At 57.6% G+C, this 70,075-nt stretch overlaps 1 protein-coding gene across 1 annotated transcript; it reads left to right on the top strand.

Moving 5' to 3' along the window:
* Positions 1-49,918: 49,918 nt before the first annotated feature.
* GPR26 (G protein-coupled receptor 26) lies at positions 49,919-62,785 on the top strand (the record flags this gene model as incomplete). The annotated part of the gene is made up of 3 exons (XM_081158663.1): positions 49,919-50,586; positions 55,077-55,190; positions 57,023-62,785. 3 exons carry the CDS (start codon positions 49,919-49,921, stop codon positions 57,252-57,254), a joined length of 1,014 nt encoding a protein of 337 aa, XP_081014789.1. The 3' UTR covers positions 57,255-62,785.
* Between the last annotated feature and the right edge of the window lie 7,290 nt (positions 62,786-70,075).

The following is a 70,075-nucleotide window of genomic DNA, read 5'->3' as shown; positions in this document are numbered from 1 at the left end:
AACCGGTAAAAAACAGCAAGAGCAAAAACTAGTCAGTTAGGGGCGGCCAGTAGCAGCGCCACCTTCCCCGTTCCCTTTCTGCCTTCACTTCGGGATAATTATTGACAATACAAGACTTTTCTTTCTATAAAAAAACACAAGCCTTGCCCGGCCGGGCGTGTCTCAGCAGCTTAGCATCAACCTAGGGTCCGGGAGGTTCCGGTTCGGTTCTGGTCGGGGCGCATGCCCGGGTTGCAGGCTTGACCCCGGTGGGGGGCGTGCAGGAGGCAGCCGATCAATGACTCTCTCTCATCATTGATGTTTCTATCTCTCTCCCTTCCTCTCTCTGAAATCAGTAAAGATATATTTAAAAAAACAAAACAACAGCAGCAAAAACACACAAGCCTAAGCTGCCTCACTGTTTTGTGGCTAAAATTATTGCCAGATTTCATTCTTCTTCGGGCCCCAAGCTCTCACGAGAACGCACGTGTCCCTGGACACCCTGCTCCAGGCCACCGTGTGTCCCTTTCATTTCTCTTGCTCAATGGTCACTGTTTGGAAGTCAGACTAGTAACGGCCCGGTTCTCCCTGCCAGTCCCAATGCCAGCCAGCAGGAGGCCTGACCTCCTTTAATTCCATGCCTGAGTCATGGCTTCGAGCGAGAAATATGAGGCTAAGACAGGGCCTTGGGAGGGGGCCTCGAGCCTCCGCCTCGAGCACTCCCTGGATGTTATGACTAATGTGTTATAATTAATAACTAGGGCTGGCCCAGCCTGAGCCAAAATTCACACCCTGGTCCCAGGGGGCCCACATCTCAGCAGAACGACAGCTCCTGGGCCCGTAGCTCAAGACGCCCGTGTTACAGGCACCTCCCTGCCAGGCCTGGCACCCGGGCAGGTGGGGGTTTGGAATAGCTGCACCGGGGCCTGTACCTGAGAAACCCCCTGTCTCTGGCTGACCTTTGCAAACACCCTGCTCTCGGAGACTCGATGGCACTCGGACAAGGGGACCCCACGCCTCACTTCCCGGCGCGGGGTCGATGTCGCTACGTTTCTGCTGGCAGTGTAGTGGGGCAACTAGGAAGCCCTGGAATTGGAATCGACGTCGATGCAGGTTCTGCCCCGTCGCTCTGAGCTGTGTGATCCAGGCACGTGCCTCCCCCTCTCTGAGCCTTGTGTGCTCACCTGCAAAGTGAAAACAACACCCACCTCACCCAGTGGTTCTGTGGGTCACACAAGGCAACGTGAAGGGCTTTGCAGAGCCTCGAGGTCAGTTCTCAGAGGTGAGAGGCTGCCACCCCTACCCACCCGCCCTCCCTGAGCTCGCCGACTTGCTGCGATCGGATCGGATCGGCTCCGCCTCCTGTTTCCTCTTGATACGCGGCAGAGAGCTGGCGAGCATCCCGATGCCTCCGGTCCCTCGCCGCGCCCCTTCCTGCGCCTTCCCGCCACCCGGGCTCTGAGAGCCTCGGTCCTTTCTCACACGGAGTCCTAACGGGGCCCCGGCTCGAGAGCGCACACCTCACCCCCCGTCAGTCCTTCCCAGCCACAGTCCTCACTGCCTCACACTTGCTGAAGGACTTCACCAGCGACCTCGGGACAAGGGGCAGGCCTGGCTCCTCCTCTACTGACCCAGATGACCGTCCTGTCCCTGCCAGCCTTTCCGCCGCATGCAGGAGCCCAGCACTGCCCCATGTGTGTGTTCACACTGCCCAGGCCCTGACCACCCTCCTGCCCAGAAGACCTGGGCTCAGGGCAGCTCTGTCTGTACCCCTGCTGGGCCTTTTCTCCCACCTCCTGCCAGGCTGGAGCCTGCGCACCCCAGGCCTTGCTGCTCCTATTGCCACCTCCCCCCGGCCATGAGCCTACCTGCCTCTTCGTCCCAGGGTCTTGAGCTGAGGTTCATGGCAATGTCTCAGCATCCCCGAGGGCTGGGGCCTGGGCTGATGGGCCAAGTCCAGACCCCCACCCATGCTCCCCGGCGAGCAAACTGACCAGCATCAAGTTTATTGGGGTCCCACCTACAATTTCATAAAAAAAAAAGGCTGTCCTGCCACTGACTAAACAGTTCTGGAATCCATGGTGAGTGGCCACCCGAGAGCCATGGCTGAGTCATGGCCACATCGTGGGTATGTTTCCTGTGGCTGGGAGGAGGGGAGAGAACCGGTGTTGGCTGATGAAGGGCAGCCCGGCCTGCAGGTGGACAGGGGTGTATTGGGCATGGAGAGTGCGGCCAAGTCCAGGCACACTTCAGGTAAGGTCTGACCTCGGTCAGGGTCAGCAGCCCCGAGCTTGTCCTCGAACCCTACCGGGGCCTCATGTGCCATGAAACCCAATGCTCACGACATGCCTGTGGCCACGTCCGGGCCGGGAAGGAGCCCTCCAGCTGCTGACGGCTCCCTACAGATGCCGGGAGTTTTGTTTGAGGGGAAGAAATGCATCCAGATCTCACTACGGGCTTCCTTGCTCTGTCAGCCACAAAATAAATTAGACGGGTCAAGCGTTGTAGATTTAATCTTACTGTGAACTGAAAACATAGTAGCTCTCCTGCCACCCGAGAATCTGAGCCCTCGGTGACCCCCGGCTGAACCAGGGGGGCCGGGGCTGCGGCAGGTGCAGCTGGAGGGACTCAATGTGACATTCACGGGGATCCTTTGTGCCCCTCTGAGGGCTGCTGGGAGCATTTGGAACTGAATACTCCGGGCCTTTCCCTCACGTCTCACAATTACCTGTGCGAGGCCGAGAGAAAGGAGAAACTGAGAGAGACGAGAGCAGGAGGAGGGAGGGGCCGGGGAGGGGCGGCTTCTCCGTGGTGCGGGGAGGCCACGGCCAGTCCCCTTACAGGAGACTTTGGCCCAGGAGCCAGCGGGAGAAAGGAGGGCAGAAACAGGGTTTGGGGGAAGCTGCTGTCCACTCCCCGGCAGCGGGGGACCCGTGGGCCTGTCCCTCGGCCGGGAGAGCAGGGAGCGGAGACCGCAGATCTAGGCAGAGGGCTGGTGACTGGTGGGCCTGGGGCCTGTACAGGGCACCTGGGGACCGTTGGTCAGCTGCCCTCAGGGCTGGTTTGCTGGGGTCACCTGGGGTACCTGGAGGGGCAGTGCCCGTGTCTCCCCTTCGGGGGGAGATGGGACAGACATAGAGAGAAGAGCAGGGGCAGCCAGTCCTACCTGCCAGATAAAGACCTGACCCTAACTTGTGGTCCCTGGAGAGACAAAGCCTCTTATTTATAAAGAATTTTCCTGGAGGGGCCAAGGAAGCCGTCTCCTGTGGTCCTGTGTGGGGCAACCCCATGGTCATCTGCGTGAGCCCAGGGGAAAGAGAGGACGAAGGTCTGGTTCTCAGACAAGGGGAGACCCTTTGGGGGTGGGGTTGGGGCCGGGCCAGAGGCTCGTTCCCCCAGAGCTGGGAGCGCTCACAGTGGTCAGGCGCTGTGCTGGCCCTGGGGTCCTGAGGCTGAGAGGACCTGCACTGGCCTTAGAGGGCTCACGGCAGCTAGTGGTGTCGATAAGCTTGGAGTGTTCTTGGCAAACTCCCTGAAGCTCTCTCTCCTCTAGACCTGCCTCCTAACCCGATGCCAGCTGGGAGCCTGGGTGGACCACCTGCTGCTCCGAGTCACTGGGGACCACCTGCTGCTCCGAGTCACTGGGCATGGAGGCCGATCCTGCCACCCAACCAGGAGCCCTAGGGAAGTCACCCTGTGCGGGGAGCACTGGCCTGGGAACCAGGGGCCTGAGCTTCAGCCCCAGCACCCCCACCGGCCACCTGGGCAAATCCTTCTCAAGCCCGCGCCGTTTTCACACCTGAGTGAGTCTGAACCCTGTGGCCACTGGGACACCCGCCCCCTCTGCTCCCACCAGTCTTCGAGGCAGCCCCAAGGGTAAGCAGGCTGTTCTGCCACCTGGAGCCAGCCCCACACCCGGAAAGGGTGAGGAGACCTAAGGCCCTTCTCTTGGGTGTCACAGAGCACTGGGGGGCTTATTTCCCAGCCACCTCTCCCCTTTCAGACTCCAAAGGGCACTCTCTGAAAACGCCACCCTGGGAGAAGACATGGCCACGGTGGGTGGCAGAGGGCGTGTGCAGGTAGCAACTGTGGCCTGGGACTCTCCGGCCCCCAGACAGTCCTCGGCAGTGCTGGGCGGCATATCCCCGGCCCCCAGCGCGGACCTGAGGTTAAACGGGGCTGTGCAGTCTCTGCTAAGGAGGGCGTAGACCAGGGCTCAGCCATTTCTATTCCTGTAAAGGGCGGACAGTAGGTATTTTAAGCTTCATGGGCCACAGAGTTTCTGTCCTGACTACTCGGCTCTGCCGTGAGAGTGTGGACGCAGCCATCGACCCCGTGTACTGAATGAATGAGCGCGGCGTGTTCCAACAGAACTTAATAAAAACAGCTGGTGGTCCGGGCGTGGCCCGGGCGTGGCCCCGTGTCAGGTGTGCCGACTGCTGCCGGAGGCTGTAGAGTGGCGCGGGACCCAGCCTCTGCTCTGGCCACCGCGCTTCGTGGCTCACACGAGGCTGTCCCTGGAGAGGAAGCCCGTGCTTGATCCGTCTGCCCAGATTCGGGGCGGGGGCCAGTGCTGGCTTCTCCGGTCGCCAGAGGTGGCGGCAGGCCCGATTCCGTCTGTCCGACAGCCACGTTGTCCTGGCCCAGCGTGCAGGCTGACGCAGGCTGAGATGTGGAGCTGGGACATGTCCGGAGATGTTGGTTTCAAGGGTGCGTTTAAGGGGACCCCGAGCTTCCGTCACATCACCCAGCACCTCCCCGGGCCCAGTCCCCCTCCTCCCACAAGGGGCCACTTGTCGGAAATTCCTCCCGTGGCCGCTGTTGACACTGCTGTCACTCTGTGGCTGCGTCCCCATGGCTGATACGACGGGCGGTTTAAGATGTGCTCAGAAATGCCGTCAGCCGTCCTCCTGAGAAAAGCCTGCCAGGGCCCGATGAGACGGGGCTTGTAGCGGAGCCGCTCTCCTTGATGACACGGTAAGTGGCAGGTAATCCTGGTCCTAATCTCCTTGCTGCCCCGCGAGGCTCATGGTAACCGATACCCCTGTGAATGGCCCCGAGTCCGATCGAGTTACCCTGAGAGGCCGGGGCTCCTTCCTGCTCCCTTCCTAATGGAATGCGTTCAGGTAAAGGCACCTGGAAGTGGGCCACCGTCTCCTGGGACGGAGCTGCGGAGGGAAAATTCGATTTCCCCGAGCGTGGCTGACGCTGCTGTCTGATTTTCCCTGACGCATCTCACAGGCCGAGGCGGAGGCCTGGGGCCGGGGCGCACCTGTCTACGGTCACTAAGGCCTGGGGGCGGGGGCGGGGCAGGGGCCTCGGGGGCCAAATGCTTCCACTGTGGCTTTGACCTTTCATTCCCGGGTCAGAGCAGCCCTGACTTGTGGAATTTCACTATCGAAATTCTCACTTTCCCACCGAGATTAGGAGCTGCCGGGCTGCCGCTGACGCAAACGGTTAAGGCGCCTGGAGCTCACGGTGGCCGAGTGGCTTGATCCGGCCATTTGCCAGCTTCTCCCTGAATCCTGGTCCCTCTGGCTGGAGAAAGGAAAGGCGGCCCGGCCGAGCGGAAAGGCCTGGGCTGACACGCGGCGGGCCCGCAGGCTCCCGCTCCGCCAGCCACTCGCTCGGGGATAAAGGTCACTCTGGCTTTGGTGGTTTGAGCTGGTAAAGATTTTTATAAAAACTCACTGTCTTGATTTGTGTCCAAGTACTTTAAAGTTCACATATTTCTTCTCTGAACTTTGCTGGCTGGAGTCATTTCTCCCACGATCGCCCGGATTGGCGCTGCTCCATCAGACGCCACCGGTTACGGGGTCTGGGCTGAGCCGCCGGCGTTCAGCGGCCTCGCCCCGGGCGCGCTGATTTATCCGACATTTAATAAGGGGCTTCAGACTTCGCAGCCTATCCGAGGGGCGCCGTGCGGGCGTGGGCGCCGGCGAGCCGTGAATCCGAAACCGGCCGCCACTCGGGAATCTTCCTTGCGGCCCGTCCTTTGTTGTGCCCCACGGCTCGGAGGGCCAGGACCCTGTCGCGCCTTCTGTCTTTTCCTGAAATTGTTCAAGGGCGGGTGCTTTAAAATCGCTTCGTCGGCGAGACATTGCGGGGAGGATTCCAAACCCAGCGTTGCCGGAAGCGGAGAAGGTTCTGGAATTGCGAGAAAGGACTGGAAGCTCTGTCGCAGGATGAAGCTCAAGTCAACAGATCATGATCCAGTGCCAGTCCCGTGCCCACCAGGGCGCTGGGCGCGGAGGTGTTGGAGACGAGGGGATGCGCTGGGGGCGGGAGAGTGGACATGGGCATAAATAACTGGGGTCCCAGTGGCTGAGCCGGGCGCTCGAGGAGGGGTATAAACAGCGCACAGTGGGAGTGCTGGGGGCGGGGAGAGGAGCATTCCCCTCGATTCGCGCCTTTTGGCTGAGACTCGGACGTGTGCGTATTTACGCAGGTGACTGCGTGAGGGATTCTGATGTTTCGTGAAGATACTTCACAGTTTCTTTTGAATATCAAGGCTAATGTATTAAATCTATTTCTCCCCTATGGCCAATTCCATTTTGGGGGCCTTCCTGTGTGTGCTTAGCCTGCCGAGCTCTGGTCTCCATCACAGATGTTTTTATTTAATGAAAGAACACTGGTAGGTGGGGCATTTCAGGAGGAAGAGATTACGTCTTTGCTGTTTTAATCCCCCAACTTCTAGGATTTTCTTCCCTGGGACTTTCGCTGTCATTTTAGGTCTTTATTTATTTGTTTGTTTATGTATTTATTTATTTATTTATTTTAACCCTCACCTGAGGATATTTTTTCCATTGCTTTTCAGAGACAGTGGAAGGGAGAGAGAGAGGTAGAAACATCGACGTGAGAGAGACACGTGAAATGGTTGCCTCCCGCTCACGCCCTGACCGCGCCGGGATGGGCTGACACTCTAACCACTGAGCCAAGCCGGCCAGGGCTTCTTAGGTCTTTAGATTCACAAGGTCAATACATGCCTCAAACTGGATTATTCGCAGCGTCGCGAGCCTCACCAGGAAGGAAAAGACCCCACTCCCTCGGCATGAAGTTTCACACCTGAGCAACATCGGCGAGGCCACTGGGGGTGGGCCTGGGGCTGGGGGGAGATGGTGGGAAGACGACCTTGAAGGAGGCTCGCTTGCTCTCACGGAGCCTGTGTCGCAAGATTAAACAGTTAGTGGGAACCTCTCGCAAGTACCTCGTTTGTAGAATATCCTTCCTAGGAAAATTCTGATTGGTGCATAGCTACTTTAGAAACATACCTTTATTTTCAAGATTGAACATCCCCAACCGCCACGTTGGCCTCAGGGAGACTTATTAGATTTCTGAAGGTAACCCCCTGACTGTCCGTTTCCCGTTTCTTCCCTGGCCTGTCGCATCTGCTGAGAAAGGCCGTGTCCAGGGAGCACTTGTTCCTTAGATCTTAGTTAGCAGGAGGCTGCCACCTATAGACCCCGGGCCCAACTGCACACTGTTTTCAGGGGCTGAAGCTGTGGATTGTGGCTTTGGGGGGTGGGGGGAGATGAGTTGTTTACCTCCCAACCCTGAGGGTGCGGATGGTGGGTTGTTAACAGGCTTTCGTGCTTATGAGAGTCTTGAGAAGACCTCAGCTTCCCCTCTGCAGGTGGAAAAAAGAGGTCTGCAGAGGTCGGAGGGCTTGTTATCCACTGTCCACCAGGACAGGACGCCAGGACAGAGCTGGGACCCGCACCCACTGGGTGCTCGTGCATCCCAGGCATCTCCGCCTTCTTTCTTTTTTTATTTTTGGTCTTTCAAGTGCTTTTATTTTATTTTTTTATTGAATTTATTGGGATGACATTGGATAATAAAATTATATAGGTTTCAGGTGTACAATTCTACAGCACATCCTCTGTAAACCGTACGGTGTGTTCACCGTCCGTCCCAAGTCAAGTCTCCTTCCACCTCCATTTACCCCCCTTTACCCGCTTCTGCCTCCCCCCCCCTGCAATCGCCATGCTGTTGCCTGTGGCCCTGATTCTTTCTTTTCTTTCTCTGCTTAACCCCTTCACCCTTCTCCACCTTCTCAGTGCAGGGAAAGCAGGCTGTCGGCAGAGGGGCGCACACCTAGCGAGTGAGTCCCACCCCAGGCCGGTGCCGTGGAAGCCACGTTCCCCCACCGAGCTCTTTCTCCTTCGTAGCTGGTCTTCCTCACAGCAGCCGCTCAAACCCCTTGGTCCTTCAGATAGAAGAATGATGACAGTGATGATGATAATAACAATTGCATAAGCAGGGTTGTTGTGGGGAACAGCATCTGTAAGTCAGATTGTTCTGTAAAATGCCTCTGTGTTTAGCAATCATATTTTACGGAAACAACAATACAGGTATCTGTTTCTAATTAAGGGAAGTGGGAGGATGACACAGCTTTAAAAGGGCGCATTATGCAGAAACAGAGGGGTTTGGGTGCCCCCGGCTGCCCTCAAGTTTAAATCTACCGTGTTCCGGCCGAAGATGAAACGCCAGTACCCTGCGGCTCCCAGATGCCAGGCCCCTGACAAAGGCTCACTTGTTCCCTGGGACACGTGCTGGATGCATTTTTCAGAGAGAGGGTTGGAGGGCACCAGTCACCTGCGGCTCCCCTGAAGATGACACAGGTCATGTGACTGTTGTCTCCCCTCCCCCTTTTATGTGCTCTACCTGGTGATTATTCTTTTTTCCTGCCTGAAACTGGGCTGAGATGGAACTTGCTAGGGTAGGAACTTGCTAGGGAACACACTCGGTTGGCAGTTTCCAGGTGTGTGCAGGGGTGGCCCTCACCCCTGTGGACAGCCCAGCACAGCTGCTCTTGCCCTCTGAGCCACTCTGTCTTCCAGCATGGTGACTTCTGAGACACCATGGTGACGGTGTGATGATGATGATGGTGATGATGGTAATGGTGATGATGGTGATGATGGTGATGATGGTGATGATGGTGATGATGATGGTGATGGTGATGATGGTGATGATGGTGGTGATGGTGATGATGGTGATGGTGATGGTGTTGATGATGGTGATGATGGTGATGGTGTTGATGATGGTGATGATGGTGATGGTGATGGTGTTGATGATGGTGATGTGGTGATGGTGATGGTGATGGTGTTGATGATGGTGATGGCAATGATGGTGATGATGGTGATGGTGGTGGCGATGGTGATGATGATGATGGTGATGGTGTTGATGATAGTGATGGTGATGATGGTGATGGTGGTGCTGCTGATGATGATGATGAAAACATAGGCCCTGTGTTCAGCCCCCTGCATACAGTAGCTCTTTTAATTCTAGGACCTTGGCATCTCGGAAATTCCTGGCATCCTTTCCTGGAGTCATTACCCTTTCACATTTCCCACCAGGCCTGTGTTTCTCAAAGCCTGGTCTTCTATCATCTTGGTCTGTGTTAGAATCACCTGGGGTCTTTTTCAAAACGTGGTTTCCTGGGTCCTACCTACAACCTACGACATCAGCCTCTCTGGAGATAGATCCCAGAAATTTGTCCTTCATCAAGCCCCCAGTGATTTCTAAGCACCCGGAGTATGAGACTGTGCACTTGGGACACCTGGGAGGGTTACTCTGTTTGTAGCTGTGTGCCCAGCCCACAGCCTGGCACAGAACAGGTGATAGTAAACCACTTGTTGCATGAGTGAGTGAATGAATGAATGAATGAATGAGTGATGCTGTTTCCACAAAAGGGGTTCTGTTAGTTTTGAAACTGTTCCCACCCCCACTCCAAGCAGCACACCCTCTGCTGGCACACCTAGAGCAGACAGCAGGCGGCATTTCCTCTTGCTCACAGATGCCATCTCTCCCTGTCACCTCCCTGAGATTTGTTCCTCACGTCTTCACCCCTTTGACGGGGACCTGAGTCATTATTCTTTGCTCCATTAAATGCCTACATTTGTGGAGACAACGCAGGGGGCCTTGGGGACCTCAGGCAGGCCTTGGCTCTTCATTTCTACCAGTTTGGAGGGCCCTGTCTCCTGACCCAGGTGACCTCACCGTTTTTCTCCGAAAATAAAAATTGTCCACAGCTGACCTCTCCACCTCCTCGGCCACCTGCCTGAGGTCGCTTTTGTCCAGTAGGCCAGCTCTTTCCTCCTCCCACGCTTCGGTACCCGAAAGAACCACTTCGCCATTTGAGGCGTTTCACCTGCTCTTTCCCCTGCAGCAGTGTTAGCCAGGCCTCAGAGTCCTGTTTTTCTCTTTCTCTCTCTTATCTCTTCTCCTCTCTCCCTCCCTCGGCACTTCTCTGACTTGAGGGGATCCAGCAATGACGGGCCAGCTGTGCCTGGCTTTCGAAGCCCCCATCACACTGGCTGAGACAGAGCCCATGGTCTGTCTGCGGGCCACCGGCTTCTGGGTGGGGGGCCCTTTCCCCTGCACCCCGTGGTTTCACGGGCAGAGATCGCTTCATCTCCTTCCCTCCGCGTGGCTCTGGGCTGCCCCAGTTCTTTATGTCCCATGTGAGTTTAACACCAGAGAGCCGGAGATTTCTCACCGCATTAACTTTACAGCGCCGTCCCCTAAAACCGAGCCAAATGGGCAGGCCTTGGCTCTGCTTTATGGGAGCCCAGCCACTGTACAAGAAAAACTGGCTGTTTAAAAGATAGTTAAACATCGTATAAATTACCCACGTCTTTGTTACTGAGGCCTTCTGAGAACACGTCACTGGACGTCCCCTGCCCACCCTGCAGACCTGCTCCCCATGACTACTGACTTGTGTCTGGTGACAGGGCAGGGCCAGCTTCCCCCCGTAGGCAGCGAGTCACCCAGCAACTATTTTTAAAACATTTTCAGTCCATTTATACGTGTTAATATGTCTAATAAACGGCACTGCGGAAGTGAGCATTCATGCGTCATACAGATTGGAGATGACTAATTCCTTCAACAATTTTATAATTTCAAATGCTGCCTCTTCCAGGAAGCCTGCTGGCCGGGCCAGAATGCTGCTCTCTGTGGGTCTCCATGGTGCCTCCAGCCCTGGCCTTACTCAGTTCTACAGGCACCAATGTGGCTGCCCTGGGATCACCCCCTTTCTGACCAAGCCGTGGACTTCCCACAGCTCCCTGTTCTGGGCATCGCCTGGGCCCACCTGTCTCGTCTCACCTGGGCAGGTGGGCTCTTCAAGGGCAGGCAAGGTCTGCATGGTCAGGTTTGCCCTGAGACCGGCGCAAGCCCAGGAGCTGCAGCCTCACAGGCAGCAAAGATGGGGCAGGGCATTCGAGTTCTCCAGGGGGTCCGGGGCATCAGGCTCCTGCCCGGATAAACCTCAACTCAGAACCCCTCTAAGGCCTGAGTCTTCGCCCCAACAAGGGAAGAAAACTCGCGTTCACACAGTCAGGGGCTCATGTCAGGACCTCGCTGTGCCCTGGGAATCCTGGGCGCGTGGGCTTGTCTTAGTCACAACCCCAGCCCCTGGCCCTACCAGGAACCGCCTGCTTCTGAAGTCCCTAAATCAGGCCCCTGCGGGTCCAGCCAGGCTGGGGGTTAACTCGGGACTCGGGAAGCCGCCCCAGCAGGGCCCCTGATGAAGGGATCAGTCAGGGGTTCATAAAGTATCCTCTTAGCTGCCAAAGCCCCTCCCTGCCCTGAGCGGTGGAATTGAGGCGAAGTTTCCAAGACAAGCCTGCGATCGCGGCTGTCACCAAACAATGCCACAGTTCTTTTCTTCTCTTAAATTCTGCGGATCACTCCCTGTAAGAGGGCAATTTGTCTGTCAGGCGGGCAAAACAGGGCCGCTCCCTGCCCTCATTAAGCTGACAGCGCGGTTATTAGCCGAAAACGGAGCCCGCCCGCCATGAGGCCGGCCACTGTTCCTCGGCGAGCGCCGGGGAGATATTCGCAGTAATTAATTTGATAAATATATTAATTATGAATTGAGTTGACAGTACAATCAGATTGTCAGGCGTCCAGACAGCCTCTCGTGATAAAGCCCGGTGATGAAGTGGTTGGGTTTCAGGCCTGTCATCCGCGGGCCGCCCCTGTCACCCGCCTGCCCATTCACTCTGTAATTTCCTGCGCATTGTAATTAAACGGTAGCCCTCTGATTGGAAGCGACTCCTCAAACTTAATCTCTCTCTCCGGGCCTGGTGGGAGATGGGGACAATAAAGCCCTTTGTTTCAGGGACGCTCCACGTTAAGACGCAGCTTTGCTTCCCCCACTCCTCTAAGTGCACCTCTCTGGTCTTGAAAAGCCGCGAGCAGGACAAGGCCAGATGGGGGAGTCAGAGCCTGTGGGAGTCAGGCTAGGGGCGGGGGGGCCAGGTGGCCAGGGCTGGGGGCGGCTGCAAGTCTCCCTCCGCTGTCCTCCGGCTCTGCCACCGTGGGCAGGTCGCTGGGCTTGTTTCTTTAGCCAGAAAAAAGTGAAGATTGGCGCCCTGGCCGGTGCTGCTCAGTGGTTAGAGCGCTGGCCGGTGCACCGAAGGGTCTCGGGTTCCCTTCCCAGTCAAGGGCACCCATGTACCTGGGTTGCAGGTTTGATCTCTGGCCCCGGTTGGGAGGCAACCAATGGATCTCTCTCTCTCTCCCCCCCCCCCCCCCCGTTCCACTCTCTCTTAAAAAAAAAAAAAAGTCAATGGAAAAAATATCCTTGGGTGAAGATTTTTAAAAAAGGTAAAGATTGGCCAAAATGGTCACTCAGCCCCTTCTACCCCGCTAAAAAATTCTGGGATTGCGGGGACCGAGCCACTCTGCCGGCTCCTGCCCTCTGAGTCCTGGGGGGAAGGAGCCCTGTCAGCCGCGTTTCCGCAGACGGGTCATTCAGGGAGTCCCGTGCCAGCACGTTTTTCTCCCTTTTGATGAAATTAATTATGAACACTGCCCGGGGTCATTTGACTCCGGAGATACATGTCAAGATAAAATATTTCAGAAACACTTACATTTAATAATTTAATATGGTGGTTCGCATTTGGGCGCAACAAAGGGAATTATTGGTAATTGCAAATCTTAAAGAGGCAGAAGGAAGCCCGGCGAAGCGGGGGGACCACGGGACAACGTGAGGAAGGTCGCCAGAGGTTCCTGTTCTCAAGCCTCGAGGCCCCATTTTGGGATGAGAAGCGATGCTGTTTGTGTGCCTTGTAAGGAAATGAACCCGAGAAACCTTCTGAGGGGGTGGTACCGAGTCCCCCTGGGAGGGGGCCCCCAGCAAGACACGGGGAGGGGGCTAGTTGGTCCCAGGGGTAGTTGTCCTCAGCCTTGGAGTCATGGAAGGTCTGTGGTCTGAGACCCAGAGAGGCCAAGGGCTGTCCCAGGCCACACAGCTAAGGACCAAGACCCCAGAGAAGCTCAGCCTCCCAGGCAGTGCCCCGGACCGTGGGTCTCCGTGGAAACAACAGCGGCTTTGGGTGAGGAAGGCCTACGTTCCAAATCCAGCTGCCACTCGCCACCCAGGCCTCAGTTTCTTTGTCTGCGAAATGGGCTAGTGAACTACCTACCTCAGATCTGACGTGACGAGTAAGCGAAATAATGTAGGTGAGGTGCTTTTCAGAGCAGCTGACCACGGTGGGAGCCGAGCAGTTGTCAGCTGTGCACACACCCGGTGTCGGTTAATATTTGCGTGCAGCCCTGGCCGGTGTCCTCGGCGGTTAGAGCCCGTGACCACCGGTATGCGGGTTCCCCTCGGCCCTGGTAGGGGCTCACTCGGGAGGCAACCAACCGATACTCCGCTCTCACATCGATGTTTCTCTCTCTCTCTCTGTCTCTGTCTCTGTCTCGCCCTCTCCCTTCCATTCTCTCTAAAAATCAATGGAAAAAGCGTCCTTGAGCGAGGATCACCCTCCCCCATGATATTTTTGGCATAAATGCATGAACGAACGAGCGGATGAATGAACGCCTGGCGCTGAGGTCGGAGCCCCGCCTGCGCCCTGAGCCTCTTTCGGCTGCTCCCCCTTCACGACCACGCACGTGACCGTGAGGCCTACAGCTGGGCCACACTGAAACCCCGCTTCCTTTGGCAACACGAACATCCTGCTGGAAGACTCTGTTTTTGTCTGTCACCTGGAGCTCACGGGCCCCACTGTGAGCCGAGAATGGGGGCCACAGCCATGAGGGTGGGTGCTCAGGTCCCCTCGTCGAGGGGCCCCGTTAGGGTTTCCGCCGGCTGGGTCGCAGCCACCGAGGTCCCAGCGCAGGAAAAGCACCTTGAGGATACAAATGTCCTTTGCGTGCACCAGAGGCAGAGCCGACAAGTCTGTGCAAGTCCCTGCAACCAGGACGTGAAGACGGAACACGAAGCAGGAAATTACCGCTTGCCGTGGAGGTTCGTCGCCGCTCTTGTCTTTTCATGAACAAACGCTCCCTTATATTCCACCCCCAAAAAGTCCCAGTTTGCTGTCCTTTACGTAACTTTTCAAAGAAAGCTTAAGTGCTATGTGCACAACCAGCGCCCCTTGTCAGATCACACTTGAATCTATATGTTAACATGGTCCATTATATTTCAAAGAGGAGACGTGATTGCTCTTGGGGAAAAAAACCCAGTTAAACCAAAGACGGGGCATTGTCTGCTCTCCACCCCCCCAAACGCCCTCGTCAGAGCCAGCCGCCTGCCGGTGACTAAATCCCCGACGATGAACCGTAAGCTCCTTCGCCGTGTACCAGGAGCGACTGGTAAGTGGACGCAAATTGACTTTGGAGAGGATGCTAAGTGATAATCCGTCCAGGCTCCCAGTGAAGAGAATATACCTCTCTGAGGACATTTTCAACTTGGGTTTGAACTTGCTGATTTTTTAGAGACCGAGTGGAAACTGTGGCGCTTTTGTGTGTCCGTCAGATGTCTGCGCTCAGCGCCGAGGGAGGAATGATAAATATGCAGAGCCCTTTGATGTGAGTGCCGGGCGGCCTCCGAGGGGGCCGGGAGCAGGCAGTTGACACTGGTTTTCATCCCTGGGCAGGGATCGAACGGATGCTTCAAAATGAACGGCGCCTGTGGAGCAAGTGCCCGGTGCCCGATTGTGTCCCGGAGCTCGCCCCCCCCACCAGCTCGAGGGCCCCGGCTCGGAGCTCCGCCTGGCAGGAGAGCGGGAGCGTGGGCAGGGGATGAAAGGCGGGGACGCGCTTTGTTTTATCCCGTGTGCCAGGGACCCTCTTTGATGGGCCCAGGCAACGGTCACTGAAGGTCGCACGTGAAACGTAGGCTAATCTTCGGCAGGCAGCTACTTGAAAGGGGAAAGTCTCCAGAAATGAATAGATAGCTCCACCTGGCTCAGCTATCCGCCCCCCGGGGCCTCAGTTTCCCCACCTGTAAGACGAGGGGGTGGGCTAGATGGTGTCTAAGATGCTATAGTTCTTTGCCACTGTTCTTTGTTTGTTTTTCACGGACCCTTAAAACAGTGTGGTGGGCCCTGTGCCCAATGAATCGTTGCCCCCGCTCCCTGGGCTCCCTAAGAAGCACCCCCGTCGTTCCCAGTAACTGAAACCAGCTCCGCACCGGCCAGAGGGCCGAGGAGACGGGAACCGTGAGCTCTGCTGGGCTGCGTTCCGTGGACTGTCTAGGAAGGGAGGCTGGGGCCTTCGCGGCACCACAGCCCAGCCCAGCAGCCCAGCCCGGACAGCCAGCCTGACGCAATGGGACAGACAGTGTGTGTGCTCTGGGGTCAGAAAGACCCGGGCTCTCGTCTCTCCCAACAAACGCTCGTCCGACCTGAACGGCCAAGGGCGAGTTGTGGAGCCTCCGCCTCAGTTTTCTAATCTGTGAAATGGGACTAACGCCACCTTGACCACAGGTCTCCCGAGGCGCACGGCGCTGGATGAGAGGGAGCCACTGAGGAACACGACACGCACGGGGACCACAGAGTCCGCCTTTCCCCGCGGCCTCGCCGCTCCTCTGTTCCTGTAGCCCGGGAAGGGCCGTCACACCTCGCAGACCACACGGTCCAAATCTGTCTCAGGAATTGAGGGCCCGGTAACTGCCCGGCTGGGGTGGACGACAAAGCCGAGACCAGGGGATTTTTGCTTTTCTTTGTTTAACAAGAGGTTTTCCAGGCACCTCCACTGGAAACGACTGCGTGGGGAATAGAGGCGCGGGGGCCCCTGGGGGTCCTTTCTGGTGGCTCGCTGCCAACAAACTTCTCGTGAGCCGGCCGAGCTCAGCCCTTCAGACGCTATCTGCGCCTCAGCCCCGGATCGAATCAACGCGGGTGCTGAAGGCTCCTGCAATTTCATGTGGACACAGCGTCTCAAATTAATGTTTTCTTTACTTCAAAGGCCTCCTGCGCCTTTGGCTGAGTGTTCTGGCCGGAGGGCCCGGGGAGTGACCCGGCCAGAGGGCCCCGCTACGTGGGGACGAAAGCCCCCCGCACACATCAATCACTAAGAAATATCTCACCCGGCGGCATTCGTCCACCAAAAATGTTTTACACCAGTTGAGCACCAAAATCAATCCTGAAGTGCAGTATATCACAGCCCATAAATTACCCGCGTCTGGTCACAGGAGCGAGGGGCAGGGCAGAGGTGAGACGGGCGGCATCCTCCCCGTGCTGGCCCCCCCCCCAGGTCAATGCCAGCAGCCGTGTCCCCCAGGTGACTAACTCCCGCTTGCGCCCGGCCCAGGAGGAAGGCGAGGAGAGCGGACCAGGATCCCAGGGCAGGGCCGAGCGCGGGCTCCAACCTCACAGCGAGGGCCGACGTGCCCGCGGAGGCCTGCGGTCTCGCAGCGCCCGCCCCGCCCCCCTGCCTCCCTGTGCTCCTGTCTGACTCCCGCTTTACACCAAGGGTGGTGCCCTCTCCCCGCTCCAGGGATGGAGCAGTGAATACAAGTCTGCCTTTATGGGGCCCATCGCCCCCCTCCCCCCCACACCCCTGTGCTCAGGCTGCACCAGGAGCCCCCTCCGAACCCGGGGAGCCCTCTGCCCCTCCCGACCTCTGCACCGGCCGACCCCTGCACCGGCCGACCCCTTGCCTGGGCCCCTTCCCCCTCCCTCATTGACTTTTTTCACCTGGCGAACTCCTAACTATCCTTCTGAGGCCCAGTTCAAAAACCCCTTCCTGTGTGCCCCAGAAGCACGCCCCTCGGGCTGTGCACACGATCAGGCCCTCACCACGGGTTTGTGACTTGTCACTTGGAAGCCAGCCTCCCCGCTGTGACGGTGGCTGGGGGGGGGGGGCTGTGTCTTAAGCCATCTGTACTCCCTGTGCCCAGCAGAGTCTTGCGCGTAGTGGCCTTTTTATCTGCGTTATCGTCGAACTGAATATCCTACTGCACACCCAGCCCTCTAACCCCACCTCCTCTGCTCCGGAGTGAAACTACATTCAAACCCAGTGTGTGCACGGGTCAGCGATCAGTTATCAACAATGTGCTGGGCCTCTGGGGGGACAGTGAAGAGTGGAGAGTCAAGAAGGAAAGAGAACCCAGAGCCTGGGCCCACACGTAGGGGCACCTCCCCCAGGCTGCGTGCTCCCTGCCGCCTGCAGAGCCGAAGCCACTGGGAGGTGGCAGCTGCCCCTGGTCTGCTAGAAACCCCGTGAGCACCGTCTCCACCTCCATGTGGTCCTGGCGTCTGTCCGCATCCCCTCCAATGGCTCACGGGTGGTGCTCCCACCTGGAAGAATTTGAAAACTCTTAATTGATTAAGTGAAACCAGCTGGCGATCGGGGCGCAGCCAGGTGCTGAGTGGTGACCCAGCCCTGCGATGCCAGAGGCAGGAGGGAGAGATCTTATCTTTCCACCCGCGGCTCCCGTGGCCTTGAGGACTGCGCCGTGTCCCGGGATTCCATGTCCTGCTACTTGCCCGCACGTGTCTTCGGAAACTGAGTCGTCCTCAAAGGCTGAGTGGGGACCTTGCTGCTTCTAGGAGTCTCCGTAATCTCAGAGAAGGCCCAGGGTTTCTAGCTGTCTTTGGATGCCACGTGGGCATGTTTGCCACTGAGGATCACACAGGTTGTGGGGGTCCCTGGGCAGGTGTACACCCCGGAAACCCCGAGGAGGGGAGAAGTTGATGTTATGTTGGCTGGAAGAGGCAATGGGGTCGCTACACTGACTGTCTCCTGCGTGTCTGTGACGGGCCTCCGTTCAAATCTGGACCCTGCCTCTGTGACCTTGGCCAAACTGTTTAACCTTCAGCTTCTCTGGGGCTTTTCCCCACTTGTAAAGAAAGGACCTGAAAACTGCAGTGTGGACAGTGTAGGGTCCATGGTTGAGATGGGTTACAGGCCCCACCAGCAGTAGGGTCGATAAATAGCATTTAAAAAGCTGTGGACAGGACCCTCAGGTGGGTCCCTGGAGAGCGGGTCAGATGGCCCTTCACCTGCAAGGTTCGGAAGCTGCAGGGCGAGGCAGGGGGAACGTCCCTGAGGAGGGGCCGAGCCCCGGCGAGGCAGCTCCTTTGGCAGAGGGCAAATCCAGGACAGGCCTGGGCTGGGAGCCGTCAGCAGCCAGCACTCTGGGCGGCTGGGGGTGAGTGTTTTGGTCCTGAGGGGTATCTGGAGGGCACACCAGTGTCCACTCCCGCACGAGAGGCCAGCGGGACAGGCTGGAGCAGTCACAGGGAAGCCGCTCCTCTCGGGGTGGGGTGGGGGTGGGGCGACCGCCTCCTCTGTGGCCTGGGCGGCTGGAGGGAATCAGCAGAAGCCTCGCCATGGGGAACAGGGGGCTGCCCCAGAGCTGCCCCCCACCGGCCTCCTGCCTCATCAGCGTCCACCCAGCTCCCCCGCACTCCCGAGCGTCGCCCCCTCTCCTCCCGCCTGGCTTTATTCTCGCTTGTGACTTTTTATTTCCTTGAGAGGCTCAAACACAGCAGAACATCAAATAGCCAAGTGCTGCTTCTCAAAGAGAAGCGGAGAATCCCAGAAAGCCCTGGAAATTGCATTTGCTCAGTCACAGGCCCCTTTGCACCAGGTGGTCAGAGCAGGGGGGAGAGTGACCCGGAGCTAAGGCGACGGGCGCACAAAGCCAGCCCGGCTGCCCCCCCAGCGCCGCCTGCAGTGCCCAGGCTGCCGGCAGGTTCCCTCGCTGCCTGACAGGGTCTCTCTCTCTGCCCCTGACATGTAGAAATTGGGACCCTTCTGTCCAGCCACTCGGGGACCCGGGAGCTCCTGGCTCCAGGCAGGCCTGCCCGGGCGATACCACAGGCCCAAGGCCCTGCTTGGCAGGGAGTGGACAGAGAAGCCCACTAACTCACACGCTAATTAAACAAATCTCCGAATCCGCCCGGAGACAGGCCACAGTTCCTGGCCCCGCCCGAGGCCCAGGAACCCAGGACGAATTTTACAAATAAGAATGGATCCATTGTTAGCTCTGCTTTTATGGGGCCGAAGTCCAAGGTATTTCGGGATCACACGAAGCCTGAACTGGGAGGTGTTGCCGTTTCTCCTTCCAGGTGCCATTGGATTAGTATTTAGCAACGTCTACGAAGCTACAAAATGGCATGTGGTCCATTTTTGTAAACACAGGTGTGCGGTTGGCTGAGCGCGTGCGCACGTGAAATAGTCTGGGGAGAGAGTTTTCCCCTAACGATGAGATTTCTGGTGTTTCTCTTCTTTTTTTAAAAAACAAAAAATATATATATTGATTCAGAGAGAGGAAGGGAGAGGGAGAGGGAGATTTAAAACAGCGATGAGAGAGTCGTCACTGATCGGCTGCCTCCTGCGCGCCCCTGAATGGGGATTGAGTCCGAAACCCGGGCGTGTGCCCTGACCGGGAATCGAGCGGCGAGCTCCTGGATCCTGGGTCGAGGCTCAACCGCTGAGCCACGCCAGCCAGGCTGGCGGTTCTCTTCTTACTCATCCATCTCCTCCTCATTTGTCTATAACACATGTATGCAGGGTGTCCCCCTAAAATGTGCGCCCTGTAACAGCTGAGAGCTCAGTGTTGAAAATGAAATGTATTTCAATCAGCACTGCCTTTATCGTCAGAGTGTGTGCATACATTTTGGGGGACACCCTATGTGTCTTATGTAATTAAGAAATGAAGTTGTAAAAAGGTGCAGAGGGGAGGGAGGCCTCCTTCCTGTTGAAACGTGAGCCGGCTTTTCGTGTCCGGAGCCCTGCCTCCCATCACTAGGTCCCCGGCCTGCAGCACAGGGAGGCCGAGTCTGTCTGTGATGGGGGCAGAGTGGCAAAGGGCAAAGGACGTCCTAGTTTGACCTGTAAACCTCCCAATGAAGCCCGGAGGTGCTCTCGTGTCCTCTCCGAAACTGTACTTGCTTTGAGCCCCCCTCGGACTCGGGTTCTTCTGGGGAACTCAGTGACTCGCACAGTCAGGACAGCCGCTCATCCTCTGTGGTCACTCGGGGGGATCCGAGCGCTGGGGACAGGACCGGTGCCTGCTGGGTCCCCCTGGCTCACTGACATTCACCGGGACCCAGGCCTGAGCCCGCAGCAGGCGGCGTCCTCTGGAAGACGCACGTGCGCCTCCTGCTTGGGGCACCGAGCTGGGCGGCGCCGGAGCGGCCGGCGGAGGCGATGACAGTGCTCGCTATCTGCAGATCTGCCGGTGGCTAAGGTTGCGTGGTTTGCAATTAGACGGCAGGTCCAGGGCCCTGGGAGATCATTTCCTTCAGCAGGTTATCATTTGGGCAAAATCAAGGGCTTGTCAGGCTCAGCTTGCTGGCTCTGCCTGCCCCCTCTGCCCCCGCCTGCTCCTGCCCTGACCGCCCGGGCACCTCCGAGCCCCAGGGACACGGCCGCCCGCTCCCCAGGGGACTTTGGCTGTGGGTGTTCTCCCAGGACACTGTTATCCCGTGGTCCTTCCCTGGAGAAACTGTCCTCACCCGCCCGGTTCTCCACCCCCAGTCGTCCAGGACCCCCTACGTCTTCCTCTTGACACGCGTCACAATTTGTGATTAATTTATTTGTGGCTGTGAGTCACTGTTCCATTCACTAGAATATAGGACTAGTTTCTGTTCACACCTTAAAAAGAAAGGGGGGTGATTTTCAACCTTTCTCTGCCCTGCTGCCTGAAATTTTGAGCTAGGGCCAGAGGAGTGGGTGGCGGAGCCGGGTCTCTGCAGACACTGAGCTGCCCTTGGCCGGGCCCCGGACTCTCACCTCCGGGTTTATGAGATTCATGATCCCAACAGAGTGCTCCATTGACTTAGGTCTTTAACTTCCCTCAGCAATGGTTTCCATGTATGGGTCTTGCATACCTTTCATATTTTTCGCTAAATATTTCATGTTTCTGTGCTATAGATAAATGCTATTTTTTACATTTCAAAAATTTACAACTTTAAAATTTTCATTGCCAGGGTATAGAAAGACAGTTGAAGTTTGTGATTTGGTCTTGTCTCCTAGAACGTTGTAAGCTCCCTTTTAGTGCTAGTAGCATTTTTATAAATTCAATAGGATTTTTTATGCGGACAATCATGTTCTTTGCAAATAAAGGCGGTTTTCCTTATTTCTTTCCACTTGGATTCATTTTCATTCTTTTTCTTGTCTTATTACCTTGTTTAGAACCTCGGTCTCCTCATGAGAAAAAGCTTCCGGCAGTGAAGCCACCTGATTTTGGAGATTTATTTGTGTGAAGGTTTTAGCTAAAAATTTAAATTCTTTTATGTGTATAAAACTATTCGTTGTATAGATTTTTCCTTGTGTGAGGCTTGGTAGTTTCTGTCTTTCAAGGAATTTTCCATTTCACATAAGTTGTTGACTATATTGGCCTAGAGTTGTTCCTAATTACCCTTTTTATATCGGCAGCATGTGTAATCCTATTACCGCTCTCATCCCTGATAGTGGCAATGTGTCTCCTCTGTTTTCTTCTTGGTTGACCTGGCCAGAGGTTCATCATTTTATTGATCTTCTCAAAGAACCAGCTTTGGTTTCATTGATTTTCTACCTGGTGTTTTGTTTTCTTCTTCATTTGTTCCTGCTTTGATCTTTACAATTTCCCTCCTTCTGCTTGCTGTGAGTTTATTTTGCTCTTTTTCCAGTTTCTTAAGATGGAGCTGAAGTTATCAACTTTAGAACTATTTTTTTCCCCCAACACAAGCATGTTAGTACTATGAAATTTCCTCTAAGTACTGCTTTACCTCTATCCCACAAATTTTGGTAGGTCTTATTTTCATTTCATTTCTATTTCATTTATTTTGAAATATGCTTTAATTTTCTTTTTGATATTTTCTTTGACCCCTGGGTTACCTAGAAGTATATTATTAGTTTGGGGATTTAGGAGATAGTTCCCTGTCGTTGATTTTTAGCTGAATACCATCGTGATTAGATAATACATTATGTATAATATGAATCTTCTAAAATTTATTGACACTCTTTTAATGGCCCAGAATAAATGTTCTGTGTGGTGTGCACTTGAAAAAAAAAGTGCATTCTGCTGTTGTTGGGTAGAATATTTTATTAATGTCGATAGGTCAGGTTGATTGACAGTCTTGCTCAAGTGTTCTGTATCCTTAATGAGTTTCTGTTCTGTTATTGAGAGATGCCCCAATATAATTGTGGCTTTGTCTATTTTTCCTTGTCATTTTTATCAGTTTTTGCTTTATGTATTTTAAAAATCTGCTATGAAGATAATCATTTACGATTGTTATGGCCTTTTGACTCATGTAGTCCTTAATCATTACAAAGAAACCTTCTTTATCCCTGGTAAGAGTCTTTGCTCTGAAATCTACTTTGTCTAATATTAGTATAGTCACTCCAGGTTTTTTCTTGTTGATTAATGTTAACATGGTCTATCTTTTTCCATCCTTTTATTGTTACCTTATTTGTGTTTTTGTATTTAAAAGAGGTTTCTTGTAGGCAGCACAGAATTGGGTCTTCCTATTTTACCCAATTTCCCACTGTCTGCCTTTTAATTAGGGTGTTTACATCATTTTAATTTAATGTAATTATTGATATTATTGGATTTAAACCTACTATTTTGCTATTTATTTATCCTGCCTGTTATTTAATTTTTGTTTCCTTTTTTCTGTCTTTATTTGAATGAATTGTGTTTGTTATGATTTTATTGTAGCTTTTTATTGACTTATTAGCTATAACTCTTTGTTGTTATTTTTGGTAGGTGATCTATGATATACATTTTTAATTTGTGACATTTTGTCTTCAAGAGATCTTATACCACTGCCTGTCTTAATGAGGACTTTATAAAACTATATTTTTGTTTTGTCCTCTTGACCTTTACGCTGTTGGTCAGTTACTGATTTGCACATATGTTATAAATTACAGAGAACACTGCTATGAGTTTTGCTTTAAACAGTTGATATCTTTTAGAGATACTTAAATAATAAGGAAACTTCCTATGCTCCAATCTCAGTCCTCTATCCCTTTGTGTTTAGGTATGTTCACATCTGGCATCACTTCTCTCCAGCTTCAGTGGCTTCCTGGAATGTTCCTTACAGTTCAGGTATGTTGGTGATGAATTCGTTCAGCTTTTGTATGTCTTCAAAAGTATTTTATTTTGCTTTAATTTTTAAAATATATTTGTTGGACACAGAATGCTAGGTTGTCAATTTTTAATTTCAGTGCTTTAAAGATGTTGCTCCACTGTCTCTTAGCTTGCATTGTTTCCAAAGAGAAATATGCTGTCACCCCATCTTTGTTCTTCCTTGGGTTTTGTAGATTTTGCCCCCTCTTGATACTTTTAAAATTTCCATTTATCGATCATTTTAAGCAATTTGAGCATTATATGATTTGTTTGGAGTTTTATTTATGTTTCTTGAGTTTATGGCTCTTTGAACTTCTAATATATGTGAATTCATAGTTTTAATCAAATTTTGAAAATATTTGGACACTATTACTTCAAATATTTTTGGTGCCCTTTCTCTTTTCCTTCAGGGATTCCAATGACCTCTATATTTGGTCCCTTGACATTGTTCCACGGTTCACTTATGCTCTGTTTATTTAAATTTTTTCACCTGAGTTTCATTTAGAATAATTTCTATTGACATGTCTTCAAATTCACTCTTCTTTTCAGAAATGCCTAATCTTGCAAAGAGTTTTTGATGTAATAAAATTCTAAGGTTTTATTGTTAAATTTAAAAGCAAAATATAAAATGTTATATATAGTATGATCATGAGTATATTTAAAGTGTGCCCAGAAGAATATTAGAAGAAAATACACACTTGTGAACAATGGATTTACCAGGTTGGTAGGATTTATGAATTCTTATTATCTTCTCTATAATTTCCATAACTTTAATAATAAGCAAGTGTTGTTTTACAACCAATTAATATAAGAATGAAGGAATATAAAATACTAACAAAAGTGATATATCATTTATTGACTATCCAATTAGTAAATATTAAAAATAAAATGAGAATGCCCAGAATTAATGAAATACAATTAAAAGTGTATTCTTGTTCGGCCCTCCTAGGGGTGGGGTGAGGGGTGAGGACTGTAGGACCTTCTTCAAGACCCATTAACATTGGCCTTATGACAGGGGTTGCTGGTGTTTCAGATGGGGATGCTCAGCCTCCCAATGACAACATGTGTGCCTGTATATCCGAACTTCCTTCTCTTTATGTATTTATGTTGACATGGTCAGGAGCAGCTTTGTGCACATCCATTGATTTGCAAATTGGATCATTGAAAATCATTGGTGGCTAGAACTATTTAAAGGAATCCTGAGGTTAATCTCACTATTATGCAAATATTCTCTTGCTGTTCCTCTTTTATAGTTTTTGTTTTGTTTTTAAATATATCTTTATTGATTTCAGAGAGAGGAAGGGAGAGGGAGAGAGAGAGATAGAAACATCAATGATGAGAGTCATTGATCAGCTGCCTCCTGCACACCCCCAACTTGGGATTGAGCCCGAAACCCAGGCATGTGCCCTGACTGTGAATCAAACCTTGATCTCTTGGATCCTAGGTCAACACTCGACCACTGAGCCACACCTACTCTTTTATAGTTTTAATTCTTTTTTGCCCATTAATGTTTTTATTCTCTTGTTGAAGTGAGACCCACCTGCATTTTATTCCCTATTTACTCTGTCCTGAGTTTAGCTCTGGCTCTGTCACTAACAGGATGTGTGACCCTTGGGCGAGTTTGTATCTTTCTCTAGGTCTCTCTTGTCACAGGAGAGAATTAGCCCTATATCAGTGGTTCTCAAGGTTCCCTGTATATCAGAATCCCCTGCAGGAGGACTGCTGGCTCTGCCCTCTGAGTTTCTGATTCAGCTGGTCTAGGATGGGCCTTGAGATTCTGCATTGCTGACAAGTCCCCAGAAATGTTTGTGCTGCTAGTGCAGAGACCACGCTCTGTGAACCACTGACCTAGACCTCTGAGGTTAGAATGAGCTGTGTGATAATAAACTTAACACAGAGGGAATGCTTGCTGCTGAAATGTGCTTGTAATCAGGGGATAGTGAAAGGAGGAATTCTGCAAGTTGGCTTGATACAAAACCCACACATTTCTACAGGAAAGAAGGTAGAAAACATTACCTCTTACAAATTCACAGGAATTCCATACAGAGTATAGGCAAATCCACATAAGTATAACCCATCGTATTCAAACTCTGGCACTTTACATAGTTTTAAAAGCTGTGCTAGAAACACGTGGCTCCTTCCAACCTAATGGACCTGAAGCCCATCACTTCTCTGCTGGCCCCTAACCGAGTCCTTCGTCAGCGCTGTTTCCACGGCGAGAAGTAGTCAGTCCTGACATTGGATTACCCTCCCCAGGGTATGTCGTTTGTCCTGAAATGTAACTCTTTGCACTTGGCTTTTATTGGACAGGGATGCTGTGTTCTTTTAAACCAGATCGCTTTTAATTTTTTTTTAACCTGTGTGACACAGGATGCCTGATATAGAAGCCATTTCTTTCATGCCTTTAATCTCCTCCGAGGTCGAAAGTAGTATTTGCTGAAATAAAAGTACACCTTGGCAGAAACGCGATGCTAATCCTCTTAGTTTTAATGGTTTGGAAATGGTTGGAATAAGAAGGTAAACATTGTAGCTGATTAATAGGAAGGAAGTCAATTGTCCATGTAGCCACCGCTATAGGCCTACTGTACAATAGGGCTTTATTTTTGTAAACCCCCAAACAGGGCCCCTCCCCGTTCCAATGTTCTTACTTGAAAAGCGATCTACTAGCCCCGCGTGGTTCGAAGTGTTTGATTCCATTACCCCAAAAAGCAAACGGTGCACATTTCAAATTGACGGCAGACAAATCCCACTGATAGCTGGTGTCACGTCAATGGCTTATCGGGTCTTTTTTATTGAAAATAGTCGGATATAATGAGGTGCTTCACATTTAAAAGTCTTAAATCTTTGAAAGCTCCAGGCCTAGATGGTTTTGATATTGGTTATTAAACTTGTGCTGGGAGAGAAGCAGGGGGGTGGAGGCGGAGAGGAGAGGCAGATCCGCGGGCACCGTTAACCCCATAGCTGCCGTCCTGGACACTGTGTTTGCCCACAGCGGTTTCTGCCCACATCTCCCAGAGAGGACTTTGAAAGAGGGACTCAGGGTGCCCATCTAGTGTCTGCTGCCCAGAGACGGTGCCCAGTGAATGTTGGTTACAATGTCCATTCCTCCCGTCTCCCGTCGGGAAGATGGATAGCATAAAGCTGTGACCTGGGAGAGGTGGAGTTTCAGAGCCAACAGCCACAGCAAACCCGGTGGACACCGGTGTTTAGCGATGTGTTTAACACTGTTCCTGGTTTGTTTCATTTACTTCTCCCAACCTTCCTGGGGGGTCGGCAAAGGTGCTATTATCACCTCTGTTTTACATACAGAGAGCCCCAGGCTTACAGGTGCCATGACCTGCCCAAGGTCACACAGCTGGAGCTCGGATGCAAGCCCAGGAGGGTCCTCTTGGCCAAACCTAAACCCACCCCAGGGCAAGGTGGCCCTAAGCACTTTCTAAGGTGCCTACAAATGGTGGGGGGAAGCCCCCGGGGGTCCACAGTGTGTCCCCAGCTCATTTTCCGTGTAAACCTGGTCTCTGAGAGGCTCCGCCCTCCCCAGCTCTGTGTGCAGACCCAAGGAGACCCAGGTGGGGCCACGGTGCCACTGAGGCAGGGTCCGGGACTCTCCGTGAGTCTTCCTTGTGGGCAGCCCAGGCACCGCCCTGACCGGAGAGCACGGGAGACTCTCCCACCACCGAATCGATAGCCCCGTATTGACTTGGCGTTCCCAGAGGACAGGTTTATCACTTTATCGGGCACTGAATGTGGGAGCAATTATAAGGATAATGGAAAACCATCGACAAATGGAGCTTCTGCATCGCAAATTAACATCTGCGCCAAGTAAGAGAAAGTCGTGTTTGGTTTCAGAATTTGTGAAAATGGGAACGCCTCTAAAACAAAGTGTGTGATTTATGGGGGTACGAGTCGCGCACCATACTCTGGGTCCTCCCCCTGGCTTCGTCCTTGGCTCCCTGTGCCCCTGACAGTCCCCCTGGAATGACAGGCTCCTGGGAGGCTGCTGGTTTCCACTGTGTCTCTTGTTGGTTGACAGAGGTAACGCCCACTGTCCTAGGGGTGCCCGCCCTGCGCCTAGCGCTGTGCCCAGAGCTGTGTGCTCGTGTGTCCTTGAGTCCACCCACCAGCAAAGGGGTGCAGATATAACCCTCCCCATCTTCAGAGGTGAGGCTCAGAGAGGGGAGGTGACTTGCCCACGTCACACAGCGAGTGGGTGGTGGCTGAGTCCGGGTCCCGGGGCTCTCCCCGATTCTGAGATAAGAACCCAGAAAGCTCCCAAGGCTGCGTGTGTCTTCCTCCCACGGCAAGGTGATCGGCAGGGATCTTTCCACCTCCTTCCCCCCTTGCCAGTGGCTACCAGAGAGCCACCCAGGCCCCCAGCCCCATCCCAGTTTCCCTGGGCCACGGCTGGAACAAAAGGCCTCCATGCAGACAATGGTCCCTTTGTTCGACGCCTGCCCCAGGCTGGGCACAATCGCCGATTCATAAACCAGGCAGGGCCCCTATGCCCAGGCTGGGCTCAGCTAACAGGGAGGCTCTGAGGAAGGGAGTTAGAGCAGCCGGCACCTTTGACGGGGAAAGGCTGCCCCCTGGTGTCCCACAGGGACACTGCCCACAGCCGGGCCTCCCGGACCCTCAGGAGACGACAAGGAGGATTTGGGATGACCCGGCACTTAGACTTCATACAGATGGGGAAACTGAGGCCGGGGACATCCAGGGACTCAACTCGGGCCATCTTCTTGAAAATGAAGTGGATTATTTGGGGGGTGGGGGAGACTAGAGCTTCCCTCCAGAGCCTGCGTGACCCATCTCCTCCCGACTCCCTGCTGGGCGATGCCGCGTCCGGAGCTGGAGACGGGTGATGGGGGCGAGTTCACCCCCGGACCTGAGCAGAGGCAGCCTGGGGCTCCCCTCCCTGCAGGAGGGCCGGGTCTCACACACCGGCCAGCACACCCCTCGCAGGAGCTGCGGGTTGTTGGTGAAGCACATGATCTCGCTGAGCCTCCGTTTCTGTACCTACAAAATTGAAATCCACCAATTCAACAAGGATTTGAACGCCTGTCCCATGCCAAGCACACTCTTCGGTGCTGGGGATGTAACCACATGGACAGAAGACCTGGCAACGGTGACATCTGCATATAAATGGATGCTCACAGTGGTTAAAATGACTGAACAGGAACCACGCACTTCAACCCAGCTAACTCCTACAGAGGGCACTGAAAAACAAAACGTAGCTGTGAGGGAACGCAGTCAGTTACAATATATAAATGACCTCGTTTACACGTCCTTTGTAGCTTCCGCCACAAACAGGCAGCATCTGGTTCAAGTGGGAGGAGGCCACCTGCAGTGTGGCAGGTGGGAGGTGCTGGGGGAGGGGCCGCAGGTGGTTTTAATGCAGGTGCAATGCTTTATTTCCTAAGCTGGGAGGTAGGTTTATAATTATGTCTTGTATTTGTTTTTAAATCTTTCTATATCTTAAACAAGATATATTTTTTTAAAAGAAAGGGAGGAAGGCCCTGGCTGGTGTGGCTCAGTTGGTTGGAGCATTGTCCCATATACTGAAAGGCTGCTGGTTCGGTTCCGGGCCAGGGCCCATGCCCAGGTTGCTGGTTCAATCCCCAGTTGGGGTTCATCCAGAGGGAAGCCAGTCAATGTCTCCCTCGCATCAATGTTTCTCTCTCTCCCCCCCTCCCTCCGCCTCCCTTTCTCTCTCTCTCTCAAATCATAAGCATATCCTCAGGCGAAGATTTAACAAAAAAAGACAAAAGAAAAAGGTAACATGTTAGAACCAAAATCAGAGCCACCTTCTCTGACGGTTGAATTGTTGGAACCTGGAGCAGAGCGATGTTCTCGAACAAATGGATATGTCGCTGTGTCCACACCTCTGGGGCGAGGCCCCGCAAACGTGGGCGTTTGGGCAAATCCTCTGACGGTGAAGGTCGTGCGGGTGACACAGGGCAGACGCAACCTGTCCTGACGGGGTGATGAAAAATAGGTGAACCTCCCTGCAGGGCCATCGGATGGACCTGAGCTCCAGAAACTGAGCAAGACTGTCCGGTTTTCACGGTCATCTCGCAAAGCCTGCCCGAGGAGCCTCGCAGCCGCTGGGACCCCGACAGGCAGCGTGAGACCGTCTGCGTGGAGCCTGTTTTGGCCTCGGCTGCGGTTTCCCTTTGTCGCATCCTTTACTCCATGTGAGAACGGATTTTCGTGTCAGGGACCGACCCCTGAAGTCCATCCGTCACCCTGCTTTATTTCTGCGCCGGTCGCGTCCCATTGGCTGTGCGCGAGGTCGCGGCGGAGATGGTGTCGCGCCCGCTCCTCAGGCGGCTGCTCTCGCTGTTTTCATCCTGGGAGCCAAGTTGTTAGATCTGTGTCCGGGGGTGTCCTTCAGCAGGCGGCCTGAGCCACGAATCAGTCACACAAATGACCCACCACACATAAAAAAAGCCACCAATATATCAACAGGCCTTAAAACCAAGCAACGGTTAAAATAACTACTCAATCAGAAGCAGGGAGCGCACGAGGCAGCCCCACATGGAGACGCGGAGACACGGAGACGCGGAGACGCGGAGACACGGAGACGCGGAGACGCGGAGACGCGGAGACAGGGAGACACGGAGACACGGAGACACGGAGATGCGGAGACACGGAGACGCGGAGACGCGGAGACGCGGAGACACGGAGACGCGGAGACACGGAGACGCGGAGACGCGGAGACACGGAGACGCAGAGACGCGGAGACAGGGAGACACGGAGACATGGAGAAGGCGAGCCCGGGCCTTTTGTCCTGATTCACACCCCTCTTCACTTTCCATTCAGGGTCTGAATTGTCCTGAACAGCAGATGCTAAGAAATGGGAAAAGATGGTGATAACAGGACCAAAGGCAGGGGCTGGGCCATCAACAGAGGGATAGTTATGTCCCTAAAGAGATCATTCTCATGACACCTGATCCACGTGTCTTCCACGCGGTGGAGGGCGGGGGTGGCGGGAGAAGTGGCCTCCACGCTGTCTCTGGCCTGTCAATGCGAGTTGGTCCTGCTGTGGTCAGAAGGCTCCTTCGTCACCCCTCCTGGTGGCCCCAGCACAGAAAAGGACCCCCCTGCGTGTGATGTCACAGGGGCGGCTCACTGACAGTAACCCTGAACTCGGCATCTGAAGACCTGGGTTCAAGTCCCAGCCATGCCTTTCATTAGCTGTGTGACATTGGGCACATCATTTGCCCTCCCTGAGCCTCAGTTTTTCCATCTGTACAATGGAGTCAGTGAGATGGGGTCCTGGACATGAACAGGCTCTGAAAACCAGCAAGCTCCCTGAGAGCAAGGAGACGGCCACACAGGACTGAGTGTGTCCCCCTCTCCTCACAGGCCCAGCTGGCCTTGCGGGGGCTCCGTAGAGGCCAGGAGGCTGGGAAGCGTGACAGTGACGAGAGGAGCGGGGGGGGGGGGGGGGGAGGCTGGAGAAGTTAGATCATCAGGGGACAGGGCTGCCCCTGGGCCCAGGGGACGCTGGATGGTGGGGTCTCAGTGGGTTAAATTGTGCTGCCCCCCCCTCAAAGAAAGACCTTTTCAAGTTCTAACCCCTGGTACCTGTGAATGGGACCTTATTTGGAAATTAGGTCATTGCAGATGTGACCAAGTTAAGGTGACGTCACAGTGGAGTAGGGTGGGCCCTGACCTGGGTGGGCCTTGATCCAGCGGTTGGACCGGGGCATCGGGTGATGTGAAAGGTGGTTCTGCCGACCGAGCATCTCCCAAGGGGGCCCTGACTCACAGGCATTGGGTGTTAGCTCCGGGTCTTGGGGACCCCGGGGTACGTACACCCAACACATGAGCCCCAACCTGAGTCCCACATTGTGAAGTTGTCCCGTCGATGCACACGTGTGTTTCACACACACATGACGAGAGAACATCGGGATCCGTGTGGAACGTGGCTCCACAGATCACGAAGAGTGTTTATTTCCCGGCAGCCGCCTCGACGCTCAGCTCCCTACGGAATTGCCTTCCTGTTCCATTATTTTCTCTTCCAGTAAAAATTAACTCAGTTCTGTTTGAGTGAAACCAAGAACGAGGGAGGGGAGGAGGGGGGAAAGCAGCAGGGGGTGAAGGCGGCAGTGTGGGGCCCAGCGGACCAGGGGAGCCCAGGATCCCGCCTGAGCCCGGCCCTCCCTGACCTGCAGCGCCCTCGCCAGGACCGCGGCCGATGACACCCGCTGTGTACATTTCGCCTTCCCGGTGTTCTGGGGCAGGATAAATGAAACAGTGGGTATAAATGAAATAGTGGGGTGCAGAGAAGGCACATATCTTTCAGGGGGTCCTTTGCCAAGTGAATCAAAAGTAGAGAAGTTGGGGAAAGGAATGTGAACCTCCCAGACCGTGGCTCCTGGCGCCACTCAGATGTGGGCCATGTGGCGTCTGGGCAGAGCAGGAACCGGCAAAGGAAAGGCGAAACCTCAATCCGGGGGAGCCCCCAGGGAGAGGTGTGGTCAGCAGGCAGGAGGAACTGACCCCTGTGCCCGAGAAGGCGGCAACGCGTCCCCGGCCCGGCCTCATCAGCGCTGCTCACGGGCTCGCATTTTCCCTGCGCTGTCTCAGCCGTGACCTACCCACCCGGAGTCATCATTCCCCCCATTTTACAGGGAAGGAAACTGAGGTTCAGGGGCACTTATGACCAGCCTGCCTGAAGGTGCACCGGAGATAAAGGAGGTGGGGCTGGGCCGTGTTTTCCTTCTTAGTTTCTGCCCTGTCCAGTCCATGGGGAGCTCAGAAAGGCCACCCTTGTGTCCTCTCCCAGCAAGGCCGAGATGCTGAAGGGACACCTGCAGCTCCTCTGAGGCCCCCTACCTGCCTCTGCAGGGGAGGGGGGCTCGCTGACCTGTCCAGTGAGCCCGCTCGGCTCCTGAACGCCTCCCAGGGGCCACCCTTCCTCGAGGTTTCCTCCAGACCCTCTCCCGTGTGGGGAGCACACCCCACCTGTGCACCCCGAGCCCCCCAGTCCCCTAGGACCCTGTGAACCTGCAGACTCTGCCTCGCAGCTGCTGCTCGGGGCGGGGCCCAGGTGAGGCGGGAAGCGGGTCCAGGACCAGGCTTGGAGAAACGTGGTTTTAAAGCAATAGTTCACAGCCTCAGTGCAAGGTGACAACGACCTGGGGAGCTGTAAACAAATATTGGATTCCTGGCCCCACACAGACAAGTTAAATTACAGTCTTTTAGGGCCGAGCCTGGGGAACGGGTATTTTTTAACACTCCCAGGAGCTTCTAATGCGCAACCGAAGCTGAGAGCTACTGTTCCAGAGGCAGGTCTGGCTCTCTGTCCACCTGTGGCCAGGTGGGCCATGGGCTGGTTTAGGTCAGCGCACGGGATTCTGCTCTACAGAAGTCCCTCCCTCCCCCCCCTCCTCTTTTCCCTCTTTCAGGCACCCCTTTTCTCCCCACTTCTGGGCATCTGACATTTTCCAGGTGACAATGAAGGCAGCGCTTTCCTCCCCACCCGGCTGTTTTCCTTCCTGTGCAGGTTCATCACCAGAGACCTGTGTGCTCTTCTCCCAGAACCTTAACCGCTCTGGTCGTGAGAAACCGTCAGGCCCGCCCAGCTCGAGGGACATGCTCCAGACCCTGGGCAGTCCCCTCAGACGCTCAAGGTGATGAGAGACAAGGGGGACAAGAAGCCTTAACAGACTGGTCACCATCTGCTGGGCGGGGCCCTGGAACAGAGAAGGGACATTAGCGGGAACACCGGGGACATCTGGGCGACGCTGTGGCCGGCAGCACCAGTGCTAATGCCCTGGTTAGAAGGACTGTGGCCTGGGGGAGACGTTATGCGCAGGGAGGCTGGGTGGGGGCGCGAGGCGTCTCCGGCCATCGTTGCAGCTCTCCTGGGAACCCAAATTATTCCAGAGTTAAAAGTTGCTTAAGAAGTGCTGAGGGGGAATAAACGAGGTGAGGAACGGTCTCCCTCTTAACCGTATCTGACGGGCAGGGTGCAACCGGGAAAGGAGAGAGGCGGGCTGCCGGCTGGGGCTGGATTTACTGCTGGAACACAGGTCTGCCTGAGTCTCGGGGTGATTTACAGCCCGGGCCCCGGGCCCCCATCGATCCCTGCTCTGAGCCCGGCAGCAGGCGCAGGGTCCTCCGGGCAAAATCGATGCTTGGAGGTGACTCTGTTTCGCCGCCGTCGCAGGAACCCAGATTTATGTCCCGAGCAAGACCTATCCCAGGGCGGGGGAGGAGGGCCTGAGTGGGGAGCCGGAGGTCGGGGTTCCAGGCTCAGCTCTGCCGTCCACACCTGTGTGACTCAGGGCCACTCCCTTTCCCTCTCTGGGCCTGAGTCCCGGGAAGCGGTCCCCACGGGCACCCCTAGCTCCTAACATCAGTCTCTGGTGGGAAACCCTGGGCGGGAGAGGCTGCCTCGGGAGGAGCCTGGAAGGGCTGGAGGCTCCGAAACGGGCGCAGCGGGCGGCAATGAAGGAGTCGTAACTGTGATGAGCAGCGCGCAGCTGGGTGGGCCAGGCCCTCATCAGGTGCTAGGTGGGCCAGGCCCTCATCAGGTGCTGGTGGGTCAGGCCCTCATCAGGTGCTGGGGGGCGGGGCTTTTGCTTGGCAGTTATTCAGGGACCCAGGTTCCCTCCACCTTGTCTCGTCGGGGACCCCTTCCTGCCCCCGTCTTCCTCTGCTCCAGGCCTGCGCACAGCACCTGCGGGGCGATGCCACCCTAACCCCCCATAGCGGGGTAAACTGAGGCTCGGGCCTCACGTGAACCGTGCAGGGTCGCACTCAGGAAGCGGAGCCCTCACAGCCCCACGCGCGCGATTCCGAGGCCAGGCGCTTCCTGCCCCACGGCCCCCCCCCGACCTCCCCCAGCTGGGAAACAGCGAACGGCCCCCGCAGCCCAGGCTGGGTGCTGTCCGTGCGCATGCGCGTGGGGACTCGTGCGCACGCGCATGCGCAAGCCAGGCCTCCCCGGGAGCACGTGCGGCCGAGCGGGGTCCGCGTCCCTGTGGTCGGAACGCGCGGGCCTCTGTCTGGGGCGCACAGGGTAACAAGGGGGCGGACACGCCGGCGGGGCGGGGGAGGGAGGGGGACCAGGGACGAGGTGCAGCCCGGAGGACCCCCGTCCCATGCGGTCTCCGCCCGCGCCCCGGGAAGCCGGTGCTGTGGCGCGGGGCCGCCACCGGGGGGCGCCCGTGAGCCGTGCGCGCGGAGGGACGCGCGGCCCCGGCCGGCCCCGGCGGCCACGGGCGAGGTCGGCGCCTCGAGGCCGCGGAAGAACCTGAGCGCCCGACGCTGGGCCGGCGCCGTCCCTGCGCCCGCGGCCATGCGAGCCCGGCTCTGCGCCCTCGGACACCCCGCGGCCCTGCGCCCCGTGGCGGCCCTGCTATGACCTTGAGCGCCCGCGGCGCTCCCTGGTCCTCTCGGGGCTCCCTGGTCCCCTCGGCGCCCCGTCTCTGAGGTTCAGTGACGACACCCCTGTCCTGCCCGTGGGGCGCGTCTTCACGGGAAACGAGCTGAGCAGGGAGGGGGGGGTTCACGCGATGGGACCGGCCCGAGTCAGGGGCGGTGTCTGCTGCTTTGTTGGGCGTCGACCCAGGCGCCCTGGGGGGGCGGGGGAGGAGAGGACGGGCTGGATTCGCACTCGCCCCCTCCCTGCGTGTTTCCTGCCCAACTGGTCCTTGTGTGTCCGGGGGCGGGGGGTGTCTTTTCGGGAGCGGCCACCAGGGGGCAGGCCGCGCCGCCGGGTCCCGCAGGTTTGCCGGGCTCTTTGCAAAGCCGCCGGGACCGGGGACCCGCAGCTGCAGGTCCGCCCGCTGCTCGTGGTCAGCAGTCGGGGGGGACGTGCCCGCCCCCTGCGGAGCAGGCGCCGCTTTGCCAGGGAGAGGGGTCTGACGAGCCGGACCCGAACCCCAAGTGCTGCTGCCCGCCGCGCCCCTCCCCGAGCAGGTGCTCTCTGCCCCCCCCCAGGCGTGGCTCCAGGCGCCTCCTTCAGGGTCATCAACATGGCCCAGGGCTTCGGGGTGCAGACGGAGCTCCCGGAGGCAGGTGGGCGCCCCCCCTGCAGCCGGGCGGCCCTGCAGGGCAGGGAGGGGTCCTGGTGCCAGGTGCCAGGCGGGCCTCCCCGGGCACCTCCAGGGCCACCCCCTCCCATCCCCCCCATGCCCCCCACCCCCGAGGCCTGTGCTGCTGCGTCCTGGCCATTCCCAGGAGAAGGAGGGTCTCACTCAGGGCCCCCAGGTCATCCCCCAGCACCTCCCTCCTGAGCCCAGTCACCAGCCACTCGGGCCCCACCCAGAGGTCCCGAGGGCAGCAGGCTGGAGGGTGCCCTATCGGGCGTGACTCCGTGGGGCCCACCTTTCCTCTCACCCTACCCTGGGCTTTGTGTCACCTGCAGGAAGGGTCGCCTCCTCCAAGAAGCCCACTCTGACTCCTGCTCCTTTGAGGGTGAACAACTGCAGCTGAGTCTCCCGGGTCCCCAGCACTTTCAGGAGGAGCCTGTCAAACTAAATTGTACGTTACGGATTCCGGGGGGCCGGGGGACCAGCTGTTACCCAAATGCCTGGGCTAATTTTAAGTCTACGCGTTACGCGTGATTAATTCCCCGGGCCCCAGCGGTAAGCGAGCCTCGCGCCCCGGCGCCCGTGAGACTCGCGCGGGATGGGGTGTTGGAAACCGCCTCCCCTCCTTTTGCCGTTGCCCAAATTCTAATCTCAGGGCAGATCTAGATCCGCGCAAGCCGTGAAGACGGCGCGGTGTGGACGCACCTCCAGCCCAGCTTCCCGCCGTCGCCGCCTGCCCTGGGTTGTAACTAAAGTCCGCGTTTCACTCCGGCTTCCCTGGTCATGCGCTGGCACCCTTTCTGTGCCCGGGATCGCACGGGGCATTGCTTGGTGCCATGTGCTCAGGTTCCTCTCGTTTCCCACAGTGTCTCAGGCTCCCCTTGTCTTGGTGACCTGGGCAGTTTTGGGGGGCTCGGCCAGGGGTCCCGTGGGGGTTTCCCTGACGTCTGCCTCGGGACTGCCCCGGCGGCCTGGCTTCGGGGGGAAGAGCACGGCGCTGAAGCGTCACCGTCGTCGCGTTCTGCCAAGGGCGACACAGCGAGACGTGGCCGCTGCTGGTGGTGCCGGAGCCCTCTGCGGCCGTGGCTGGAGGGTGTCTCCACGGCACGTGCACCTTGGAAACGTCCGTGTCACGCTTCAGTCTGAAAGACGACCGTCCGTGGCGCTCGCCCTGGGAGTGAAGAGAGGGCGTCGCGTAGATTATCAGGGATCCTCCCGCACGGGACTTGTCCCCCCGCTGGCTTCTCAGTTAGTTTGATCAGGGTGGGCTCAGGGACGTTTATTTTACACTTTGGTTTGTAACCTGATGCTTCTGTATTTATCGGTTCCCGTGTCCCTTTGAGGTACCCCCACTGTGGTGTGTGCGCCCAGCCGCCTAAACGGCCTCCCCAGGCCAGCCAGGTGTCCCCGGCCGCAGCTCTGTCCCACCCACTGTCTCTACAAGGAAATTCTCCCCCCTTCAGATTCCTCTCTCATTTCAACCTCCAGGCACGTGGAGTTTCCCCCGAATCTCCCCCCTTCTTCCTGCGCCTCCATGACGCAGGCAGGACGCTTGGGGCTCGGGGGCCGCCCTCCACTCCACCCGCGCAGGGCACGGTCAGGCCGAGGGACTCGGGGCTCCAGGGTTCACTCGGACCTTCACGGAGAACCGGCGTGAGGCTCAGAGGCGGGAGACTTGCTCAAGACCCAGGACCCTTGGAGATGAACGGGAATCGTCTAGAGTGGAATCTCCACCCTGAAATGACCCGTTCTCGCCCCTCCTCGCGTTCCAGTCATCTGCCCATCAGGCTCTCTTCTCTTGGCTCTTTCCTGGGGCCGAGGGTCTCGCTGCGAGCAGGCTGGGGTGCCCGACGGCCCCTGCAGGGTGGAAGAGGCCCTGCGCCCGCGGGTGATGGAGCCCATTGGAATCCTGAGGAAGGAAAGCTCCCTTCCATGTCCTCCGCCCCCAGCAGCCGTCGGCCCCTTCACTGGCCTTGGGGTCAGACGTCACAGTGTCCCTGTCCCCGAAGCCACGGGAAGCTGTGGGGGCTGCACATCCCCACCGTCCGGGGAAGAGGAGCCTCCGTTTCCCTGTCTGGATCGTGCGGCGCTGGCAGAAAGTGACTCCGAGGAGGGACTTTGGAAGCCGCTGCAGCCGGCCTGTTAAACCGCAGACATCTGCCCCTCCCTCCGCTGGTGGTTTTTTTCCTGCTGAATAATCCTGGGGTTCAAAGACCCAGCACGTGTGAAAACCACCGTGACGGGACATTTTTTAAATCAAAAGAATCGCAAAATCGTAAAAATCAGGGCTCATAAAGCCACCTCACCCCCCCCCCCCCGCAGGCTGGGGCCCCAGGGAGAGCGCTGGCCTTGGGGCTGGGCAGGCCTGGCTCCTGCCACTTGTGCCCCCCCCCCCCAGAACCCCGGGGGCCAGATTCCGGCTTTGGAGCAGCTCCGGGGGAAGCAGATTCGCAGAGTTAAGTGCCTCGGGGAATGTGCGTCGCCCAAATCCAATTTCAGTGCCACCGTGCGGCTCAGAGCACCTGCTACTCAGGATTAGCTAATGCAGACTGAGGTTTAGAAAAACCGGCCCAGGAACGTGAGGCCGTCAGACCCGGCGGCGCCCCAGGTTCCATTTACTCTCCTGTTTCATTCCTGCCTTTTCTGCTCCCCGCACCCCCCTTTTGTCCCTTACACTCCATATCCAGAGAACATTGTGATTTTGGAAAGAAATGCAATGTCAGCTATATAAAGAAATGCAATGTGTGATGTGTGCGAGCCTGGGGAGCGGGGGCAGGATCCGAGGGAGGCGTCGCAACACCCTCCAGGGCCAGGAATTTGCCTTGAGGAGGAGTCTGGGGAAATAGCCACCTAGGCCCGGGCCTCGCGCTCCTGGGCCTGGGCGGCGGGCAGGGGTCATAGGCACTGCGCGGGAGGAGCCCTGGCTGGGGCGGGGTCCCGTGCCGGTTACCCCGGGGAGTTGGTCACGCAGGAGTCAGTTACAGTAGGGACCCCCCCCCACGTGCTGGGAGGGGAGGGGTGCTGCTGCTCCAGCCAGGCTCCTGCCCCGCCCCACCCACTGGGACCCCAGGGCCGCTGTCTCCCAGCCCCGCCCCACCCACTGGGACCCCAGGGCCGCTGTCTCCCAGCCCTGCCCCACCCACTGGGACCCCAGGGCCGCTGTCTCCCAGCCCCGCCCCACCCACTGGGACCCCAAGGCCGCTGTCTCCCGGCCCCTCCCCACCCACTGGGACCCCAGGGCAGCTGCCCCCCGGCCCCGCCCCTCTGCCCCCGGTGAGCTGGGCGCCTCTCAGTGTCCGCTGTGCTTGTGTAATTAACACATCACAAAAAACAATGGAAAAGGGACGCCCAAAGCCAGTTATTTCCAAGAAAACGAAGTCTAATTCTTTGGAAAGGCTCTTTCTGTAAAGGGAAGTCACCAAAAATAACGTCAATTGAATTAGGCGTGGGCGAGGCGACTTTAAAAGATCGAGGAGAACTGTATAAATCTAAAAATACCTGCACTTCAGAGACTTTATCTGGAGGCCCCAGTTCTTTTAAAGAAACCCAGGCTGGAAATTACGGAGAATGTGCTGGGGGGGGATGGAAGCAGGAAGGCTCCCAACACAGAGCAGCTCTGGGCGCGCCACGGAATCCGCAGGTTTTCCGTTAAAATGTTTATTGTGTTAGGACTTTAGGGCTCAGGGTGACCGTCAGCGAGGCGCGTTTGGCCCGTAAAGCTGTTTGGGTTTCTCCGCAGCAACGGGGAGCCCCGGAGAGTTCTAAGCCGGTCGTGAGAGCCATCGTCAGTGCCGCCTTCCAGGGGCTACTTGAGGTTGTCTGTCTGTCCGCCTGCCCTACACCCTGCCGTCGCTGTCCCCGCCGAGGGTAACGTTTACCGGAAACCGATGACCTCTGCCCCCACTCCTCCCTCCAAAGCCTGCGACGTGCCCCGGCCGGTGTGGCTCAGCGGTGAGAGCATCGGTCGTGCGCCGAAGGGTCGCGGGTTCCATTCCCAGTCGAGGACATGGACCCGGGTTGCAGGTTCGATCCCTGGCCCGGTCCGGGTGCGTTCGGGAGACAACCAGTCGCTGTGTCTGTCTCACATCTCTGTTCCTCCCTCCCCCCCCCCCCCCGGCCCCTCTCTCTCTAAAAAAAGGTAAAGGTTTGTGAAGTGGAGGGTTTGAAGGAAGCACAAATAGCCAGGAACCTCCCTCCCCAAGAGCACCCTGCCGCAGAAATGTGCGGCTTTCACCCCCGCGGCTCAGCCCGGCCTCCTGTTTCAGGCTGTGGGAAGGACGTTGCTGCTGGAGAAACAGACCAGAAAACCCTATCTTGGGACATTTGATAAAGAGAATATGGTTGGTCACTGTCCCTTTGAGCTTTGTCAGAAAGGTCCCCAAGACCCAGAAGACGTCTTCTCTCTCCCCCGCTCCCTGTCCAACCCCCACCGCTCCCGGCCTGCCCTCCGCCCCTGTCAAATAGTTCACTGTCAACCGGCCCGATTTCATATAAAAAGGGGCCCGTTGTCCCTTCCGGGGAAAAGCCACACACACTCATTCGGTTTATAGGAGGGGATTACGATCCTTTGTCCGTCGAAAGGCCTTTTTGGGTCATATCAGCACCAGGAAGAAAATTCCTAAACAACCCTCTTTGAAACGCGTTACGTCTGAGGAGGGATCAGGTGCAGCTTTTCCCCAAGAAGACATTCATCCCGTGTGCCCCTCGGGCTCAGCGGGGAACAGTTACGGGTAAACCGAGTGAGAGTCAGAGACAGAGGGAAGCAGAGTGAGAGGCAGAGGGAGAAATAGAAATAGAGAGAGTCCATCTGAGTGGAAACGGTCCTGTGAGTCCGGCCCAGGCTCCCCTCTCCAGGCCCCGGGACCCCCGCGCACGTTCTGAGGGCTGACTGTGCACCAGGCACCCCCAAGGTGCCAGAGGGACCCAGAGTGACGGCCGCGGGACTTCTTCAGGGACTCGCGGGAATGCTGGGCGCGGATCAGACTCGGCCGCGTGCCCAGGTGAGAGGAACAGAGGGTGACCCGCTTGGAGGACACGGGGTGGCGGAGGTCGGGGGGGGGGGGACCTGGAGCCTCTGGGGAGGGCAGAGGCGGCCCTGGGCGAGAGCGAAGAAAGTTAACCTCATCCCGTCCTTGGTTTTGAAATGTTCAGGAAGCGTGATCCATTCAGAAGGATTTCAGATCCCGCTGCACGGGATGAGAAGATGAATCCGGGGGGGGGGGGGATTTAAGTCCATTAACACGGTTCTGTCTACTCGCTGTTGAGATGTACATGTTTTTAAACAGCCGAGCGAAACCCCAAACCAGGACTTGCCTGAAGTCGCATTCGTGTGAACGGAGGCGGGACCTTCCCACTGGGAGTGAGGACACGCTCGGGGTGAGGAAGGCCAGAGGCTTTGCGTGGACACCTTTGCAGGGTTTACTTGGAGCGGAAGACGTGAGACAAGCGGCCGCTAATTTCCTGGCGTCGGGTGACACCACTTGGGGTGCTGCCTGATTTCCTGTGGGGCACGGGGCAGCCTCCCCTCGGCTCTTTGCCCCCCACGGGCTGATTGTCTCCATAGAAATTCCACGACTGAGCCCGAATTCTCTCCTGGTCCCTGACACTCAAAAACAAAAGCTCCCCATGCATCTTCCCCCCCATTCCCCCGGGAATTACTTGGACAGCCACCCAAGGTCATTCCTAATAGTTTGGAAAAGGTCAGGAAAGACAGAGGAAATGCATACTGATTGATTTTTCTACTGTTTTGAGCGCCATGTGTGCCAGTGTCTTTCACATTTCTCATCTCATTTCAATCTTCGAAACCATGCTATTATTCAATTATTTTCAGAAAAGGAAACCAGAGCTTCAGAAAGCTAAGCCACTTGCCCCGGGTGGCGGGGACAGGAGGTGGCAGGCCAGCAGCGAGGCACCGGAAGCCCTCGCTCTCCTCCGGGGTGGGGCCCCGCGCCGGTGGCGGGGTGGGCACAGGCCGATGCGCTGACCTGCAGCTCAGAGCGGGGTGGGCCGGGCGGGGTCGGACCCGGACAGCGCTGGTTCTCGGAGTGAGGGCCGGACCGGCTCTAACAAGCAGGCAGCCGGCCCGGGAGGGTCTGGATCCCGCAGAAGTGGGCAGGCGGCGATGGGCGAGGCGTGGTCAGCTCCACCACAGACAGCTCCACCCACCTTCTGCTGGGGGGCAGAGCTGCTGTCCCCCCACCCGAGGCCAGCTCCAGCCCCTCCAGGGGACTGTCCCGAGTGGGCTGCAATTAGAGAGGCTGGTCTGGACATCCAGGGTTTCAGGGGAGTGAAATAACCAAGTGTCGCCCAGGACTGCCGACGTCTGTAATGAAGAGCTGAGGGTGAGCCGTTTGGACCCTGCAGGGGTGGAGATGGGCTCACACACTGGTCTCCACTCCCTCCAGGGCCCAAACCCCCTCCGTCCAGGCAGCGACCCCAGAGAGCCACTCAGCTGAGGCCTTGGCGTGAGTAGAGTCAGGTGCTCCTGGGGAATGCAGACCCGAGAAAGCCCAGGGCGGCGCCTCCGAGACAGTTCTACTGAGCTGGACAGCGGGCGATGGGAAGAAGTCACCCCCCAGGACCCACGGCTTCCAGCTAACCTGGGGGGGGGGCGAGAAATGGCTACTTTTGTGCCTGGAGATAGACAGCCTTAGCAAAGTAACAGGTCCTCCTCAACATGCTCTTTGAAAATGAGTTTCCTATTTTAGTTTAATGACATTCCAGACTGAGCCAAATGATTAAATATTGAAACAGGACCAGCGAGCTTGAGTTTCATCCGGCCGATCAATTTAGGGTGATGCAGCCCAAGAAAATGCAAATGTCAAGTCGCCAAACCCAAGCCGGCGCTGAGCCCTCATCAAATGTCACCGGAGGTGCCCGGGCCCTTGCGCGTTCTTTTAAGGTTGGAAGGGAAGCAGGACCCCCCGCCCCCACCCGCCCGGCCCCGGGGCCGGCGCGGCTGGGAAAGGCCATGCGTGTTGACGGAGGATGTACCGGGTGTGGGATCAGAGCGAGACCGACAGGCAGCTTCCGCCTGGGCCCCCCGGGGACCGGCACCAACGTCCCGCAGGCGTCAGACACTCAGGGCCCACAGGAGAAGAGGCCGCCGGCTGGGAGTCACGGGGCCTCTGGCTGGGACCCGGCACCAGGTACTCTGGTGCCTGGAGACAGACACGGACATCAGGAGAGCCCGGCCTCTGTCTACACAGTGTTGAAACAGCCAGTTTGTTTGGGGGGCTGGTCTGTGGCCCCCACTGCCTGTGACCCCACAGCTCTGGGCACCTCAGCCACAGGGGTGGGGGAGCCTGGCTGGGGTGGTGCCAGGGTGGGGCGGAGCTGAAAGCTAGGCCCAGGGCCCGGACCCCGTGCTCCCAGCCACCCACTTGAGGAAGAGATTTCCCTTGGCAGCCGGTGCCCGGTCCGCGGGCGCTGCGGTCGCCTCGGGGATCTGGGAACCCGCCGGCTGGGCAGGGGAAGCCCGAGAGACGTGACTGTCACTTCAGATGGCAGCATCCCAAAGAACGCGCGAGGAAAACCCCAGCAGAAGCGGCCGCACTTCGCGTCGGGGTGGCCCTTCGTCGCCGCGGGGATGGATTCGGTAGGTCTCTCACTGCTGGAAGCGTCTGAGCCAAGACGATGACCAGTGGTCTGACGGACACGTGAGAGTTTGTTTCACTCGACCAACTCACTGGGTGACCCTGAAACCCCGGAGCCGGATGTCCCAGGATTCCAGTGCCCACAGGATGGTCTGAGAAAAACCCGAACTTGATAGGCTCCTGTTCTAGGGGCTTTAACTCTCGCCCCAGCCGGTGTGGCTCAGTTGCACTGAGAGGTCGCTGGTTCGAGTCCGGGTCAGGCACATGCCGGGGTTTCGGGCTGGATCCCCAGCAGGGGGCGTGCAGGAGGCAGCCGATCAATGTTTCCCGCCCCCCCTCCCTTTCTCTTTCGCTAAAATTAATTTAAAAACATATATTTTTTAAAAAGGTGGCCTCCCCTTAAAAAAAAAATTTTTAACTTCCAGCCCCAGGGCAGGGGCGCGTTTCTATCAGATTTCGTGTGTGTGATGGGACTGCACACGAAAAGCTGCCAAGTGAAGCCCAAGCTGCTGGTGACGCATCTGTAGAAGCATCTCCCTGAGTCTCGGGAACCCAGGGATGAGACGCACTGTGCCCCCCCACGCCCCAGCCCCAGGAGAAGGGAGGCGGGAGAGCCTGCTGAGGACAGCGTCAGCTTTCTCTGTGCCCCTCGGACATATCCTTGCCGTTGTCAGCACCCACGGTCTTAACGATGGAAGCAGGGCCAGTGGGGGCTGCCCCAGGCCCTCCGTGTACCTGCCACGCTTGGCCCCCCCACGCCCTGTCTTCCTCTTAGCCTTCCCTAGGGCCACTGCTGCCACCAAACAGGGCCACAGCTCTTCCCCTTAGGCCTCCAGCACGTCCCAGCCTCTGCGACTCGGCTTCCTTGGCATGTCCATTTCTGACAAGTCCAGTTCCTCGGAGCTTGTCCCCCGTCGCCAAACACACCTTCAGTCTTGCCCCCATTTCATACTGTTGAACTCTTGCGGCTCCTTCGAAGCCCCGTGGGGACGCCATCATGAAGGCTTTTGTAATCCTTGGTTGAAACGAAGCTTTCTTTGGAGCTCTTATAACATCTTCTGCCTATAAGGGTGCAGTGAGACCCCTCTGCCCAGGTTACAGCGGCCCAGGCATCTGTCCCGTGTCTGTACTGAAGGCCACTCGAGGTCGTAAACAGAATCTCATGCAAATGATATCTCCACCTCCAAGCAAGGTGCTAGGATCCAGTGGAAACGTCATCAGGAATTAAAGCAACGCCTGTCACGATGCCTGAAACCCCCGCAGGTCCCCCCGGAGACTGGAACGTTCTATTACGGACGCATATTACCTGCGGACCAAAGCTGCAGTGGGTTTACCAGTTACGATCATGAACAACTGCATTATTTATCTCCAGGCGTGGACTCGAAGATCCTTTAAAAATACTACCAAAGCGAGTGTCCTTTCGGTTTATGAAAAATTCATCTTTCCTTTCACGTTATGAAAAATCCATTTCAGGATGCGATGCACTCGAGAAAAATGAAGACGGTAGAAAGGCCTCGGCGAGCACCTGTGGGCCGGGCCGGCTCTGCGGGGACCTCAGCCCCCTGCTCCGGGCCTCCTCCTGCCTCTGCGGAGAAAAGAAACGGCCCCGTGAAAATGGAAACATTGTCTCCACCTGGAGCCTCTGACGCTGTAACTGGCTACATGTTTCCAGGTCCAACCGCAGGCTGTCTGTCCTGAGAGCTACGGTGACCTTGGGCACAAATCAAACACGGAATATTTGAGGAGGCCAAACACGCACAGAGATGGCATTTCCCCCCAGCATTGAAAATGGAAAATGGTTGAAAACCAGAAAGAAAGAAAATGCGTGTGCTCGCCCCGGGCGCAGGTCAGGAGGAAGGAAGCGCGTCAGTCCGCCGCGGGATGGGAGGCCCGGGGTGCTGGCAGCAGCTTCCTTCCCGTCCCCGCCTAACACGCAAGGCCTGTCTCCTGGTTCGCTTTTCGCTTCTTCTCAGACCAAAGCCCGGTGCCTCCCTCGGAGGCGGGAGAAGCGCCCAGGTCAGCGTCTCCTCTGGGGCTGAGCCCGGGTGCCCTGAGACACGGTGGGGACAGGGGCGCTGGACTTACAGAGCTGGAGAACCACAGCCCCAAGCTGTCCTCTTGCTGCTCAGGGAGACCCGGGTCAGATATTGTCCCCAGCGGGGCAGAGTCCGATGTCCTCGCCTGGGGCTTAGTCACCGTGATGGGAGCCTTCGGAGGCTCTGCCTGTCAGTGGGGACAGAGAGAGTGACATTTGCGGGATGCGAGGCGAGGCTCCCTCGTGGCTCCTGACAGCTCCTCTCAGAAGCGAGGCCGAGCCCCGTTCTTGGAGAAGAGGCAGGGCCCACGCAAAACTCTGGGGCCAAGTTGCTGAATTTTCTGCGCCTAATGAGGGAGGCTCCCGCTGCTTTCGCCAGGCTCCGCCGCGTAAGTGGGTCAGCCACGCGGTCCCCCTGGTTCACGCCCTCAGATTGCTGGCTCGCGGGATGGGCCAGCGCTAAATGTTAGGAGGCTTTTCTGGGTTCCCCGGATCTCCAGGCTGGCACGGGGCTCTGCGACCCGCCTCCCTTGGGCGGAGCTGCTGGGGCGGATGCCTTCCCACGGGGGACAGCTCTCGTGGGGAACATAGGGGACAGCGAGGTGGCTCCATGGGCAGCCCAACGCCTTCAGAAGCATGGAGAGGAAACGCGAGCCCCGGAGGCGGCCAGCAGGGGCAGCTTCTGCCGTGCTCGGGGACTGGACACGCAGTGGACCCACGCCACGGAATCGGTGGCACGGCACAGACCCCAGGGAGCCTCGGGTCCTGTCGGAAAGGCAGCTGTTCTCTGAGGCGAGCGAGAAACAGAGACTGTTGGCCAGACTCTCGCTGAGCCGAGCCGATGGGCCTTTGTCACCAGTTCCATTCTCTCTGACTCGCTCGGTCAACGTGCAAACAGCTCACGCGAATGACCAGCCCTCGGCGCCGTCCGGGCAGCCACACCGGGAGGCAGCAATGGGGTTTTCGAGTCATTTTGTCTGAGATGGAAGCCCAGGCTCACCCTCACGGCAGCCTCGGCAGGAGACGTTACCGCCCCCAACCTCCGTTTTCTCATCAGCAGAACGAGGCCCTGGTGACCCCCCGCGTGGCCGGGACAGGGTGGCGTGAACGGCGTGGGCTGTCGGAGGGGGCTGACGAAGGTTAGTTTCTGCTCTTCCCCGGCAGAGCCCACCAGCTCCGTGTGGTTGGAACACGGTGATCTTGCCCAAAGACTGGGGACAGAGGGGCTGGCAAGCCAACATCACTGGGAGTGGTGACAGCCACCCAGGGGAGAGCGCAGCTCCAGGGGCCCAGGGTCACGCCTGAAATTAGGGCGCATTCATCGACTCGCTCAGCGGGTATTTGGTGAGCACCGTTTTTGTGCCAACCAGCATGGCAGCTCGGGCGGTGCAAAGGTGGGTGGGACAGACACTGCCCGGCCTCATGGCAGTCACAGGTGAGGCAACGTTTGAGAAGAGGGGGCTTACCCCTTACAGGAAAGAGTTGGCTCCAGTTACTTTTATTATAATGTTACTGAAATATATTCAAACGTAAAGCGATCTAGAGGTGTGTACGTGTCTTTTGCACACCTCAGGGGATAAAGCTGCGTGTGCTTATGGGGGGATGGGCTTGGGGTTGGCCCAGGACCCTGGGCAATGAGATTAAGCACCTGGAGGGTGACGGGCAGAGCGAGGTGCTGCAGGTGGGAGGGACACAGGCTCTAAGGACCAGAAGTATTTGAAGAGGAGAACTGGATGTTAAACTGCCACCCACCCCACCTGCTCCCATTCACTCTCCACTAACAGGCCCGGGAGGCAGCCCTCGGCCTTGTTGCTGCTCCACAGAGAGACTTCCAGCCATTGTCACGTGAAAAGGAGAAAACCGGAGACACAGGGGGCCTTGGAAGGGGCCGCCCACGGCCCAGCAGCAGAGCTATGCGGACGGCTGGCCAGCAGCCTCGGCCTCGGGCCTGCTGCTTTCTGTACCTTCTCTGGTTCCCGGGGGTGGAAGGGAGAGAAACCGAGTCAGTTAACTGGACGCTAGGCCACAGACTCACCTTCTGGATAGAGAGGGACCGAGCGGCCCCTCTCTCTCCCAGGCAGCCTGCTGACGGGGTGGTGCTGGTGTGCTGTCCACCTGAGTGGCCACAGTCCAGGCCACAGACCCCTCTGGGACCGGTGCCCCTCCAGGATAAACATGAGTCCTCTTTGCTAAGAGCGAACCCCCCTTGGACAAGGGCCCAGGCCGCCAGAAAGCCCTCTCGTGTTCAGCACGCGTGGCTATGCGTGTATGTTCCTTAGCCAGTCCCCTCACCTTTAGCCAGAGCTGTTTTCTAAAGTGATGGGAGGGAGGGCGGGACTGGAGGGGGAGCTGTCCGCCGCCCAGTGCTGATCTGTCTGGGGCTCAATCCTGGGCGGGAGCCCAGAGCCTTCTGTCCACAGAGGACCCTGGTAAACTGCCAGGCTGGAGTGGGACCAGGGACTCAGAGAAATTGCTTTTCCTGGAGACTCTGGTCCTGGGGACACAAGACGAGCTTCCCTGCAGCCCCGAGACAGGAAACGAGCAGAGGCCAGGCTTCCTTGGAAGTCGGTCCGAACTCAGCGAAACCTTTGTTCTCGGGCTGGTTCAGTGCCTCCCAGGCTAACCCTCGGGAAGATCAACCACACACTCCCGTCCTCCGGAGCCAGTGTGGGCCGCAAACGAAGAAGCTGCTCCCGCCACGGGCAGGTTTAATGGATGTTCAAGGCAGAGTGCGCGCCTCCCTGGCTGGCGGTGTGGGCACAGAGAGAGCTCGGGGGGAGGAATGGCCCCATGGCTGCGCCAGGCAGGCCCTCGCCAGGAGCAGCTCCTTCTGTGTGCCCAGCTGAGGGGGCCCTGAGGTGCGGGTGTGGAGGCCTGAGCTGGGGGCGGGGTGGCAGCCCAGGGCTCTCTGTGAGGCCTTGGGCAAGCTGCTCAGCTGCTGGCCCATCGCCCCTCCATCCGAGGGATGGTGATCCCCATCCTGTGGACAGTAACCTGGGAAGTGACCATGGGCTCAGCAGCCGGCGTGGTCCACAGGGAGCTCCCAGGCAGTGCTACATGCTTCACACGCTAACTGCCTGCACCACCCACTGGCACTCGGCCCAAATCCAGTCTGGGGAGGGAGGCCCAGGATAAAAGAACATGAGTAATGTGGGTGAGTTGATCGGAAATCATTAGATGGGGGGGGCGCAGGCCTGGGCATCAGAACAGTCACAGTGATCACACGCCAGGTGCCGAGTCCCACGGGCCTGGGTCCCCGTCAGCTCCCACACGGGCTCTGACACCCTGGGCACACTGCCTCAGCCTCTTTACAACCCCGGTCTCCTCATCTGTATAATGGGGCGACTACAGCCTCTCTCCGACAGGGATATTGTGCAGATTGAGTGAGACTAGGAGGCAGTGTCCGGATGACAGCAAGCCTTCGATGAACGTTCTCCAGCCCCGAGAAGCATGACAGGCAGACATTGCCACAGTATGGTCCCCACTCCAGGCTCTGGTGCGTCACCATCCCTGTCAGATGGGCAGGATTCTTGAGTATTTTCACGGGGGACAAGAACAGGCATCTCCCTTCCTTGGCAGGTGTGGCCTCGCTGCCTGTGTCTGAGGCCCCGTAGGACACTGTGCTCAGTGAGGCCCCACCCAGCGGCCACCCAGGGGACCAGGACCTCTGGACTATGCGGAAGGGGCCCATCTGTGGAGTGAGAGACACTGGCTGCGTGGTTACCGACTGTCACTTAGACTCCTTCAGCCCCTGTTCTCGTGTGTAAAATGCACGTGTATCACTCAGGTCCCTCACAAACCGGGACTCTGTCTCTCCAGACCCCGGGCAGATGGCGTTCGGGCTGCAGACAGACGGCAGCAGCTGGAACTCGGGCTGGGATGCTGAGCTTCAGCGGCCACGGGCTCTGCTGAGGTTGGCTGTGGACCGGGGAATCCGAGCAGCACTCAGGGTCAGGGGCAGACAGGGGCCTCTCCTGGCTGAGGGAATGCTCAGGGGACATCACAGCCATCCTTAGCACCCCCCCCCCCAAACCGGCAGGCTGGGGGATGCTGCTGGACTCAGGCTGAACGGTGATGGGAAGAGGCCACCGTAAACCGAGCCCCCACCCTCCTGCAGCTGCTGCCCTGAGCCAGCCCCTCAGTCATGTGGATGGAGAAATGGGGCTCCTTCCCCTCTCAGCAAAAAGAGCCCACCTGAGCTCCCAGGTCAGCCCGGAGAGGGGCCAGCACCAGCCCTGGGAACAGGCTGGGCAGGACCTCCCTGCCCAGGTCTGGCGGGGCTGGGGCTGGGGCTGGGACAGGTGGCTCTGAGGTGTGGAGGTGTGCAGGGGTGCCTCCCTTTTCTCAGGGACTTCCTTGCTCCGGCCAGGCTTGGACGCACAGAGGGGACCATGGGCGGGGGGGGGGGGGCGCTTCAAAGTGCCAATCGCCTGGCACGGAGGCCCCCCGGGCTGGTTCTGTGTGCGCGCCCCGCGCGCGTGTGCATCAGTGGGGATTTCTGCGATAGAAGCAGCCAGAGTCCCCAGAGAGAGGAGGAGAGGGAAGAACCAGAGGGAAGGAGAAAACTGGGGGTGGGGAGACAGATGGAGACGCGGCGGCGGGGGGGAGAGGAGAGAAGCGCCGCAGGAGAGGGGGAGAGGGGTGGAAGGGAGAGCGGAAAGGGAGCGAGCGAGCGGAGCGGGGAGGAAGGGAGCGCGGGAGCGCGAGGGCGCCGCAGGGATGGGGTGAGCGCGGGCAGGAAGCGGAGCCGGCGCGGGGCGCAGGCGCCTGGAGCCGGGATCCGAGGGCGCTGCGAGCTCGGGCTCCGCGGCGCACCGGCCGGCCCTGGAGGCGGCGGGGGGCCCGGGGCGGCCGCGCGCCCTCCGGGGAACCATGGCGGCGGGCACCGGGGGTCGCCGGGCGGGGGGCAGCGCCGCGGGGGCGCCGGGCTGCGGGCCCTGAGCGCGGGCGGCGCGCGCGCACCATGAACTCGTGGGACGCCAGCCTGGCGGGGCTGCTGGTGGGCACCATGGGCGTCTCGCTGCTGTCCAACGCGCTGGTGCTGCTCTGCCTCCTGCACAGCGCCGCCATCCGCCGCCAGGCGCCCGCGCTCTTCACCCTCAACCTCACGTGCGGCAACCTGCTGAGCACCGTGGTCAACATGCCGCTGACGCTGGCCGGCGTCGTGGCGCAGCGGCAGCCGGCCGGCGACCGCCTGTGCCGCCTGGTCGCCTTCCTGGACACCTTCCTGGCCACCAACTCCATGCTGAGCATGGCCGCGCTCAGCATTGACCGCTGGGTGGCCGTGGTCTTCCCGCTGAGCTACCGCGCCAAGATGCGCCTCCGCGACGCGGCGCTCATGGTGGCCTACACGTGGGTGCACGCGCTCGCCTTCCCCGCCGCCGCGCTCGCCCTGTCCTGGCTGGGCTTCCACCAGCTCTACGCGTCCTGCACGCTCTGCAGCCGGCGCCCCGACGAGCGCCTGCGCTTCGCCGTCTTCACGGGCGCCTTCCACGCGCTCAGCTTCCTGCTGTCCTTCGTGGTGCTCTGCTGCACCTACCTCAAGGTGCTCAAGGTGGCCCGCTTCCACTGCAAGCGCATCGATGTCATCACCATGCAGACGCTCGTCCTGCTGGTGGACATCCACCCCAGGTGAGGGCGCGCGGGCGCGGCGCTGGGGCCCGGTGGGGGGTGGGGGGGAGGGGACCCGTGCCTCCCCTACACTGCACTGTGGGGCCTTGGACGGGACCCTTTCCACTGAGCCTCCGTCTCCTCCTCGGAAACCTGCAGGGGAGGGGCCGTGCCGCCGCCTGGAGACAGGTGCGCGGAGCGTCCGCAGAGCCGGGCCCCCAGGTGCGTGGGCGGGACGCCGGGCGCTGCTTGAGGCACCGGGCGGAAATCACAGCAGAACTTTGTGGGACTTAGACTCGTTTTATGTTTGTGGTTTTCACGTTAAACAGCACAGGGAGGCCTTTGAAAGGGTCTACGGGGCCCCAAGAGCACGGCCTGAGTGTTTAGGGGGCTCCGCAAGGGTTCAAACCAAACCAAGCTGCTGGGCTGCGTCTGGCGTGTCCCGGGTCTGTGCTGCCTGTCGCCTGTGCGTGCGCGTGTGTGCGCCTGAGTCCTGGGGCTGCACCCCCTCTGTGGGCCCCTGAAGGAGCATCTGAAGGGCCCCGAGGACTGGGGGGAGGGGACCTCTTGTCCTTTCCAGACAGCACTGCCCGTGTCTTCTGGAGGTGGAGCCAGACAGCCCTGCAGAGAGAGAATGCCACCTCCGAGGTCCCCAGCCACCTGCACCCTCACCTGCAGCTGCTTCTCAGGAAGGCAGCTTGGGGGTACAGGTGCAGGTTACGCACCCCCAGAACTCCTGTCTCCCCTGAGTCCCTCCTAGAGAGAAGGGGAGACACTTTGCTGAAGTGTCCTGAGCTCACCTCGCTTTCCTTGGGAGAGGAGGAAGGGAGAGGGGGAGGGAAGAGAGGAAGAGAAGGGAGAGGGGGATAGGAGAGGGGAGGGGAGGGGGAGGGGAGAGAGGAAGAGAGGGGGGAGGGGGGCGGGAGAGGGGAGGGGTGGGGGAGGGGAGAGAGGAAGGGGAGGGGGAGGGGAATGCTGGCGTGTGTCTGTGGACTCTGCTATTTTGTATCCCACTGTCCCAGGGAAGGGTGGGCTCTGCTGCCCCGGAGTCTCCATAAGGGGACTTCGGCTTCCAGAAGGCAGGACAGTGAGGCAGGCGGAGAGCACCGATGGGGGAGGCCAGGGGCAGGGAGGGAGCTCCCCAAGGTGTGGACTCCTCCACCCCCCACCCAGGGAGAAGCAAGCTCCTGGTGGAGAGGGGCAGACTGGAGGTGTCCCTCTGGGCAAAGTTTCCTTCAATCCTGAGTTTTTCCTGCCTGTGAGCAATAAGAGAAAAGTTTTTGAGCTCCACTGTCTGACAAGGGCATTCTCCGGGCCCCTGTGCTCACTGTCCCCGCTCCGAGTGCCCTTCTTGGCTGTGTGCCGACAAGTTAGATGAAGGTTCATCAGACTCTTCCTCACCAAGCCACATACAGCACGTGCATGTGGATGGCCCACAGCACGTGGGCTGCAGGGCATGTGAACCCCTGCACACGAATGTGTGAACTCACACTCAAGCCCGTGTGTTCACATGTCAGCTGCATGTGTGACAGACAGGTTACCATGGTGCACAGGTCACCTGGATGCACACTGACAGGAGGGCACCGCTGACTCACCACACGTGTCCGAGCGTGGTCCACCGCCATTTAGGAAGCGTTGTGCAGCCACAGTTGCAGGGCTAGTCCCCTTCTTACCATGCAGGGGCGGGGGACCTCACTTTAGAAAGTGTGTCCCCAGGACTGGGCTGGGGCTGCTGTGGGAGTTGCTGGCGATGTTTAACCCTTGGGACCTGGACCACTCACCCCAGTCTGACATTGCAGGAGGGGTTGGGCTGGGAAAGGAATCAGCTCTTATTTAGAGCAGCTCGCAATCCGTCTCTGCTCCCCTCCAGCTTCTGGAAGAAGAGGGGCTCTGGTTCCTTTTCAGCCCACTTAGGGGGTGGGGCCAGCTCCGTTCTCTACCCCACCTCCAGGCCAGACAGGCGGTGAGGGTTCCCAGGGGTCTTCTTCCAAGCCCCAGAACGCATTGAGCAGCCCCTGCCCCCGGTGCCACGGGACCCCCAGGCCCTCGGAGCAGCAGCACCTGCACCGGGAGAGGCAGGGCCTCTGGGATGAGGCCAGCCCTGGACTAGCTCAGACAGGTCCCACCCGGTCCCACTGGCCGAGGGCTGGCCTCAGAGCACAGACATGACCGGGCCTGTGTGGATGCTGACCCTGGGCACAGCGTCCACCCCAGACACCCTTCAGGTTATTTTTAAGTGTCTGAGAAATGGACACTATCAGGGTCACAGATTGGAGGAGGGCCTGGTCCCAGGGCCACCCCTCCCCTCAATGAGTCTGGTGCTCATGTTTTAGGGGTGATCAGAATGCTCTCCTCCTCTCTTGGGTGACCGAGCCGTGGCCGCTCAGGACACCTGGTTCATGTCCCAAATCTCACCTCAATTACAGTGAAAGTTTTGGCAGAAATATTTAATATTAAAACATAAAGTCCTGTATTGTGGAAAATATGCCCAAAACACTGTGCCTTAGGGTGACCACTGTCCTGGTTTTCCCAGGACAAGAGGGCCACAGGATGCAGGACTTTGAGTTTTAAAACCAAGACAGCCTCAGGCAAACCAAGATGAGTGGGTCACCTCGCTGCACCCAGAACTCCTACGGGGGGAACTTGTGCTTTCTCTCCACGCCCACCTGTATCCCACACACAACACCCAAGCATGGACTCTGCAGAAACCCAGGAATAAATGAACCATCGGGAGGTTTGAGACTAACCCTTGCTGTGTGACCTTGACTAAAGTCACCCTCCTGCCCCCCCACTGTATTCTTCAGACCTTCTGGGTGAGACGATGCCCTGGTGCCTCCCTATACATGGTCCCCATCACAGCGCCTAAGGTGGCACAGATTAAAGACTCAAGAAATGTGGGTTGTTATTAACATAATGAGAAATTAACTAGTAACATTGGTCATGGAATAATAAATGTTCAGCCAGCACAGAACTTGCCTGTACCGAGCCAAACTCCAGTTCCCGGCCCTCTAAATTCCAGGAAAGGCCGTGACTGTCCCCGCCAGTCCTCGCCGTGGTTGAACTCGCTGGCCTGGCCTTGGAGCCAGGTCACTGCCGCCCAGTCCCAGCTCTGCCGAGCTGTCCTCGCTTCCTGGGCAGGTCTTCCACAGCCCACAGTCTTCCTCCCTGTTCACTTTTGGGATCACGTGATTTATTTTAAAAGCAATCGGTAGAGCCCCAGCCGATGTGGCTCAGTGGTTAGGGCGTCGGCCCTCGGCCTGAAGGGTCCCAGGTTCAGTTCTGTCCAAGAGCCTGTACCTGGGTCACAGGCTCGATCCCTGGCCCCGGTCAGGGCGCAGGCCGGAGGCAGCCAATCGAGGCGTCTCTCTCGCATGGATGATTCTCTCTGTCTCCCTTCCACGCTCTCTGAAAAGCAACGGGGAAAATATCCTCCAGTGAAGATTAGAAAAAAAAATTAAAAAAGAAAAAAAAGAAAGGAAAAAAGCAATCGGTAGAAACACGAGCCATAGTCGGCACCGTGGGGTGGAGCACGGGCTTGCCTGTCCTCGTGGTCGTCACAGACGGACAGACTTGCTGAGTCAGGGACAGACTGGTTGAGTCAGGGACACTCGCTGGTGCTCAGGCGCTGCCCTGGGGCTGCAGGAGGCGATCGCAAGGACCACTGCTCTTGGCTGGCCCGAGACATCTGTTCTCAAAAGGTCCTGGGGCCGAGTGGAACCAGGAATGGGGTGTGGGCCAGAGGCGTGGGCGGCAAGCTCCCGATTCCGTCCTCAGAGCCGTGTCCCCGATTCTCGGGGAATCGGCAGTGTCCTGCTCCACCGGGCCTGGCCTCTGAAGGGACGGAGACGCTCCTCTCTCAGCGCCCCCATACGTGGTGCCCGTAGCTCCCGGGGAAGGTGTGGAGGGCAGGGAGCCCTGTTCGCACTGCGCACAGCGTCCAGGCTGCCCAGGCAAAAGGAACAGATTTGAGTCACAGGGATGCAGGTTCAAATCCCGTCTCCACTTCCCGGCTGAGCAAGTCCACTCGGCCTCACTGAGCTCGAGGTCTTCCTTGAAAACAGGGTAGGAAAACGCCACCGGCAGGGTCGGTCGTGGTAAAGACGCGAGTTAGAGACAGTGCTGGAGAGTGGGCTCGGGCTGGGGCACCCCGGTGCTCGGTGAGCCGCAAGAGGAGCAGTGAGTTTCTACTACCCGGCTCGCCTGGCACCGCGCCAACTGCCTCACGCATCAAACTCGATTAATCCGTCTGTGCTTCACGCATTCAATTCTCACTACGGCCCTTTGCGGCATTGTATTGTGGCCACCCCCATTTTCCCGATGACAGCCCTGAGGCACAGTGACGTCACACAGCCTGCCCGAGGCCGAGTGGCGACAGCCAGGACTGGACCTCAGATCTCCCTGGCTGCCCAGCCAGGTTCCTGCACCCGAGGTCGCCGCCCTGCTTATGAACGGTGACCCACCGTGACCTGGGCGGGCCAACCTGAGTCACCTTGTCCCTCTGTCCCTTGCAGTGTGCGGGAACGCTGTCTGGAGGAGCAAAAGAGGAGGCGCCAGCGAGCCACCAAGAAGATCAGCACCTTCATAGGGACCTTCCTGGTGTGCTTCGCGCCCTACGTGGTCACCAGGTGAGCCAGGCCAGGCCGGCGGGTGCTAGCAGGGGGCAGGGGAGGGGTACAGGGCTTTGGGGAGCAAACAGGACCCACGAGACCTTTCCCAGTCATGGCCCCTCTTGGCCACACGTCTCTCCAGGCAGCGCGTTGGGGGTGAAGGGGAACTTGACCAGAAGGAGGGCGCATGCTCTTCCTCCGTGGCCTTGAATTCTTTCAGATTAAACCAGAACCAAATGGGCTGTAAAGGGTCTGTCCCACATGACTCCCAGGCCTCACCCACTAGCCTTTATCCTGGGCCCACCCCAGGAGGCCCTTAAGGAAAGGAAAGAGGGAAGGACAGGGAGACACCCCCAGTGTCCACCGAGCGCATGTAGCCCAGGCCCTGGGCGCTCAGCCCGGACGGCTGGTCGATAGCAGGGGCCACGTGCCACCTGCACAGGGAACAGGGAGCACAAGCCGTGCCCAGCAGGTGGGCCCATCTGCCCTCCACCCAGGGACTCAGCCAAGCGCTGCACTGTCCTCAGCTCCTCCGAGAGCACGAAGTGCCCGCTTTCCTCGCTTTGTGCCCACGTCCCACCGGAGCCAGCACGCTGCCGTCTCTGAGTGACTGAGAGCAGGTTGTTGGGTGTCACTTAAACCCCTCATCGAGCTGTTGGCAGGGAGGCCGGCACACCCCACACGGCACGAGGGCCGTCTCTCCAGGCAGCCCCTCCAGACCCTATAAAAGCAGCTCTGCGTGGAGTCTGGGTTAGCGTCGGGACCAGGGGCACACAGCTGGCAGGGCTGGGACCTCAGGAGGGGAGGGGGCTTCTGCCGTGACATGTGCCACCCCTTTGAGTCGATTGGGAAGATCAGCCTGGCTGGGAGGGGACTCCCTTCTCTTTGTTCCCAGTGTATCCCCATCTGCCTGACGACACTCTCAGGTGGGGAAGCATCATTCTTGGGTCCAGAAACACTCAAACCCTCAAAGAGATTCTCAAGCGTCCCTTATTGTGAGAGACCTGAAATCTTTATAACCGCACCTGTCACTTGTCAGACACCTGTGATGCGCCAAGGTAGCAGAGCGCGCCTGACTGCGCTTAGTCTGGCCCTCCTGCAAGGCAAGGACCAGCATCCTCACCTTCCCGAGGTCCAGAGGGTCACTCCCGGGGACTCTGACTGCGCTGCTGCCAGGGGCCACCGAGCCCCAGCCCTGGGGGAGGCCTTCCTGGCCAGCAGCCTCTGTCCTGATGCGAGACCTGCTTCGAGCTCTGCAGAATGTTTGCAAAAGTATCCCCAGCCCTCCTTCCCGGGGGCCTCCTCTGGGGGGCAGAGCTGGGACGGGAAGCGAGGAGTCAGTGTTCCCCACTCGCGATGCTCATAGAGATCTGCTGGAACCCCGTACTTTTCCCACCAAACCTCCAGGCCTGAGGAAGGAGTAGGAGCCCGGGTCACACAGCAGATCCACAGTGAGTGGGAGCCAGTGGCCAGGACAAGATTAGCTATTAGCCCGTTTCTCAGATAAGCTTGGATTCCAGAGCCAGACAGACCTGGGCTCCAGGCCCATCTGGACAACTTGCGACTCGCGTGACCTTGGGCCAATGGCTTAACCTCCCCGGGCGTCCGCTTCCTCACGTGTGATGTGGAGATCGTCCTGTCTCCCAGGGGTCCGGGAGATCGCACGTGGGAAGCGGGCAGTTAGCACCTAGAATAAAGCACGTGCCTGGTGGGGGTTGGCCGTTGTTATTGTTATTGTTGTAAATTACTGTGTTGTTGCTGGCACGTGGGGAGGCTGTCTGGGAGAAGCTGAGGCCGGGCCGGGAGGCCGTGCGGGCCGGGGTCTCAGTGACCGCCCCGTCTCCCCGCAGGCTGGTGGAGCTGTCCTCCGCGGTGCCCATCGGCTCCCACTGGGGCGTGCTGTGCAAGTGCTTGGCCTACGGCAAGGCCGCGTCCGACCCCTTCGTGTACTCCCTGCTGCGTCACCAGTACCGCAGGAGCTGCAAGGAGATGCTGAGCCGGGTCTTCAGCAGGGGCGCCTTCCGTTCCCCGGGCCTTGCGGGCGACTCGCACGGCCAGAACATCCTGCCCGTCTCCGAGTGAGGGACGCGCCTGCTGGACACGGAATGAGCGGCCGGTGAGAAGGCGGGGCGGGCCAGGGCTGCTGGGCGACACCCCCGGCCGCCGCCCATCGGGCCAGCCCAGCGGCTCCCGTTTCCTGGCTCGTGGGGGCTCTGAGGGCTGCTGCCTGCTGCTCCGGGGCCGCGGTCGGGCTGTCCTTGGGCATCACCGAAGGATGGCCGTGGGCTGTGCTCAGCCTTGCTTCCCGAGAAGCTCCTTTGAGCTCCTGGGCTCAACAGAAGCTCCTAGAGGCGTCACTCAGTCCAGTCACGATCAAGGACACGCAGTGCTGGTGGCAGGTGGGGAAGCATGGCGCCCACCTGCTTCCTACCCACTGGACGGTGGGCTCCACACTGCAGAGGAGCCGTGGTCTCCACGGGACATCGGTCATGCTGGTGGCAGGTGGGAAAGCATGGTGTCCACCTGCTTCCTGGGCACTGGACGGTGGGCTCCACACCGCAGAGGAGCCGTGGTCTCCACGGGACGTTGGTCACGCTGGGAGCGTGGGTGATCGTGGCCACGCTGCCCCACGTGTGGCCTGGCTGCTCTTCTCCATGTGACAGTGGCAGCTGCTTAACCCGAATAGTATCCAGCGAGTACTAACTAACTGTGCTCAGCCGGGACTCGGGGGCCTGTGCCCGAGAGAAAATGTTGAACACCTAGTGGCTCCCCAGTTGCTGCCAACCAATCTTAGAAACGCTTGTATTGGATTCGACTTTTGTCTTTCCCACCCCCCCAAAGCTAATATTTGCGTGTGTAGACAATCCAAGCACAAAAATGGTTTAAACAGGCAGGGGATACATATAATACTGTTCTCTGGAGTCTGACCCTGAAGCCACCTTCTAGCTACGAGCCGTAGTACTGGAGCCAAGGAGAGTCAGGGCGAAGGTCCCCCACCCCGATCTGTGACCCGAATTCGCAGGAAGCTCTTACCTTGTCTCGCACATCTTGTCTGGCACGTCCTTCGAGATGGCCAGACAAGACTGACCCGGGCAGGGCGTTAGCCTTGGTTTCAGAGCGTGGGGTTGGGCCCATTATCCTAATTCCTGTGCATCTATCGACAGAAAGCGGAGGCTGTCCGAGGAGCAAGCAAGTGCCCTGGGCTAATGACCGGAGAGTGCGGTTTTATTGAGAACTGTAGCTGTAATACGTGTGCCAGCCCATTAGCAGCCCCATCTGGATTCAGTAAAAACCCAGGTGTGGACCATGCTTTCTGCCCATTCCGTCTTTGTTCACTGTTTCTAGTTCGCGTGTGACTGCCAAGAGCGGCTATTTGTCGGTCCTCGGAGCGATTCCTGCAGGTAGAAAGGACGGGAGAGGTAGGGGGTCCCTTCTCTCCTGCCAGCTCCACACGGCCTGACTTAGGAGGCACGGAGGGGCACCTGCGGTCCACCCGGGACCCACCCCGAGGAGCCTGTGGGTTTCCACGGCCAGGTGGCCCCAGCATTGAGAGAAAGGGAAGGGTGTGCGTGTCTATCTGAAAAGATGTCTCATTAAACTTAGCTTCTCATTTAGAAAACAAATAACTGAGACTGGCCTGGTCTCGTCTAGTTTCAAGGTTTCCATGGAGACTGGGAGAGAGGCAGATGTAGCCTCCAAGGCCTCCACCCCTTCCCGTCGCGGTCGGAGGTGCGCTCGCCCGGCCTGGAGGAGCCCCCGGAGCGCGTCCCTCCCGATCCCGTGTCAGGGACGTGGCCTTGTAGCTTGAAATCAGCCATGATGGGAATGTTTATGCTGGGAACCCAGCAGAGGCTACGAGTGAGGCCTTTTCTCCATGGAGAGCTGGTTGGTGGCCATCTACCAGCACAGCACTGCCCAGGCAGGACTCCATGTGTTATTGAAACAAAACGGCTCTGACTCAGCCCACACGGCCGCTCGAGCCTGAATCACAGCAGACGTTCGTTTCTGTGGCGGTTTCCTGGTGACCGGCAGCTGCCCCCTCTCTATCGTCGGAGCCCCAGAAGTGCCAGGGAGTCTGAGGACAAGCGTGGAGCCAGGACAATACCCATGGACTCTCAGAGCTGGGCAAAAGGCGAGTCGTGGCCCAGCGGCCGAGGTCAGGAGACGGTCAAGTTCAAGCAGAAAAATGTGTTTTTGATCAGTCCGGTGGGAGGGATAACTCACCCTGTCCTGCTCTCTCTGTGCAGACAGCACGTGGTCCCGGGGCAACCAAGTCTTTGCTTCTCCTTTAGAAACAAATCTGTCACCCGATGCCACGTATCTTGAAAAGATGCATTATGTGATTTTCACGAAACTGTCCCAAACTCAATAAAATCAGGGGTTTGGGCACCAGGAAGACAAGACCCCAGCTCGGTTGGTTGATTGCGTGTTTTCATCGCTATTTAGACCCGGGCGTTAAAACCCAGGGGACAGGGAAAGAAAATCGCGGTGTCAGCGATTGTCAGCATCCGCCAACAGGGACAGAGTCGCCGTCGGCTGAAGGCTCCTATTCGTCTCCACAGCGTCTAAAGCTCGCCCTGCACCGCTGTTCCAGGTGAATGATCTACCTCACTCGGTAATTTCGCGCATCCGCCGTCACCCGGGTTCCTCAGGTAAAGCGCCTAGAAACGTCTAGAAGCGTCTGCGCCTCGGGGCCTGGGTTTACTTCGCCGGCTGCGGTCAAGCGCACGGCTGGAGGGTGAAGGCCCGGGCGCCAGAGCGCAGCCGGACTAGGTGAAAACCCTTGAAGAAGCTTGAAAATAAAGCTGGAACAGAGGGGCCGTCAGATTCCTAAGCCCACGTGCAGGGCAGTTTCCAGCCCCTGTGGCCAGAAGCTGCGGGTCTGAGCACAGCTCGCGGGGCCTTCTGTGGCTGAGCTCGCTCCCCCTTAGCTGCCTCCTGGAGGAGGGGACCGCAGGGCCGTCGGACCACTAAGGGCCCGTCAACAGGGCGAGTGCCGTGGCATTTGGGGCTTGCGTGTCTCGTGGCCAGCTGACCTCCCAAAGGTGTCTCACCGGGAGCCTGCCTGTTCCCGCCCGGAAACCGGCTGGGACGGGAGGAGGGCGGGCTCACGGCTTCTCCTACCACCTGTAGCTCCTCTAGCGCTCGGCTCGGCTCCTGTCGCGTGAGCAATAAACCCTCTCCTCGTGGCTGTGAAATCCGTTTTCTTTTCCATGGCGCCTTTGTTTCCTTGTTAGGGAGAAGGAGACATGACACCCGAGGGCCCACAGGGACCCTCCCTGGGGTCTTGATTCAGACCCTGCCCTAGCAACTGTGGGAGGTGACGGTGTCCCCTCCGTCACTCACCAGACCCATCCCGCCCCCTTCCCACCAGCCTGCTAGTTGGGGAGAGGAGCCAGGTGGAGGCCGGAGAGGGGCAGTGCCGGATGGGGTGCCAGGCCCCCGTGTGGGCCTCTCGAAGGTTCCCACCTCCACCCAGCATGGCCGGTCCTGCCGGGGTCCCCGGGAGCAGCTCACCATAGTGACAGCACCCCAACAGTGGGTGAGCACTGAGCAAGTACAGATGCCAGGCGCCTCGCTGAGTGATCTCAGGCCACGTGTCCCTTCATCGTCACAATCAGGCCGTGACGTCGGCACCATCGCGAGCTCCTCTTCACAGCTCCGGGAAGAGCCCCAGGTCCTGGGCAGCAGAGAAACTCAAGGGGCAACGCAAAGCAAGGCAGTGACCTCAAGGAGGGCATGTTAGTACCAGTGGCAGGAGCCCCCAATTCACTCAACTCTGGCAGCCAGAGGCACGGGTGTCTCCCCATCAGCAGCAGACCCCCTCACTCCCTGCTCCCGGGCGAAAACCCAGGCACCCTGGGCCCTCCCCTCACTCCGCCGTGCTTGGGGAGGACGCCTCTGACCCCTCTTTCTCTGTGCGTGTCTCCAGGGGAAGTCGGGGGGGGGGGATGCTTAGCAGCAACCTCTGCACCGGGATTCATGGTTCACGGCCGTGTCACCCACAGGGAACCGACTGAACGTGCCTGGTGTTTGCCTGCCCGGTTGCCCTCATTGCCTGGCACACGGTCTACTGGTTGACTGAGCTGGTCAGTTCCTGACTGACCAGATCGGAGGGACTGCTCTTGCCTGGCTAAAGTGCCCCCCGGCCCCCAGTCTCAACCTACCACTGCCCTGCATTCAGGTCATTTCCTACCAAATCTTTGATTATTCCTAGTGACCAAACCCCAGGCTCTAGAAACCTTCCAAGGCTCAGTTTCTTTGCAAACTGAAATCATTCCAAACCTCACCAGCCCTGTTTTATAACCAGTGTGTGAACATAACCCCTTCCAGACAGTTAAGGGACCTCTCAGGGGTACAGTGTCTCTCCAGTCCCACCGGGATTTCCCCAGGGAAAGTCTGGCCAAGGTCAGATCACAGACAGACCTGAAAGTCCAGGAAAAGTCAAAAGGGCGCCTTGCCCCACCCTGATCACCGCATGGGGCCCTTGGCCTGGCCGGTCTGTGTTTACTTGGGCTCGTTTGGGGAAGGAGCTCAAAGCCTTGCGGTTTGAATGTGCTCGATCCTTGGGTAGGGCAGCCAGCAGTCTGTCCCCCTGCTGTGGGCTGTGGTGGGGTGGGTGCCAGCAGACCAGTTCGGCCGTCCGTCCGTCCGTCCGTCCGTCCGCGTGAACGGGGCCTGCCCGCCTCCCACACCAACCCTGCCCAGCCGGGGCGAGCCAGCCCCCCCTCACACGGGAGGGGACGGGTGAGATGCTGCTCTCAGGATTCCTGGGGGCCCCGGGGAATGAGAGCACTGGGCCCAAGTCCTCGCATTCCTTCAGTCTTCACAGACGGTTTGGCTTTCTGGTGTCTGTGCAGAGTGGGCTGAGGGCGCTGACACCAGCCTGGCTCGGGGCCTCCAGGGACCGGCAGATGACAGAGGGAGGCCGCCCGAAGGACACGCAAGGTCTGCGCCAGCTAGCTGAGCAGTCCACGTGGAAATTACATTTCGACATTTCAAAAATTCTTTTGGAAACTGGAATTTGGAAAAATAAAAGATATTTCATTCCCGGGACAAAGCGATCTGCGAATGACTGGCTCCTGTGCAATGTTCTGACCCGAGTGTCAGGCCCGTAGGGAGTGGGCGGGGCGTCTGCGTGTTGATGTGGGAGCATGTTCGCCCCTAGACGTGTGCGCCCGGGACTCTGTGCGCCCGGGACGCGGTGCCCGTGAAGCACACGTGTGGGTGAACGTTCACTCCCAGCCGCACACTGAGTATGAAACGAAGCCAAACCTTAGCCCCCAGCAGCTTTAGTTAACACTGTGGCTTTAACTTTGTTTTCTCCTAATTTATTAAATAGAAGTTGGCTCCGTTAAATACATTACTGTAAGCAGTTCCAGTGTGGCAACATTTCCCTTCGTGAAACACACCTGCCAACAGCTCTTGTCTGTGACAATGGGGCTCAAGAGTTTTGAATCCAAGGCCAGCCCCACCTGCTCTGTTTACAGTGGCTTGTTTCGTGAATACACATAAAATGTTGTAATCTATTTTTATGATAGAATTGAGAGGTGATACAGGGGAAAAGTATATATTGTGATCCTGTCTAATAAAGCCTGCTGTTATAAAATTTTATCCACACTTGGATGACCTGGTATAAACATATTTTTATTACGTACATGTCGTCTGTCTGAAATGCCCGGTTTCTGTAGCCTCGTGGAGAGAAAGGGGGGAGCTGTGCCTGGGAACGGGATGGCCCGCCACCAGGGGCCCTTCGCCACCAGGGGACATCTCTGGGGTCTGCTCCAGGAGGAAGGCCCCTTCTGCTGACTAGGAGTATGAACAGTTAGTGTTCCCTGAGCACCTGCTGTGTTCAGATGCTGCACTAAACAAGCCCAGAGCAGTAGCTCGTCCCATCCCCCCACCCCTAGCGGTTGGCATGGTTCCTACCCCATCTTACGGGGAGGAGCTAACTTCGAGGGCTACTTTTGTGGGTCACCTTGATGGCTCCTGGGGTGCCCAGATATTTGGCTGAACTTTTCTGGGTGCGTGTGTGGGGTGTGTTTCCAGACGAGATTAGCATTTAAATAGTGGGCTCGGTAAAGCGGTTACCCTCAGTGTGGTGGCATCACCCAGTCAGCCTGCTAAGGGCCTGGACAGAGCCTCAAGGAAGCGAAGGAGGAATTCGCCCCCTCCCGCCGCCCGAGCGAGCTGGGACATGGGTCTCCTGCCCTCAGCTCCCTGGCTCTCAGGACTCTGGACGTGGACTGACCAGCAGCTGGCAGAGGGCGGGTCGTGGGACTTCCCAGCCTCCCTGATCCCGTGAGTCGATTTCTTTATACTGTGTGGTTTGGTTGCTCTAAGAACCCTGACTAACCCCAGGAACCCACAGGGATGGAGTGGCTCACGCAGGGCCACACGGGGGCCGCGTGAAGAGCCAGCACCGCCTCTCGCTCCCACCGGCCTCTCTCGCTTCTGCACGGACCCCACCGCCAGGCTGGTGGGCTCCCAGGAAGGACACCCGCACCCCCAGAACCAGAGTCCACACCATTCACGATTTGCCTCTTTGCCGACGTCCAACAAGAGTGAAAGACGGGCACCTACAGGGGTCGCGTTCCGTCCTGGCCTCTAACATGTTTTCACCTCACGCGAGACGCTTCAGCCTCAGCTCCTGGCTTCATCCTCAAAAATGAAGCTGCGGTGCACGGTTAGATACACCGATCAACGAGGGGAATGGAGTCCGGACGGAGACCCACAAGCATATGGTCAATCGATTTTTTTAAAAAGGTGCTAAAGCGGCTCAGCGGGGAAGGGTGGCCTCCACCAGACGGAGCTGCAGAAACGAGATTCACGCGCGGAGAAGCAACAGCCTTGACCCCCCCTCACCCCACGCACGAGGCTCAACGCGAATGCATCGCAGACCCCAATGTAAAGACAACAAATACAGAAGAAAACATAGGAGCGAATCGTTGCAGCTTTGGAGGAGGTGAAGATGCTTTTGGTAGAAAGCAAAAAAGCATGACCATAAAATTTTAAAACACGGAAGAATTGGATCTCATCAAAATTTAAAACTTCTGCTCTGGAAAGCGCCATTAAGAAAATGAAAAGATGAGCTACAGAACGGGGAAAATATTTGCAATTCATGTGTCTGGCAAGAGAACTGTACCCAGAATATATAAGAAGACAGATAGCTCAACGAAAAGGGGCCAAAGTTATGCACGTGGCCAACAAGCACACAAAAAGGGTGCTCAGTGCTATCAGCCACCAGGGAAGTGCAGATTAGGACCAGGAGCTGCGCTGCCCAGGGCGTGGCTGAATCAAAGACCGACAATCGCAAGTGTTGGCAGGAATGTGCGAGTGGCACTTCGCCATGGAGATCTTTGTCACCTCGAGTTCCCGCAGACATTAGGAGTTGCTGAGAAGGCCGTATTCCAAGTCAGAATATTCATTGGGACGCAGGCTGTCTGCAGCTTCCACAACCCCTGTCGTTGCCCTGTAATGAGCTCGGGGAGGAAAACAAATCTCTTGGAAAGGCAGCCGGGCCACGGTTGAGGTCAGAGCTCTGCCTCCGCTCTCAGCAGCCTTTCCAGGGGCTTCTCCGTGGAGCACGACCGGGAGGAATTCCAGGCCTGGGAGCACCGGCCAGGGTGAGGTCAGCCGGACAAGACCCAGTGACGGGGGCCAGGAAGCCCCTGGACCCAGGGGTCGTGACCCCGCAGACACGTGCTGATGGCATCACGCTTGTTTGCAGAGCTGGTACCCATCCAGTCACCAAAGAAACAGAGAGATCCTTCTGTGTGACATTTCCCCGTTTATCTCATTAAAAAAAATATATAGCTGAGCAGTGCCGACGCTCCCTCCTGGTCTCATTAGGGGCCTCCTCATAACTGCAGGTTTTTAAACAAGCTCTAGGCAGAGCCTCGCATGGAAACGAAGCCCAGAGAGAAAGAGCACAAGCGAGGTGCGGAGGAGCTGGGTAATTGCGCGCCTGTGTCTCTCGCGGTGGGATCAGGCACACGGACCAGCAGATGGGGTCTAAATGGAAGAAAAAACGGAACGAAACTGGAGTCCAACAAAGGGAGCTCAAAGCAAGCCCTGAGATCAGTTCAGGACGAGCCGCGAGCTCGAGAGCCGGTTACTCATCTGCTGGGCGACTTTACCGGATAACTGGCTCTGATGCTTCTCCCGGGGCCTGGCCGTGTTCGCTCGCTCAGCGGGACCCCCTTTCCCACGGAGTCGGGAGGGGATCTGGCTGCTCCCAGGTGGCAGGTTACTGGACACCAGCAGGGCGGCAATCAGCCTGCACCTCCCCTTCCTGGACACACTCTCATCCAACCGGCTGCAAACCCGCCCGCCTGCCCATCTCTCAGCCCCTCCAGAACCTTCCAGTGGTTCCCCACTGAACTCAGGGCAGCATCCCCATCAAGACCCGAGTCCCCCTGAATTCTGTTCTCCACTGGTCTCCCCAATTCCCCTTGTCCCCCTCACTCACTCCCCATAATGCCTTCCAAGCACTCACCACCACGAGCTTCCAGAGGCCTTGCTAAACACATTTCCTGGGCCTCTCAGCTGCTCCTGGGGATTATTTTTTACTTTATTAAAAACACAGGGGCGCATACTACTTACTTGAGGTGATTCAGGGGCAGGGGCAGGGGCCAGTGCTTCCAATTAATGATCCTGTTACAGAAATCGTGTACCTTGAGTAATTGATTAAGCCTTGGAGTAATCCAGTTTCACTCATCTGAGTGCAGGAAAAGCATCTCCAGAGCTCCTCAGGAATTCAGGTGTGTGCAGAACGACTGACTCGCCTTTAGGGGAGATGCCAGCTCAGGCGGCTTGTGGGTGGGAATTCTGCCAACTGAGACCAGGACCTTGGGGTGGAAATGACGGCTCCCACTGGGGCTGGGCTGAGCCTGAGGTGCAGGGGGGACTCCGGTGGGGAGGTCTGGTGCACAGTTGGATGATTTTGAAGGAGGGAGGGTTCTAGATGGGAGAGAGACAAGGACCTGGGAATCATTAAGATGTAGGAGGTGGTTGGAACCAAATGAGCGAGGAGATCACCCAGAGAGTGTGGGTCCAGTGGGAGAGACCGGGAGAACCCCGACACTGATGGGGCAGGTGGGGGACAGAAGGATGGAGACACAGAAGACAGACTCAGGGAGGCACAGTGACACGTCAGTGAGTGAGGAAGTTTCAAGGAGAGAAAATGTGGCAGAAAAGGCCAGTAAATGAGGCCATTTCAGTGACCTCGGTCAGAGGAAGGGGGAGTCTGTGGGGACGGTCACACAGGTGGTGAGGGTGAAGGGTGGAGGCGGGAGTCAGAGCAGAGAGGATGGAGCCGTGAGTGAGAAGCAGAAGGGCCTCACTGATCATGGTGTGTGTGTGTGATCATGGTGTGTGCATGTGTGTGATCATGGTGTGTGCATGTGATCATGGTGTGTGCATGCGTGAGTGTGTGCATGTCTGTGTGCCCATGTATGTGCTGTGTCTAAGTCCCTTTGCTTTCGGACTCTCGCCTTAAAACTATTTTTAAAAAATTTAATGCATCCCATAGCAGTCAGGGTTCCCCAGGGAACTAGAACCACATATGTTAAGGCATTTATTTTAAGGAATGAGCTCATGTGATTATGGGGCCAGCAAGTCTGAAATCCAGAGGGCAGGCCAGCTAGAGACTGGGGCCCTCTTGAGACAGGATTTCTTCTCGGGAAGCTTCACGTTTTCCTCTGATGGCCTTCAACCGACTGGATGAGGGCCCCTCCCATCGGGGGGGCAACCCCTTCACCTCCTTTCATTACAGTCAGTGGACTGTAGACGTTAACCAACCTCCAAAACTCCTCCCTGCAGCACTTGGTGTTTGACTGAACAGTGGCTGCTCCACCCGGATAAGTCGATGCATGAAACTAACCATCGCATCTCCTAAATCTTGCAAACCGCCGGTCTCCTGCTGCAGCCAGGCCGCTGACAGGACGTCAGCCTGTTTAAAGCCGCGCGGCTCAGTGGCTAGAGCGTCATCCCGCACTGAAGGGTCGCGGGTTCGATCCCTGGCCAGGGCGCGTGCAGCAGGCAATCAATCAACGTTTCTCTCTGCGTCGATGTTTCTCTCTCTCCCTCTCCCTTCCTCTCTCTAAAATCAATAAAAACATATCCTCAGGTGAGTATTAAAATATAAAACAAAATATTAGCAAATGAAAGGACTTGGGAGTCCTCTACGGCCCTGCGATAAGTCATAGAAAAGCAGATGCTCGGCTCCTCCGGAACTCCCCCCCCACAGCCTCGGAGATGCGAGGAAACGTCACGTTATTTATCTGACGCTTTGCCTCACAGTGACTTTCTCCACCACCTGCGAGGAAGCAGGCGCCACTCCCACGACAAACAGTCGGGGAGCTGGTGACAAGCGGCCTCCCACGCTCTGATCCGAGGGCGTATTTAACAAGACTAAATTGGTCCAGCTTGCCCGTTGGTTTGTTTTTCCATTGTTTGAATGCCAACCTGATTATTAGAAGCTCGAGCAGAGGTTCCTGGAGGCCACACGCCTGTCGTCACAATGGAGGCGAGAGGCCCTGAGACGCCCGCTCCCCGCCTCTGAGAGACGCTCTGTCCCAACAGGATGCGGCCGACGGGACGAGTGAAACCACAGCCCCCGGGCGCTGGGCAGCCACCGCCTCAGGCCAGGAGGGAGGGTGCCGCCCAGGTCAGGAAAAGCAGTGTGTGTGCTTGGGGGCCGGTAATACCGGCTTAGGTCACAAACCACGGCGGGAGAGAGGAGCCAGGCCAGGGCGGCGGGTCACCTGGCCATCTACGCCGATGGGCAGGGTCGTGGGACGATGCCCGCCCCATTCCCTGTGCATGCAGAAGGAAGGGAGCCAGGAGGGTCTCTCCAAAGGGTACAAGGCCTCGAGGTCCGTCCTCTGGGCTGCACTGCCCCGTGCAGCAAGCGCAGGCCTGACAACCTCCCCGGGTGGACCGAGAGCATCTAAGGAAAAGGGCTGCCTCTCCCTCCGCAGGAGGGACAGCGCCCGCCAGGCGCCAGGGGCTTGAAGTCCTGCGGTGAAGCAGTGGACACGGGGTCCCAGACGGCAGGTATGCTGGGGGATGTGACAGACACGCGGCCACCTCCTCGCCCAAAGCTCACAAATCCAGGCTCCAAGGTACCATGGTCACGACTCAGACCTTCGCCTCTGTAGCAGGCCCGGTGCTCGCACCCAAGCCACTCACGTTCAAATAGACGGCATCGCAGTCTAACCTCTGACCTTACAGGCTCCCCGGTGCCAGCCGCCCAGCTGGCCTTCAGTGGCGGGGCCATCGGCGGGAGGATTTGTGGTCAGCTGTCTTGGAGATTTCTGCTACCTCCTCCAGGCATCTGTGGTGGCCTTTCGCTGCGATTCCCAGGAGCACACAGTCTCTCACGTGAGAGGACCACCTGCACACGCGTGGGCGCGTAATATCAAGTCTCTAACATACAACATACAAGCCTGTGTACACACACGCACACACACCTCCCCACCTCTCTCCCATCTCCCAGAAGAGCCCCCAGGACTGCCAGGCTGCTGGCCGCAGGAGAAGGTGTCGAGGCCTCCGAAGCCACCTCCGCCTCCATCACCATCTCCATGGCAACCCTGACACCAGACAGGGCCAGGCCGGCGAGCGTTCCGTCTCCAAGCGAGGAGCTCTGTCAGCGTCCAGTCCCCGCAGCTAAGAGTTAACGAGACGACGGCTTCTCAAACAGACAAGCACAGAACTTCCCCGACGCTAACTGCTCGACCACATGGACGGGGGACAGTCCTTTAAATAGAGCCAGATGTCCTTCCGTGAAAAACACAGCCTGTGCAGGGACCGACCCGGGCTGAGGTCTGCCGAGGAAGGAATAGCCGGAATTAATATTCTACAGCCACTGGTTAGTGACATAATCCCACGCGGACACACGTCCCACATCATAGTCCACGGAACAGCAAGAACCCCGGCCTTCGGGGAAATGTGCATCTTCGTGAGCCCAGCAACCCCGTTTTCTGGGAACGAGAGTCCGGTGTTGCTTTGCAGATCCACCCCCTCCTCCGTTCTCCCACCCTGTTCCTAGGGTCAGTGGGGTCCCCTCCCCCCAGCCCTGGGGGTGGACGTGGACCCCGGGACTAGCCACTTGGAGAACTGCATGCCCTGTGCAAGACATCGGGTCGGAGACGGGCAGTCACCCCGTGAAATAAGAAGGAATATATTTACATGGAGTGCCTCTGCCGGGGCGCCTGCTGGTATTTGGTGTCCGACCCGGGTTCCTGACGCAAGCTCCTAAATCCTTGGGATCTCCTGGGTGATAAGAGCATCCTTTGCTTTGAGGCGGTGACTCTGGGTGGGTCCCTGGATCGGGGCTTGTCACCAGAAAGACCAGCCATGATCGGAAGTTTGGGACTTGCGCCCCCAGCCCCGGCTCTTCAGGGAGGAGCGAGAGGCTCCCCTCCTCCCAGAGCTCATGTTTCCTGGGGCAACATCTCGGGCACCGGCTGAGAGTATCACGGACTTAAATACTTTGAAAAGGCAGAATCAGCTTCTAAAAGCTGGGACAAAGGTGCCCTGCGTTTTCCAGAGTTCCTGATACGATCAGAGGCCCAGGTTACACACGCTGGGTCCCCGGGGGCGGGGGGTGGGGAGAGAAGGAAAGAAAAAGTGAACAGAACTGTTTGTCTTCAAAAGTCACAAACTCAGGCCCCAGACGGAATCCGGCCCTAGACATTATTTTTAAATTACTGACCAACGTAGTCATCCCATAAAAATCCTGATTTCTGGCTTTTTTTAAAAACCCTCACCCGAGGATATTTTTTCCATTGCTTTTCAGAGAGAGTGGAAGGGAGAGAGGGAAACGTCGATGTGAGAGAGACGCTTCCATCGGTCGCCTCCCAAACTCATCCTGACTGAGGCCGGGGGTCCAGCCTGCA

Source organism: Miniopterus schreibersii, assembly GCF_964146895.1.
Source record: "Miniopterus schreibersii genome assembly, chromosome: 14".
In the NCBI taxonomy this organism is placed as follows: Eukaryota; Metazoa; Chordata; class Mammalia; order Chiroptera; family Miniopteridae; genus Miniopterus; species Miniopterus schreibersii.
This window is presented reverse-complemented; position numbering and strand designations above follow the sequence as displayed.